The following is a 71,805-nucleotide window of genomic DNA, read 5'->3' as shown; positions in this document are numbered from 1 at the left end:
ACCCCTGTGATTATTTGCATGCAAATTTATATTGTATCAGTCATTTACATTATAGCAATCAAAATGATATGGTCAGGATTAAGCAAAAGGTCAAAAGTCAGCTTTTCTGCCTGAAAGTAACGTGCCACTGAAAAATATTTGAGCAACTGTAAACTGAGCTCAAGTAGAACAACTGATAGATATCACACATCCTTTCCTCAGATATCGGACATGAAGCTTTCAAAACTGCAATGAAGTTGTTACACACTGCCTTCCTGTGGCTCCTGAAAATATTTTCGCTACACGTTTCACCATAAAAATTCATCACTGCAGAGTAGTTGCTCCTGTGATCCATTTACAAACTAATCCTCTCCCTCATGGCAACTTAACAGCCCTATTCCACTAAATTCTTTACATTCTAAATCTTTAGGTAACTCTAAAGCCTGGTCCTGCTCATAGTACAGTCCACGATAAAAAGTATGTTAATTTTGATAGCACAGGGTCAGATCCTTAGACAAGGCATTTTATTAGCTTTTTTTTTTTTAGAACTGGTAATGAATGCAGGAAATAAGTGTATTTACTTGACCTCCTCTGTCAATATACGTTTATTGTCTTTCCTTTGTTCCTTTCTGTTAGCAACCTATAATTTTTTAGCATTTGGTTGCCTTTTTTACCCTCCCATCCTGTTTCTGAATTGCTATTTAATTCTCCCATGTAAGGTCAAGTTCTCTTCTTTTTTTCACTTCATTAAGAAAATTTGTGGTATTAGAGGGTGCTGGCTCTTTTCAACCTGTATTTCCACTCTGCAGTGTCTTAGTTTTACGTTGCATGAACAAACTCAGAGTTATTCACAAATAAAAGCAAGAAAAGATCTATCTCTGCTTGATTTTCCCTCGGAGACAAGAAAAGCCACTGAGTAAGTAAATTGCATTCACTGGGAACCAAAGTACATTTTCTGAGTTAGTAGCAGTTCTCAGGGAATTAAATTGCTCAGGTTTCACAAGCCAGTGGGCACAGGGTAAACTTAGCAGTAACAATTAGAGAAGGAAAAAATCTTTCTCCCTCAAGGAAAGAAAGATAGTTGGAGAAAAATAATACAAAGCATTTGTTCAGTGGAAGAGTTCTATCTAGGAAAAGAAATGCTAAAGAGAATAACAAATATCAGTGGCTGACAAACTACTGGCTTCAACTGACCACAAAAAAAAAAAAAAAAAAAAAAAAAAAAAAAAAGTAGATTTTATGTAGTGGTAAGACATCATGAAGCAACATCCCTGCATTTGCTATATTGCACACTGATCTGAGCAGGTCACAATAAGTTAAACATTATAGGCAGTTTAGGGAAAAAGAACATGCACAGGAATTTAAGAGACCACTATATACATATACATTTAAAAAAAGATAAAAAATACTGTGTACACAATGATTCCCGGTTAAAGAGGACAAAATCGTAGGCAATAATTAAAATTGCTGTGGATTCAAGAAAAGGGAGGTTTTATTTTTTGTGATGTCAAAGGTTATAAATAAAAGCAATGGATTAAACCTAGGAAAGGAGGAAACTGGTGAATATTACAGTAAAGTGAAAATTGTAAGATTATTTTGTTCTATGGGAAGTATTTGAGAAGAATACGTGAGGTAGGGGATATGCATACATTTTTAAAGAACAGACCAAGTGATTTATTAAACTTTATCTCATTTGGAAGATTCTGACAGCTATATTCAGAAACTGAAATGACATTAACCTCAATATCATTGATAATTTCAATAAAAGAATGTAATCTGGCACCTTGTTCCTGTATAAGAAAAATATAAAACATTTTATTTAATATGAAAATGACCATTTCCTGAATTATTTTGGATGAAAACTAAAAGAACTGAAGCATTTTAAGCCATCACAACTCATTCTGCAACTTATTCTAGTCTCTGCAGTGCGATGCAGAGACATTCACTTGCAACCGTAGCACTTGTATCTGCAAAAAGGTGCCAGGTTGTTTCATACCATCCATCTGAATTCTCCATTTGCAGAACTGATGGTGAGAATGATGCTCATCGTCAAACACAGGTCCGTGTGCTGGGCCAGAGTTAATTACACAGGGTTTAGGCTGGCTCAGACCTTCTTAGGATCCAGCACGTGACAATGCCCGCTAAATTGGGAAATGAATGAGGAACACTACCCTACTCATGCATGATGTAACCATTAACTCAAGGGCAGTCACAGAGGATGCTATTCCGGAGGTAAAATCAGTAGAGCATAGACACTATTTGCTAAGTACCAGCTGTTAATCCAGGGTAGTAAGTTAATTTTTAAAGGAAGAATTTGCCGTAAGAGCGTTGTGCATGCTTCCACAGCTCCCAGATGGATTGCCCCTTGCTGGGATACGGTATCCAGTCTGGGAGCAAATGTGAGGATAGTGCAAACAATTTTTCTTTCTGAGCTTGTCTGTTGTCATTACCTATTTTGTTACATTTTATGACTCCTGCTTCCAGATGGCAATTTATGGCTTAGCTGAATTTAAAAAAAATAAATTAAAAAAAGAGGGGTATGTGTGTGGAATATTTCTCCCTATTTAGCAGATACATTCTTTCATTGTGGTATACAATGTGTATCAGAGCAAATGTATATTGGCGTTTCAAGCACTGCTGGAAAGGCAGGGGCAGTACACTAGGGTGGGTTTTCCCAGGCATACCTTTACCTATGGTGGTGCAGGCGAGAGACTGAAGACGTACCAGCTCTTTCCTCCCCCCTCCTGCTTTTTGACGGGCTGATACAACAGGCGTTTGCTCACATGTCATGTGGAAGGGCAGCCGTCCCATGCAGAACAGGACAGTACCTGTTATTGGGTTTCTATGGGGCAGTTTCTTTGCTTTGGTTTGCTTTAGCATCTGTTTTTGAAAGTAAAGAGGGCGGTTCCTTCGCTTTCATAGTATTTTAGGCCAATCTTTGAGCAACTGATCTGTAACACAGACTAATTTTGAGCCATTTGTTTAGTTCATTTTATGGGGAGATGAACGAGTGCTTGGTAATGGCAGTCATGACGCACTCGGGATCTGTTAGCATTCCTGGTTTTCTAAAGCTAGATTTTTAGCCCCACTGCTGTAACTCATAAAGCAAAACGGTTTGAAAGTGTGTGTGCTTCTAAGTATGAACTCCTTAAGCTACTGGCGTCGGCATTCATTTTCTTTGAGTCACTATTATTGAATCTGCCCCAGAATCTGCTCAGACCCTATTCATGGCCATGCTGATATCCTTTATTTGTTCTTTATAAAAATAACCTGCCCACTGTATTACTGCAGCAATTTGATAATAATTGTTTACATAGTGGGCATCTTTAGGGCTAACTTGGTACAGGCAATGCTTTGATTAAACCATTTAATGCTGCATGCTCTTTGGAAAAGTTACCAATATTCATGTTTTCATTTTACTTCTTGTCTTTTTTTTTTTCCCCCTTTTAAGTAGGCAATTATTAGAATTTATCTTTATATTTTTTTATTGAAAATTAAGCTAGAATCAAGTATTCAGTTATGCAGTATCTTGGAGAAAATGCAGATCAGCCTCCAAACCAGACAGCTGCTGTCCCCGTGGGTCCCTAGCACACCTTCAGACTGTGCACTGACTGTCAAATTGAGTAATTTTGTATGATGATATTCACATTGTCCTTTATCACATCCTGAGTAGTGTAATATAGTGCAGAAAACACTTCCATCTCCTAGGGAGAGAAATTACTTTTCATTTTCTGTGTGAATAAGTGACTGTTTAGGTTTTGAATCATCTACATACCTTACCTTTCATACGCTAATTAGAGGCCTGCTCTTGTTAGGTACCATCTGCAGGGAATGAAGAGAGACAGGCCTTCTGCAGGGTAATTCCTCCCCCCTCCCCCAACTATTCAGGATCTAAGATGAACCTGAGCGGTTCCTGCAGAGCCAGTCTATGACAACTGCATTCCTACAGCAGGCACCTCGGCTACATGCCTGAAGTTGCCTGGGTAAACTGCACTGTGACGTTCAGTTCTTGGTACTTTAACCATTTACGTGTTAGGTCTGTGGACCCAGCGATGTGCCTATGATTTACTCAGTCATTAGAGGTAGAAGGTAGCTCCTGGCAAAGATAAATCTTCTAGACAGGTGTTACACATAGATAGGATGAGTCATGCTCTAGGGGTTTCTGTCTCTTTCTGTCTATGATAAAAATATATACTATATAATATAGTATATCTAGTAATATAATAGAATAACTACCTTGGAACAGGGACTTAACTTTTTAAATGGTGGAGAGAAATCCTACCTTAAGTAATAAAGGAAAGTATCAATTTGGCAGCTTTAGAGTCACCTTCCAGCTTATCCAGTAGGATAAAAGAGGCAGCAGGATGCAAACTTCCCCGTAACATTCTGTGAGTACATTCAAGGTTATTAGGCTCTGATTTGCCTGAAGAGTGGGAAAATAGCTGTGTCTTCATTGCCATTAGCTCAATTACTTTCGGCTGCGCTGCAAATTTAATGACTGTGAGCTTAACAGTCACTACACCAATTTTATGTCATGCAGCAGGTAGTTAAGATACTAACTGGACAGACTAGAACTGAACTTTCAACTTTGTTGTGGTGCCATGATAGAGGAAAAAAACCAGATTTAACTGTAGATACTTTGAATCCATTAAGAGAAGGGATGGAGAAAGGACCTGTATTGTTTAAGTATGGGATAAAGACTATAGGTTTCAGGAAGATTTTAATTTTCTGAAGTACTGGTCATCTATTTTTGATAACAATGCCTGCAATGAATTTTTAGTGGCTTTTTATATCTTATGCTTATACAGTTTTAAATCCTTTAAAACTCTTAATAATTCTGTAATCATATTGCATGCAAGAGCTAACTGGCTGCTACACTGAAAAATTCCTCGCAAGGCTACACAGAACAGCCTTGGACAAGTTGCTTAGTATTGTGCAGTCTTGATGAGTTTTGCAGTGCAGAAGCAAGAGCAAGTGAGGGTTTAAAGTTTAACTCATTCTACTGTTACTGGTGGCAGCATGCAGAAATTCAGTTTCGTTTTGCTCAAGGAGGAAATAAATGAGACTAAAACTGATGTTTTCATCTGGGCAATTGAGTAAACAGTCATTAATTCTGGGTGGTGCAATGTCTAAACACCTATCTTGAGATTGGCTAAGGCAGTGTAAGGAGTTTTTATTGCTTCTGGAGACAAATAAGTGGCGCCAGAAATTGGAAGGAGTTTTCAAAATGACTTGGTTCTCATACTTCTACACTGGTTTGCAATGAACACGTGAGCAGCCTTTAAGGGCTTTATCTAGAAAATAATCCTGCAATGTGGCTCATCTCTTGAATCATATTGTCTGAAGTATCTGCTGCCAAAAAGTATTATGTATTAACCAAACTAAAGAACAGAATTCTAAGTCAGAAAGGTGTTTGAATACTGCAGAATTCAAAGAATACAATCCTTAAGGGGTCCACTGGAGATCATCTGATTATCCCTTGCTTTCCAAAGTTAGGATTAATTACACCTACAACTTCCTTGAAAGATTTCTCAAACTTCTAGACAAAGTATTTTGCTGTTTGTCTGCTCTTTCTGTTACGAAGTTTTCTAATATTCAATTTAAGTCTTTGTTAATGTGATTGAGATTCATTAGTCCTTGTGTAACCCCTAGGGGATATGGAAAACACAAGCGTTCCTTCACTCCTTTTAATCCTTTTCCCATTTCATGCCTATAAAAACTATTATCATGTTTTCCTAATAATCTCCTTTAAATAAATGTCCTTCATTCCTACCATGCTGTACTTCCTAGGCTTCAATTGATTTAATTGTTCTACTGCATCTTTGGTATTCTACTTGGCTAATTTCCTCTACCTCAGTATAAATTTTGCATCTGTCTCTACTGAGTTGAATCCAGCTTTTTCCTGGTCACTCCTTCCATGTGAGAATTTTTATTTTTTGTTTGGTTGGTTTTTTTACATCCTAGGCCAGACCTCTGGCAGACCTGTAGGCCACCTGTATTGTAGGCCATGCTAAGCAAAAATAACACACTTGGCTGAAGATACAGGTAAGTCTTTAGTAGGATTTTGAAGAGGCTGTGCATGATAAGCTGGCACATAATTTTAGCGCACATCAACACACACACACGTATGAATATATACACCTTCCTGTAATTTTACCTGCAATGGATATGTATATGTGTCACACTAACAAAGAGTTCTGTTGCTACATGCCCCTAGCAAACAAGAGCTGCCATCTGGGCATTCCCATGTGGGGGCTTTTTTACATCTTTTTTATACCACTGTATTTTCCTGATATTTTTTCTGTACTTTCTTGACAAGAAATTACTTCAGCATAATCTTTCTGCTCACAACTAACCAGTACGGAAATATTTACAAGCAACAAGAAGATGTTTTGTGCCAAAGGAAAGCTATAAATTAATTATCTCATAATTCAAATGAGTGTCATGTTTTGGATTCATGGCAAATACTCTTGCCCAAAGAATGCAATGCAGACTGAGTCTACAAAAAGTAAATCAGTAGCTCTGGACAAGTTCACGTAAAATGGCCACGAGGCAAGACTCAGCTTTCTCCCTCTGCTATGGAGAGGTGCCGCATGCTTTAGCATTACTCATATAAACACTTCCTCCTGTGTGAAGCTGCAGCAGATATTTAGGGCAGGATCAGAGCAAGATGAATATTAATTGGCTCTACACCTATCCCTGAGAAACCCAGCAGTGGTTTATAGAAAATTTAGTGTTATAAAACTGCTTGAATAGTAGTACTAGTTGTAGTAACAATAGTAAAACTGTAGCAAATAAAAGGTGATCTACTTAATATGGTTGCAAAATGGTTCTGTATCCTGTGCTAATTGGAAGTGATTGACTTCTTTAAAAACTGAATTATTACTTCCCTAAGCTTTCCTTAAAAAATTATGATAAAAATCTTACTTTAAGAAATAGGAGACTCTAACTATTGTCTAAGTCATTATTAAGTTCTTATCCAGGAGCACGTGAATTCAGAAGTGACGTAACAGGAGAGAAAGCAATGCTTCTTAACTTGTTTTTTCATTGCTGATATAACATACAGAGTGGAAGTCCTATATTTGTAGGATTTCCCTAGCTTGCAATATTTTTCCGCTTTTTCAGTAAACTGATCATTTCCTTTATGTTCAGAGAAACGTGTCCTAGATTATTTACTCTAAGCTTACTCAACATAGAAGCAAGAAAATAGCAAAAAAACACACCAAACAATCCTACATAAAGCTTTTGAACTTTGAAATCTCTATCTTGTTCTCACATTTGTTTCATAATAATCTGATTACAGGTGGCTTTGTAAGCAAGTTCAAACACATGTAGTTGGGGTCTGAAAGATGGAATTGGAAATAAATAATTCACTCTGTTTTATACAGGCACTCCAGAAGTTCATATATCATCTTTATATAGACAGTTTCCAAGCAGAGTCAAGCACAGAAGAAACTGTAATGGTTCTCAAATGACTACTTGAAGAGTATAAAAAAATACCCTCCAGAAATTCCGTTTCTATATTGCAAAGAATTAAACTATTGAAAATCAAATGTAGTCTAGATATGAAATTGTCATGGAAATTACCATTTCCCAAAGCTATTCCTTTAGGGCCTAAAAATATTGAGTAGTGCCATGTTGAAGTATAATGTAATTTTTATAATATACAACAACATTTTAAGACTATGTAAGAGAAATAAGCCATGAACAACGCTGACAGTGCTGCCCAGAATCACCATTTCACTTGCCCTGGGTCTTTCTGAATTTATTTTGGCACTGGTCTTTATGACTCCAAGTAGTTCTTTTTATGTCTTTAGTATGTAGATTACTAGCCTGGGAAGACACTTACCTTTCCTGTACTGCTTTGCAATCCAAATGAACTGCTACCTCTGCAGCTTTCAGAAGTCATTTAAATTCGTTTCACAAGCAGGTGAAGCAGTTCAGAGGCAGCCTATAATGCAGATTTTCTTTAAGGCCACATTCTAGCTGTGTTAGGTGTGGAGCCTTGTTAGTATGGGAGCTAGCTGGTAAGCACTCTCCTACCCTAGTCCCTGTGAAGGGCCTTGACTTTTTGGTTTTAATTCAAATTCACGTAGTCATCTTCACACAGAATGCTTATAACCTACTTTAATTAGTACTTTTCTCAGCAGGCTTAGAAAGATTAGACTCTTTATTTTTTGAAGGTGGCAGACAGTGGGATCTATTTCTTCAAGCATTCTAATAAACTGAGAGTTTTATTTACTTAGTCTATTTTTTCAAAGTCATCTTAAAAGTGCATAAAGGCTTTGTTAGGCTGGATTTACAATTACTTGTACAATTATTGTATTATTGTTCTTAACATGGAAATCACAAGCAAAATTCCCTGGGTCTGAGTTCTCTACCACTCTGGCAGAAACAAGTAAGGAATACCCTCTGGTAGCCTGCACAAAATGGCCCAACTATTTCTAGATCTAGTTAGAAATCGGTACTAAACTATTTCTGTAGAAGAGATAGGCAAGCCAGCAACAGGTAAGGGGAGGGGGGAAAAAAAAAAAAAAAAAAAAAAAGGCCTCTGGAGCCTTTGAACATTTTGTAAAACAGGGTAAAAATTGGTCATAACCTTTTAGTACCTACATTTCAGAACTTTCTTCCAGTTCTTGAATAGTTATAGCAAAACTGTAATGAGCTTTTACTTGCCTTGACTTCGCAAGCAGGGTGGGGGGAAAAATAAAGCATGCTCAGCAGGGAAGTTTTGAACGCTCAGGAGAAGAGAGCTAATTTAACTGCAAGATGGTCTTAGAAGAGGCTGTCCTTGAGATCAAAGTCCACATCAAGTTCAATACTAGCAAAGGTGACGAAAATTAAAACCTGTCAATCAGACACACTGTAAAGTACTGCTGGATGGGAACTGTTTGGTAAAACTATTTTTTGACAGAAAATGCCAATCTGTTTAAAGAAAAGGGGGGAGGGGAGGGAAGCAGAGGACCAAAGAGAAACTAGTAGGAAATACAGGCTTCTCAAAGAATTTCAGGGAAGTCCACGTTGACTAGTCAGGTACTGTTTCTCATAGTTGGAATCGTGCAGTTGCAGCAGAAGAGGCAACTGCCCCTGGCTGTGGCAGTCCAGGGACGATACAGCTGAGGGTGATTTTGGCTGAGGAATGCTGCCCACATCTGCATTACCTGTCACCCCTGAGCATATGGAGAGCTTCCAACCGAGAGGGGGGAGGGCAGGAAGAGACTGCAACACCTTCAGTCATCCCAGCCAGAGCTGAGAGCTTATTTCCAGGCACTCTTCTTCCTCCTCTCCCGCTCTGTCTGCCTCCTTTTATGCACGTACACAACCTGTTGCAACCCAAAAGCCAGGAAACAAAGCCTCCTCCCTCATGAGCCTTGTGTCTATCTTTGCGTGGGGCAGCGATACGTCCCTGTGTTTTGGGATGAAGGTCAAGATTATTTACTAAAGATAGTTTATTCCTGGTCAGTACCATACGTTGTATTTTCTACCTTGTATTATTCTCAGTGACTCTTATTAGTGAAAACATTACTATTTTAGAAAAATGTGGGTAGAGAACATTAACATGGTTTTTGCATGTCTACCACATGAATGTTGTCCAGGTGGATTATATTTTCATAACAGAAAAGAAATGTTCTGGCCCACAAGACACATTCTGGCACAAAAAAGTAGTCTGGTAGCTGAGAATAAAAAGCAGGATTTGCTGGGATCCAGTGGTCCTAGCATCCTAAGAACTCAGGAGAACAGGGAAGACTGGTGAGTGCTTCTTGTACTCTCCAGTATTTACAGTGGCAAGGATACAGGGTGGTTTAGTTCCTTTTCTGTGCTGTTGTGAAGATGTGTGCATCTCTCTCTTCCCCCCACATGTGCTTTCAACCTGTCCATGTGGAAAGGATCCTCTTCTAGACATCCACATCAGTGCACGTGAGTAGGCCAGTGGGCTTACTCATGCTAAATGCATGATCCCAAATGCCCACTGTATTAATGAATGTGGTCTTATAGGCATAAAATGGCATAGGTGCACCAGAGCTACCTGCACTGTGTGGATTTTCATCGGTGGGATCGTGGGGCTGCATAAGCTTCAGAAGCATCCTGTGCTATTGCTGTTGGTGCAAGTTGGAATTTAGTTTCCCAAACCTTTTTGCAGTTGGGCTATGTGGGGGAAGGGTGTCTCCTTCCTAACTCCTTTATTAAAGCTGCTGCTTTCAATATGTACACATGACACACAGGAATATATCTTTCTTGACAAAAACCCATTTCACTCAGATTGCCTTTTAGCTTTCACATTTGAAGATATAACTTGAAAGTGCCTTGGCATAGATTGACATAAAAGACAATGAGACATGAAAAGCAATCAGGTAAATAAGAAAATTCTTATTTACTAATTTTTACAGTGCCTATTGTCATGGCAGCTTAGCAAGGGATTAGAAAGATTTAAATGTAAATTAGATCTGTCATTCTCAAAACTAAAATGAGTTAGTTATTCAGAACTGGGGGAAGGGGGGCGGGGAAGGAAAAGAAAAGGCAAAAGAGCCTTCTATGTTACCTTTAAAAGCTTGAGATATGAGTCCTGGAAGGCACTGAGTGCAAGCCACGGTGTAGGAGGCCTCCGGGGAAACAGCTGTGCTGCCCATCGCAGGATTTCTTTAGCCTGCACAGAGGAGCACAAGTCAGAGACAGCATTGCATATGCAAATGTGCCAGAACAGGAAAAATCACAACTGCAGGAGTGGGGTGCCGTGTCCAAACCAAAAGCTCTGCAGAGACAGCAACAGCACAGCTGCTCTGCAGAACCCAGCGTGCGACTGAGACCTGCCAGGTCGATCCATGTGGGCTCTTAGGCTTAGGAGGTGCAGTGCAGAACTACCCCACGCAGGCACCAGCTCAGGCCCTACAAGTAATCCAGACAAATGAAAAATGTTCTGTGTCTAATAAATACGCTGCAGTTTCCCATCCTTTACCACTTTCAAGATTCAGGCTGGTGTCTCTACATTTCATTGTACTGTACAGGTAAACTGCTTTATTTGGAGGTAAGAGGAAACTCTTCTTCGGGCTCCATTACGTGATACAGACATACCCACAGAGCAGCCAGGTGTCACAGTGGGCAGTGGGAGGTTTCAGGGTGACTTGAACTGCTGTGGTACAACAGAGGGCTCTGGTGCACGAAGGAGATACTTCCACCTGGAAGGTTTATGCACACATAGCAAGGAGAATACTCTCTCAGGTTAAACAACAGTACGTGCCCAAGCACCCTGGTTCTGTTATATGTTTAATCTACATCCTGGGGCAAGACATGGGGGTGCACAGATTTCCATGTCTCTTCCCCAGTGCCCTGGTTTCTACAGTAGGGAAACCTGCTGACAAAGGCCAGAATAAGATCATGTGAATTCAGGTCAGATCTGTGACACGGATGCTCAGAGAGTAAGATTTGAGGTTGTCCATAGCACATGCTTGTTGATCAGATCTCATGCAGACCTCAGTCGTAGGAAAAGTAAGGTTTACAGCTTCACTAGCACCTAAAGTGCCTCCTTCCAGCAAAAGCGAACACAGCTGATGGTTGTGTAGATGGCCCACCTCTCTGGGTAGCTGAACCTTGTACCAGTTGCGGGGTCTGGAATTAAGCCATAGTTCTCCAAAGAGCAGTTTGAATTCTCTAGGCTGGAGCTGACAAAATACTGTGGAAAATATCTAGAAAATCTTGACTAAAGAGAAAGAAGTGGTAAATTGTGACAAATGCACATGAGAAAGTCATGTCTAAATAGGGAAAGCAAATCCCAGGTGCTCACAGGGCATGCCAAACACACACGGTGCTAACCATAACTGCCCGTGCACCCTGAGCTCCTGTAGCTCACCTGCAAGGGATACAGCCCTGCTTGTGTCTGGCTGCAGGTGAGGGCAATGTACACAAACGTCAAGAATCCTGGGAGTGAGTTAGGGGAATCAGCACCATATCGTGAAGGGTTAAAGGAAACGAGTGTCCTTGGGGATGTAAATTGGAGGACAGGCTCTGTCCCATGGATGTGGTGGGCGAGCATACTATATAGAGTAGGTCCTTCTGCTTAGGGGACCTGGAGGTTAAGATGGGCACTTTGGAGATACAAAGGTTAGAGGTGGGGGTGTCCCGAGCTGTGCTGGAATAGAGAAAGGGATAAAGGGCTTAGGAGAACAGGCTATAGTGTGTGCAGGGTGGGATCTGACATGAGTGACGGGCTCAGAGGACAGCTGCTGAGGAACAGGTTACAGGTGCCTTAATGCCTTGCTCTGCTGAGGTGAAGCGTCAGGGAAGCAGGATTCATCTCAGTGGAATCAGACTGGCAGGAAAGCAGGGGATGTGTGGAGAGAAGGGAAGGGGGATAACACATCCTCAGCTCAGCCCCCTGCATCCCTTCACTCCACTGGGTGCCCTTAGCCTTGCAACCCCTTCTGCCAAAATCAGTGTTGAGTTCTGTCACTGATTAACAATGGGATCAACCTCTCCATGCTTCATTCTTGGGGCAGCAGAGTTCAGGTTTTGCCTACACTGCTTAGAAGCTTTAGGTCACCTCTGCCTTTGCACATTACACACCTTTTTTTTTTTTTTTTTTTTTTTTATTGGTAGCATTCAATGATATAAACTGGGTGGTATTAGCATATCTTTACCAGGTTCTCTTCCCATCTTGGAAGACCTCCTGTCTTGTTAGCTGCCAGCTGTGGCTTTTCTGGTTTTTTCACCCTCTCCTGCTGCCCCACAGCCAGCAGAAACACCTTCCAATTTGTGTTATATCAAAGTGAAATCAGGAGCCACACAACAGCCATACTCTTATGATTTGGAGAAGCATAGAAACATTTAGCACCAGCTTATTGGGTTGAATCTAGCCCCTTCAGTAGCAACTGGGAATTGTGTCTGCTGATGGGCTGGCAGCTGTGGGGTGTGACACTGGTGGCTCTCCAGTTGCTAATGGACAGATGTCCACATCATAAAAACACAAACAAAATTAATGCTTGTGCTGGCAGCCTCAGCAGGGGACACATTCAGTGGGCAGTGAAGCTGTTTTAATGCTGAGCACTGCCCACAGAGAAGTCTGAGAGTACTGGAGTGAATAATTTGCAGACCACCCCCCTGTTGGGCTTGTTCTGGGTATGGGAACCTTCTGTACCATTGACTGCAAGTCTTGTTTTGAAAGAAGTAGTTCCATGATAGAAGCCAGAGGGGATACTGCTGGACATCTGAGACAAACTAGTAGGTTAATGAGGTGTGAAGGACAGTTTGGTCATAGATCTCTGCACCTCTTCTTTTTTTCCTCTGTTTTCCCATACCTCTGCAGACCCAATTTACGTATCTCCTCAGGCTCCTTAACTTCATTCTATCCCACACCATCACTTCCACCAAGCATAGTAATGCTTCTTTCAAATGCTGAGAATTACTTCACTTATTTAATACTGCAGCCAGCAAAAGCTGGCTTACTCTGGAAGGAAATTCCTGTTTGACTAGGGAAGTTAATGCTAGCCTACAAAATGAGTGATGAAGACATCGTCGGATGGGATTCTGGCTGTAAGAGTCCTGTGGAGTAGAACCTGTACCATAAAGATGCAATGTAACAGGAGAGAAAACCACTGCTACAGGTGAAGTAGAAAAGCCTTGTAACCTGTAGCTTGGGCTGAAACAGCAATGGCTTTTGCTGCCACAAGTCTCTCAACAGTAATTTGACCTGTATAGTCTAATTACTGTTCATCTTGTTTTCCTTGTTCTGACACATAAAGCTGGCTCCATATTTTCCATGAAGAAGGATAGTATTCTCTTTTACAAAAATAGCAGGTGGAAAAATTCAACCTAGATAAACCCAAATTTTTCCATTAACATTTAAAATTCCAAAGCTTTATTTTAGTTTTTTTTTTAAAGACTTTTGCCAATCAACATTGTTTGAAAATTCTTACATAAGAGTAACATACACTAGCCTATTACTGAGGAATGATAGTGTGAGAATAAGTATTTTGAAAAATTCTATTCCATCTTCTTTCTTTGTCATAGCAATCTGCTTTATTTTTCCTCAGAATTTTAGAATAGTTTTATAAACTATTATTTTTAAAGATTTTTTCTAAATTCTTATTCAAAATAAGTGTTTACAATCATTGTTATACAGCTGACTTTAAAAGATAACTGAATATTTTTATTATCTTGTCATTTTCGTGATTTATCATTACACACATTTAAGAAAGATATGCTACAGAATACTAAAAACTTAGTAAAAACATTACACAAAGAAAACATGATGCATGACATTTAAAATGACAAAAATGTTTCAATATTGAAATGAAAGTCTTGAGACTAAAATCAATTCCAAAGACAAAATTGTTTTTATGCTGAGGGAGAAAAGAAACAGTTTTTAAATTGCTGTATTGCAAGTATAACAGAGAGTCCACAGCTCAAAACGGCTCTAACCTGTGGCACCACCTGCCATCCCATAGCTGTGGGAAGCCCCCAACCCAGAGCGCTGTTGAGCATAATCAGAGCTAGGAGTTTAATGACAGCAGAGGGTTGTTTAATTATCTTTATGTGGGTGTTAACATACCCTACACCAGCATCTGCTAAGGATGCTCCAGTGGTCCTGCTCGAATGTCTGCCAGAGCAGTAAGAGGGCCAAACGTGGTGCTCAGTTCAGTGATCTCCAAGCGTAGCAAGCTCGCCAGTGGAGGATCTCCTCCTGTGACCTTTTTTCCTGCCCGGTGTGGGTGCACCGCCTGGGGGTACTCTACGCTCTCACAACACTGAATGCAGTTTTGCTCCCCTCTACACTGTTTCCGCATAGCCATGAAAAAAAACTTTCACCTTCATTGGTCAAACAACCGCTGCATTCAAAGCAGAGTTAAGTCCAACTATAAAACGCTTACTTTAGGAAAAAAGAACTCTTTCCAAGCATTTGTTCAGTAGACTATAAAACATGGTGTAACACCTCTGACAGGTAATGTGTTGTTGTACTGCTTACTGCAATCAGCTGTGACAGGAGACACCTTTAATCAACTACCCCATAATTATGCTAAGGTTTTCACCAGATGACAAATCCCAATTGGCTGGGCCAGAGCCCTGCCTTTCCAGACAAGGCTAATTATTTTGTCCATTCACCTGTTCATTCACTCTAGCAAGCCCTGACCTGTGGAATCATGTAGGTGAGTATTTACTGCTCATTTTTAACGTTGCTTGAACTTTGGCTATTTTGAAATTTAAATCTCAGGGAGGGAAGGTAAATTTTGGTAGGACTTTCCTGACAGATACTCAGGAATCAGGAGGTGTAACAATCACTATGATGAGCTGTGTGATACTATCACCTGTTTCTCTCTCAGTGTGTTTTAACTTTTTTTTTTCCTCAATGCGATTCATTGAACGATTACACACACAAAAGATTACTTATAAATGCCAAGTATATAGCTGCCATTGTATTGAGTAAAATCTATGTCTCCATACCAAAAAACCTGCTAAAACAAATCTTAGTTTAAATAACCTAAAAAGTTGGAAACAAGTGTTGTTTGTCTAGGCAATTTTTCTTGGGGGGTGGGAGTACGTTTTGTTTACAAGTAAGAGTAGGCTAATACAGATACTTTTTTTTTAGATTTAGGAGTCTACTGGAATGAATTCATGCTTGGGGAAGTTTAATAAGAAGTTACTTGTCCCTAGTGAATGCTTCTAGTCAGAGGTGAGGGGAAAGACACCTGAATGTTTTCAGCCTTTCAACTCGGGTAAATGACATGTTGCAGTGTAATAGTTATTGTTTTATATGGAGCCACAGATTGGCAAGGCAATTCACAAAACATGCCGGGCAGGAGGTCCGAGTCAGAGGTGCCGAAGGACAGCCAAGCACGTGCTGGGCAGCGTGGGCACAGGTGCGGGCTGGCGCAGGCCTCCACCGAAGCCGCCAGGGAGGGTGCGGAGGCGGTGGGCGGTGGGCAGCGGGAGCCAGGCCCAAACGCCACTGCTGTCCCAGCCCCAGCTCTCGTGGCAAGCGGTCCCAACTCGCTCCCTCGACGCACCAGTGTTAAAGGTCTCTTCTCCTTAAAACCAGTAGACCTCGTTGTGTCTCTCAACTTCACTGTTCGGTCAAAGTTTGTGGGGGTTATTTCGGTTGGAAGAAGACAGCAAGTGAGGAGGTCGGGTACCGCACCAGCTTTGCCCCCCTTGCAGTGGCAGGTCCAAACGAACAGAAATCGCTCCTTGCTGGGAGCTTGCAAGCCTCTGCTTTCACCTCCCTCCCTGTAAATCCTTTTCCTTAGGCTTTCTCCAAGGGTTATGCTAATGTGCTTGCTCAGGCAGGTCCAACTGCGCTCCTTTTCTTCTTTTCAGTTGAAACTGTTAATTCTCTGCATAACCGTTTCCCCAAACGGTACTCGATAATGCAAATGCCTCCCTTATAAATCACCAGTGTTCTGCATAGCTTTGTACTCACCTTTGTTTGGAGACTTTGGCATCTGCTTACCCATCTCTCTCGCTTATCTCAAGGGATGGGTGGCAATTACGCTGGCTCCTCAGTATTAGTAGGCTTATCAGAATAACAAAAGACTATGAGGATTGTGAAGAAACAGCAGGTGAAAAGGGACACAGCAGGAAAGAGAAATTATTCTTGAGAGAAGGTTCATTTCTTTATTGCAGTTTCGTATTTTCCTCAGATTCTATTTATTTATATACAATCATGTGGGAGAAAGGAATATGGAATGAATCACAGTCCCATGAGAGGAAGTTTAAAAACAGAGAGCATTCAGGTATAGCACAAGAGAACTTCAAACTGCATACTGTGAAGACGGATGTTAATATAGAAACTGGCAGTGAGGTTAATAATACATATTTATTTCCAAGGATAATTCCCTCTGGGGAACCCCCGCCACCACCACCACCTCTGCGTACTGTTGCTCCAGCTATGAAGTGTTCTACAGAAAACCCAAGAACAATTTCATCCACGCAGGCTGGGTTTACTCCAGGGGTGTATCTGCTCTCCTACTTTTAAAAGGGAACACCACTATTATCTTTCTTGAAAGATCCCATTTTTTTTAAAAAAAAAAAAAAAGAGGACGTAATTTTGTGACTGAAACAGTTTCACAGTTTCACATTTAGAACTGGCTGCTGTGTCAATTTTAATACGCCATTACTTCCAAGGATTAAGCAGAAGCCTGTTCTGTCTCTTCCACAGACATTGTCCGGAGCAGTCTCTCCTCTTCCAAAGGCACAGCTACTTTTGTACAGTGTAGATAATTTTTTCATATTAATCCCTAGACTAGAGTAATGATTTACTGGGGGGAAAAATATATTTTTAACACGGATGTGAAATGCCATCTGCTTTGTCCAAAAATGTATTGCAGTTATTTCTGTGCTGCATGAAGACTTAGGAGGAAAGAATATTGCATATTTTCACGTTCAGTTCAGACTTCTGGTTTTCAAAATAATATTCCTATGGCAGACTATAATTCAGCATGTTTATTACTAGTGTAGCATAATCCTCCATGTTATGGGCTCCCTTTGATACTGTCTATACACCTGTAGGTATAACCTGTCCTGTTTGGAAGAGCTCACTGAGAAGATCTAGTAAACTGCTTAAGGAAGCCTGCTCTTGTACTGCAACACCAAGTGCACAGTGATCTGCACTACAGCTCTTCGTAAAAATTTCTGTCCAAAAAAGTTTTAAAAGATACTGTAATACAAGATACTGCTGCAAAAACCAGGACACTGGGTGTCTTACGTGCAATTTCAAAGCATTATCTTAATTAAACTATTCAAAGATTATTTAATTTACTCAGTTGATGTCCCCCGCAGGGGTTGAACCAGATGACCTTTAAAGGTCCCTCCCAACCCAAACCATTCTATTATTCTATGAAAATTTCACCTACAACTTTGTCAAGTAGTCAGAAGGAAGAACAGGTTGAATATACAAGGTTAGGTTATTTGGGTGGGTGGGTTTTTTTTGAAGGCTTCCAATTAGAATTATGCAAGACAGTTCAGTGTAATACAGTGAAAAATATTTGACTAAAAACAAACGAAAGAAAACCACTAGTTGTTTTTAAAATGTGGGCTGTGATTTGCCCTATATTCTGCATTATGTTAGTAGTAGTGTAGTATAGAAATGTGATCCAAATATATCTCAGGTTGATCTGTGCTTTAATTAGCTGTATACTAATCGATAGTAGTGTTAGATATATGATTATATTTTTTTAATATTATATCGACTAGCAATGCATATTTCTTGCTATAGAGGATGTGTTTGGACTTGTTTTGCCATAAAACATTACAGATTCAGCAGACAGTGAACATTTTGCAGAGTAACCATAGTGAGATGGAATACTCTGCAAAGTGACACATGATGGACTTTTTATCTTGTCCCTGATTCCTCTGCAATGGGCTTGTTACAGAATCTGAGTTCTGCCAAGCCCAATTATATAGTAAAGGACATTTTCCAAATAATCTTGGAAATGTGTTGAGACAGTTTATTTGGCTAACCTGATACAAACAAGATAGAATATCAATAAACAGGCTGTCAGGATATTATTTTTTTTAATAAAATTGTGAATTTGAACATGCAAAAGAAAGAAAAAAGAATTAAGAGGATAGTTTTTCCTAACAGTTGAAATTAGTCATGGAACACTGAAGTAATAATTGTAAGACTATAAAAAAAAAATTGGGATGTATTAGTAAAAACATATAGCGGACTCACTTTTAAATAATTAAACAGTAGTTTGACTAAATCTTTTGTATGCATATTTTTAAGGGGGGCTGTCCACAACCTGGATTCTTAGCTGTTGACTTTTACATCACTGGTGTGTTCTCGTTTCTTCCACAGGCAACAGTCAGGAATGCCAGCACAGAAAGTTGTTTGGAGGTTTTCTCAGCTTCAGGTCCTCATGCACTCATTGCCCTGTACTCGGAAACAGAACTCAAGAATGGGAGTAAGCAATGATGAAAGAGATAGTTTGGCAGTTCTTGATAAGGACGTGCACAGCACTGGGGTGTAGTTTGACAGGCATTTCTTAAATCAGACGCGCTCGCTAAACTAGCCAGTTTTGCTGGTTCGTATACTTAGTCATAAAAAAGCCCTTCCTTTCTTTTCTTTTGGCTGAGGTATTTTTTAACCTGAACAATTAATTATGCGGCTTCATAAACAGTTGCCCTAGCCCAACTGAGAGATTATACTGAAGTGAGGGTGGAGTTTTAGAAACCACTGCCAAAATAAGCGCTTACCAAATTCTGACTTTACAGACAAGTGCAGCTTAATGCATTCATAACAACGAGACTACATCCTACTATGCAAAGACTTTCCTTCACACTCTAATGTTTGATCAGGTTAAACTTGTCATCAGCTGTGCAGCATAGATGGTTCACACTTCCAGAGGTGGACCTTCTTTCTCAGGCGATTCCTATTCCTCACAAGCATTAATGTTATTGTCACAACACCCACGTGTTTGGGTTGAATATCATTGCCTTCTCTTTTAGAAATGCCAAAATGACCCAAGTGGGGAATTCATTATACCTACAAGTTTATTCTTCCTTTTCTTCTATGGCTGTTTCATGACTCTGACACCTGTTCGTAATGAGCAAATAATCTCTAGCCCAGGACAAGCACCTCTAAAAAGAACAAAAGAGTTTAAATCCTCTCTAAGTTCAAGTTCCAGCAGCAATACTGTTCCCTTCATCCAGAATAAGGACCCCTCCAGAACAGAACAGAACAGAATGGGGCCATCTCCTCACAACAGCACCACCCGGGGCACACAAGGACAGGGAAGGAGGGATGTCAGACATTAAATATTTTTCCGCTGATCCATGAAAAATACAGCTCTTTGCTAGCAGTGCAGGCTTTTTTGATCTTATTCAGAGAAACTAAGTCTATGGACTCCATCAATATCACTGGTACCTTTGTGGTTTTTTTTTTTTTTTTTAAAAAGCTTTGGATTCTGTGTCAGGTTCCAAGCTTAAGTATGTTAACACTTAATTAAATATGTCCGTAGTCTGTTCCTCTGTTCCTTAGGAGCCTATTCTATTTCTCCTGAGGACTTAATCAGGAGAAATCTCTTCAGAGATTTCAGAGATAATCTCTTCAGAGAAGCTGAAGTTGAGTCTTTAGACGTCTTTCACAACTTTATATTTTCATAACCCTTAGATAAAGGAAGAGAAAAAGCAATTTATCCCAATAACTTATAAAGTTACACTGCCTAGTACCATATTTTCTCTGTAACGCTGGAGTTATTTTTATACTAAGACAGCTAGCTTTTATATGAAAATGAAAGAACAGGGACTCAATCCTCAATATTCCAGTTACATCTGCATATTTGACCCCATATCTTATAACACAGCATTACAGGGATTTAAAGACTTAAATGTAAATATTTAAAGAGCTGGATTCTTCTGCCCCATCAAAAAAAGCAGTTCCACATGCAAACTGCTGTATCCATGTTTTCCTCAGCAGAGGGAAAAGACCAACCAATTCTCACATTGGTATTTTCTGTTATTATTTTATGTCATTAATTAATAGGCAGTAACCCACGCACTGTTTGCAGTGCAAGAAACAGTTAATAAACACTTGAAAACTTTCATCTATAATTAAAAATGATAACTATATCAGTGATCTCAGGCTTAGAAGTATTCTTACATGCTGTGTTCAACCAGATAGCACAGCTCAGTAACACTCATCTTCTCCCTTAGAAGTCATGAAGAGCACTCCTGCTTTCTCAGTGTTCAAACTAAAACAGGGAAAGTGTGAGGATTTTATGGACTGCTGCTTGAAATTTGAGAAGTGTGGTTAAGACTATTAACAGAAGAATGTCAGATATTAATTGTGCTTATTGGCTTAAGTTTATTTTTAATGTTAGCAGACCTGACTTGACTAAGCAATGTCTAATTATTTCAAGGCTTAACGTGGACTCTCATGTATAATTTTCATTAAAACCCCAAAGCTGCATTCTTCTAACATTTAGTGGCATTTCTTGAATATAAGCCAAACAGCATAATCAGTTATTTTTTATGGGATACATCATCCAGTTGTGGTGCATAACATTTGTGTGAAGTCCAAGGGTATGTATAGTACTCCTCTCACTTTTATTTTCTGTCTTTGGCCAAGTGGGGCATTTTTTTTTTTCAGGGTCACATGACGTGGCCCAGATCTACGACTGTAGCTACCAAAATACAGGAGCATGCTTGTGTTTTCAATTGTATGTTTCTCCAGTCCAGTTTATGCTGTGAAAAATGATGAAATAATTAAACCAAGAAAATTCATATGATTTCCTCTAATACTTGTGTCAAATTTGGGAAATGCAAATGCCAAATTTGGGAATATCTAAAGCAGAAGCTATTTCCCTAGACTAAGGATGTTTAGATCCATCAGCATGTACTTCTAGTCAGGCAGCCCCAGAGCAATTAGTGTTAATATATTGTAAAGATATTGACTTTTTGACAAAGACAAGGGCAGCTTTATGACTCAGCTCACTTAGACCGATATTCAAGGAGACTGGAAAGAGTAACATTTATCACAGCTGTCATCGTTAGGCTGGGTCAAAGGCAATCCTTTTCACTGGAAGCTATCACATAAAATAATCTATTAACCTATACTCGGCAGAGTACATTACAGCAAGATTTGGAGGAGAACTATTTCTCAACAAGTTAAATCAAACTTTGCAAGATTAGCCAACAGTAAATGAGTTCTAGCTAAACCAGTAAATACATTATTTGAAACAAAGCTTTCCTCTCTTCCTCTACATCAAATCAGCCTATTACTGAAATCCAATTATAAGAAAAGCTTTGAGGAACAAAGTATAAAATTTATGTCCTGTAGTTTTCTGACTTCAACGGGGGCAAGAAACCTTTCATAACCAGAACCAGAGGCATGGTAAAAGCTGAGCTACTCCTACCACTCCTTTCTCAGGTGCTGTTACTTTGTTATGACAATCCAATCACATAAAGGATCACTGTCCTGGCAAATGCTGGTATACCTCAGTTTTTTATGTGTGATAATTTTATTTCATTTTAACAAGCTGGCTGTGCATAAGCAGAAAATATGTCCCCCCAGCATCTCTGTATGGAATTCTTTTTCGTTTGTTCTGGAAGTCTCATTCTGTACTATCTCAGGAAATGTCACTTTCGATAACATAGGAGCCAGCAAGGGGTGGTGCTCTGTTTGACTTTGTAGTTACAAACAGGAGGTGAAGGCTGGGGGCAGTCTTGGCTGCAGTGACTATGAGGTGATGGAGTTCAGAATCCTGAAAAGAGAGAACAAGGCAAATGGCAAGATCACAACCACTGACTTCAGGAGAGAACACTTTGATGTCTTCAGGCACCACCTTGGAAGAATCCCATGGGAGAGAGCCCTGGAGAGAAGAAGGGTCCAAGAGCCGGTTGATTTTCAAGAATCACCTTTTCCAAGCTTGAAAACAGTCCATCTCCACATGCAGGAAATCAAGCAAAGGCAAGAGGAGCTCCTGACAAAACTCAGACATGAAAAGGAAGCACATATGAGGTGGAAGCAGGGACAAGTGAACCATGAGGAATACAGAGACACTGTCTGAGGTGTAAGGATGGTGTTAAGAAACCCAAAGCCCACTTGGAGCTGAATCTGGCAAAAGATGTGAAAGGCAAGATGAAGGGCTTCTACAGGTCTGTCAGCAGCAGCAGATGAGGGAAAATGGGGGCCCAGTGCTGAATAAGACAGGCAGAAGATTCAGTCGTAAAGGACAAGGAAGAGGCAGAGGTACTCAATGGCTTTTCCACCTCTGTCTTTACTGGAAAGACTGGCCTTTTGTGATCCCAGGCCCCCGTGGGAAAGACTGGAGGAAGGCAGGCTTACCTTCAGTGGAGGAGGGTGGCTTTTTCCTCCTGTCACCTCTGGGCATCTCAGTTGGGGGAAGTGTATGAAGCCCTGTTTTCCACAGGTATCATCCAACAGATGCCATGCAAATGAGGTATTGCTCTTGGAGCAATTTAAATGAACAGAGCCATACTGTCTTTCCTGGTGACTGGATCTATGATCTAAGTCTTCTTGGCAGAGTTTCTTTAGTTACCAGCAGCTGTGGAATGAGGAAATATCTGTATGGATGTTTAAACTTCAGTCCATCCGCTGCTTTTGTACCAAGAACTTATTTGCCTCCTGTGATTGATAAGGTTTTCATAAGATAAAGTGAAACAGACTGTTGAAGACTAGGTGAGGCAATCCAAAACCGAATTGTGAGAACTCCTGCTTATTAATCATCCCATGAGACCAAAAGAGCTTGATCATGAAAGAGGATCAAACTTTTTTTTTTAATTAATATGAAAGCAGTAAGTAGTCATCGTATATACGTCTTGATCCTAGGGTCTTGCCTATCTGTGATTTTGCTTTTCCTTTACAGCTCTTAGGCTTTCTGACTGGTAGTTTAGTCTTCAAACCACTGGTTTCCATTTCTTCCAAAATGTTGATAAAACTTGTCTGCTGAAGAAAGAATGAAAAGCTTTCCTGTAAAGGAGAGAAAAACCCCCAAAACTTAAGCACACAAAGATTGTGCAGAGCTGCATTTGAGCAGAGCTCAGCTATTTGTGAAAAGACACAGAGAACCCTTTGCTGGTACGTGTATAGCACTGTGGACACTCAGTGTGGCACAAAAGCCATTTGTATTATGTTGGGGGAAAGAGGATGGCAGGGCCAAAATCCTAGCTGAACGTTTGTGCTGGTCTGTGGAAGAGGTGTTGATGACATTGTAGTTCCTTTAAGTTCCTTGACATACGGTCAGAAATTGGGTTCTACAGACTTGGGCTCAGCACGACTGATAAGACAGAGGTTCTGTCACGGCTGGCAGGAGGAAGCTGTTGCAGTCCTAGCTCTGCTGTACACTGTACCTCACCACCTATGTTACATTTTACTTCCTTACTTGCCTTTCATATACCTGCAGATGAGTTCTGAAGAGATGTCTGATACTGTACGGGTGTACTTTCTGTTCTTTCTACTTGCACTTCCTATGCCAGGACTATAGCTTCTGTTTTGAAAAAAATAATCCTTCTTTCTCTGCTGCCAAGCCCTCTTCCAAGAACCCTTGCTATTGGTACTTGTTTGCCAGTCTTTCAGCTGTGCATGCCTGTGTCTTTGAATAGCTGGTTTCATTCACATGTGCAACAATTTGATGGATGGAGCTGTTTTGCCATTTTATTGAAACAAATTACAAATATAATCATGCAGCCAGAGGGATGATAAAAAAAACGTACATGGATGATAATTGCAACCTGTTGTCTGTATGCACTGTTGGGGGAAGACAGATCTATGATTCTGTGCCCATACAGCTTATAAATTTTACACTAAGTAGTCACAGAAAAGACAGACAGAGGGAGAGAGAGATAATTCAAGGTGTAAGGACCACAGATCTGCGGTTTCCATTCCTAGCTGAATCCAGCAAATGCAAACCAAAATCCTGTTTGCTTTTTTTTTAATCTGTCCGAAGAGACTTTACAATGCCAGCCACCCTGTGGCCCACTTCATGGTGACTCCTATATTTCCATGCACACTCTTATACTTCTTAGATATTCTACAGCCTTATCATGAGGCCTCTGTGGAATGTGGCAGATCCAGGTTTGAACCATTTCAATATCAGGAGGAAAGTGGATTCAGGTGAGTTACTGCACAGAGGAACGATTTAGCTACTGGGCTACTATGTAAAAGTTGACCGCACCATGACTACCCCCACTACCGTTACGTTCTTGAATAAAAATAGTGAGACTGCTCGCTGTGGGTATATGGACGACTTCAGCTTTCCTAATGAATTACACCCCTGGGCAGACTCGGACTTGGGGTCACTTAGTCTGTTGATGGACTCAAGCAACATGCAGATGGCCACATACCATGATGATACGCAGCTTCTGAGCCTGTTTAAAAGAGCTTTACAATATTTCAGATACCTCACTGAGTTAAATGAGTGCACGTGGATTGCTTTCTTGCATGTGCACAACAATTTAAGTTCCAGTTTTGTGTATTCTTTTATCTTCTTTTAAGTGCTCTGTCAAATTAATGAGTTAACACCTAGAACTTTATTTTGAGATAGGTGAGAAATATTACATATACATGACTGTTGACTAAGAGAAGACATTGTGAGACTGCTCACGTTTACAGATATCAGTCACTGGCACAATCAGGACTACTACTGAGAATACTCATTCTGATCTATGACTCACTGGATACTATTCCACGGTCAGTTTTATATCTATTTTATATATATATATATATATTTATACAATTTTATATATGTAGAGTTTATTTCCTCTGTGATTGCACATTGTACTTTTCCTTCAAAGGGGAATTTTTTCAAAGTTACAATATATTCAAAATCACAAATGGTATTTGTTTCATGGTCAGAAACGAAATTAAATATTTATCATCTTTATCTACATTTGTCTCTTTTTCTGCATTAGGTCTCAGAAGCTGTTGAAAAGTTTCCTGCTGCCTGAACTGACAATAGAGCCTCATATAAAGGACACCCCTGTTTTACACCTACGGAATATTGCTTAATAGGTATTAATCTGAAGAAATATATTGTATTGTAAAGCTTTTGACAGACTACCAACCTTCTGAACACCCAGAGAGCATTTCATTTTTGCCTGATCAGAAGCACCTGATGTTACTGCATACACTGCAATGGAAACTCTAAGACAAATACAAAGTTTTGGTATCTGTGTTACTTGTACATATCCTATAGCATCCGGTATGGTGTTTGCCACTTTTCTAGTTTCTTGCTGCTCATCTCTGAACATAAGAGCTCGCCCACTTCTTTCTAATTCACCTTTCCTTTCTATCTGGAATGCTCCTACAGAACTTTGTACTGAAAAGACTGGAGTGCAGCTGGACATGAAATTTTTTTCTCTTATTGGAAGCACACTGAAGACATCCATTGGGCAAAACATCACTCTTTTCTATCCAGACAGGCTTGGCTACTATCCTTACAAAAATGAAGTCACAGGAGAGGCATTCAATGGAGGACTCCCTCAACTCTCACTGCTGGAGAATCATTTAAAAAAAGCCAAAGAGGACATCCAGTTCTATATTCCTTCAGATGAACAGTTTGGATTGGCTGTCATTGACTGGGAAAACTGGAGACCTGTATGGATAAGGAACTGGGGATCAAAGGACATTTATAGACAGGAATCCATTGAACTGGTTCAGCAGAGAGACCTCAGTCTATCAGAAGCTGAAGCCAGGACTATAGCTAAAATGGAATTTGAAGCTGCAGCAAAATCAATTATGTTGGAATCTTTAAAGCTGGGCATAGAAATGAAGCCAAATCGTCTGTGGGGATATTACCTTTATCCAGACTGTTATAATTATGATTACAAACAAAATCCACATAATTATACAGGAACCTGTTTAGATATTGAAATAGAAAGAAATAATGAGCTTAATTGGTTATGGGAGAAAAGCACAGCACTTTATCCATCTGTCTATCTGGAGACAGCCTTAAGATCTTCCAGAAATGCCCAGCTCTTTGTTCGCAACAGAGTTCAAGAAGCCATTAGAATTTCGTATGTCTCTAATTCTACTCATCCCCTTCCAGTTTTTGTATATACACGTCCAGTATTCACGGATGTCTGTGAGGAATATCTCTCCCAGGTGAGTGGAGCTAAACCTTAAATATTTAAAACTTAAGTGGAAAGAAATTACCAGGTGACGGTTGTTTATCAGATATGCTAACCTCTATTAAAAAAAAATAAAAGTGTGTAGATTTTATATAAAAAATTAAATTAATCCATCAAAGAAATGTGATCAAATGGAACACTAAGAAGTCTACTTTCAAACCTTCCTCATGATACTTATCAAATAATGTTTTTAGCAGTCCTCACATGTAGCAGATATTACAAAGCTAGGACACATTGACTACATTGTCAGAGGAAAGAAATATGAGTAACCTCTTCAAAAGAGAGTCAGTAAAACTGGGCTGGCCTAATGTTTGCTTTTTAGGTTATCAGAAACCTTTTTTTAGGTTGTAAGAAAAAAACCCCCAATAATAAAGGACTCTTTCTTTTCATTAAAAAAAGGGTTTAAAAGCTAGTGAGAATATTCTGTCCTTAGTCGTACTCAAGTAGCTTTCTAAATGGTATTTCAGCATCTCATGGGTTAGTCAAGGTTAGGATCCGATTAAGGTCTAATCATCATCTTGCAGTTCTGGCTGCACTATTCCCTTCACATTTTTATATACACCCATGCTATCAGAGATACCACCAATCTGGGGAATCTCTTCCTGATCACCCAGATCATGGGGAAGTTAGAGGTTGTGATCCTTGTGACTGCATTGCATCTGCTGTCCTCTCACAGTCTGGACAGAGCATCACCAAGCATTGCCCTCAGATCCATGGATACCTTCAGGGAGCAAGGGGTGCTGCCAGGGTCCCTGCTGGCTTCCTAGTTAATAATTTAAATCTTGTAATCCTTACGTTCTTCCTTTTCATGTGTTGTGCCCCAGAGTAAGTTGTTTTTTCCTTGTTCTTCTACCCATAGTCCTCTCACATCCCAGATGGGCTTTAAGATTTTATTAGGGCTGGGCTAATAGCTGACGCTAAAAGGAGAACTGAACAGAAACAAATTTCCCAAACCAATCTCTGTAAAAGGCCAGAGCCATTCTCTGGAGAAAATAAGATTCCTGTTGGTTAAAGCTCTTTCTCTTGCTACTTTTCTGTTTTAGCACTTTCTGGTAACTGAAATGAAGTTGTTTTTTTTTAAAAAAAAGCTGGCTTCCCAGCCTCTGCTTCAGCATTACTGAAACCAGTTACTACCAACTCTGAGCAGCCAGAAGGCAATGCAGCAAAATATAACTTAAAATGGTTGGAGGAGTGTATGTCATATGCCTAATCACTGGCTCAGCTTTACAGCCTTGTTTTTCTAACCAGATGATATATATAAATTGGATATAGTTGGCAACATTTTCTGGCATAACCTGCGCAACCCAGTCCCAGAATAAAATAGTGTAATTGAGAGCGCTGTGTTTGCATCATGTGTAATTGCTTGCTGCCTTCAAAGTAGTTACTTTGGATACGTAATGTACTATATGCATTATAATTTTTGCCCTTATGTTATAGCTTACTTACCTTAGTATGATTCTTTGCACATTTCCCCTCAGGATGACTTAGTAAATACCATCGGAGAATCTGCTGCACTGGGTGCTTCTGGAATTGTGATCTGGGGTGATATGAATTTAACACAGAATAAGGTATGCCAGATTAATTATTACATGATGTTTTTAAAGAGCAAGAAAATGTAAAGGATATAAAGCATTATGATTACTTACATCAAATCTTCTAACTTAAAAATGATGATTCCATATTGCCAGCAGTCTTCTCTAGTCAAAAAACATGCACATTTGAGGCTTATGAAGACTTTAATTGATTACACAGAATTAGAGTTCAATCTTTCAAAGTATTGTTGTTGGCTCTGAGTAACTGGACAAGCTACCATGACTACTGCAGGCAAGTTAGCACTTGTTAATTCAAGGAAAGAATTCCTGTATCTTCATTACATTCCAGTCATGAGGTACAGAAAAAAATTACTTGTGCTTGCCCAGAACAATTTTTAAAAGACCCTTCTGCTTTTTAAAGTGGTGCACTTAGCAGTAATATTTAAAGCACTTGGAGGAGTCAATCTGTGAAATTTCAGCTCCAGCCTGTTCTGTGTGTGGTACTTAGACCTTTCTTACAAAGAAATTAATCAGAGGAGGAAAAAAAAATCCATTTTGTTTTAGGAAGCTCACATACATAGTTTGAGAAACACTGTTACAATGACGTTCAAATAAATCTTTCAAACTAGCTCATTCATACCCAGGCAAGCTAGATATAATAAACTACGATGGGAAGACTCTTCTGAAGTCTTCTAAGAGCAAAGAACTGAAAGTCCTCTGCACTTCTGGGCCTCCTGTCACAGAAAGCATAGCCAAATAAACCTCCACAGCTGTAAGGGTCAAATTTCCCAAAGGATCCTACTTCGGCTGTTTTGTATGTGCCTGCCTTTGAGAAAGGGTATCAGTTGCACCTGAAGCTTTTTTGCCCATTACGCCAAACACCAGAACATAGATGAGCAACAACTTTCATTGCTTGAATTTTGAGATTCATGAGAGCAAACGGAACTTTCCACAGCCCGATCAGACTATATATTTGTGTACTGCTTGCACCTTTTTTTTTAATTTATTTTTTACATCTATCACAGTCAGTAGCTTTTCAGCAATGAAATATTACTGTGAGCCTCACTTCTGCAAGAGCTACACCAAGCAAAATTTCTAGGCAGGTTTTTAATATATACCTAAGAGAAAAACAGAAGAGATACATAGACCTCAGATTCACGGAAATTATCTCCATAGGTGTAAATATTTCTGTATGTGGTATTAGGCAAATGCCCTAAGGAGACACAGCACAAGAAACAAAGAAAGAGTTCCCAAAGCCTTTGGTTATTAAACTGTGCCAAGCTAACACAGAATATATGCCAACTTCATCATCAATTAGAACGACTAGTCCTCTTAGCACACTTTAAATTTGCCCATCATTCCAAAATGCTTTCCATTTAAAAATGCCATGAAAGCTCCCTGCTCTTGCAGCCTAGCTATTCAGATCAGGGGAAAACTGAAGAGTTACAGAGACGATTGGATAGAAAAATTATTTGTTCAGACTGAAGAAGTGAGAGTTTTTTTCCAAGATCCCTTCAATCCGATCAAGACATAAAAAAGAACTTTGACCTTTCACGTAACTTCTTTAAATGCATCTGATTCAAAATGCTGCATGAAATATACAGATAAAATGAAAGCTTAAAGTTGTCTGCTTTCTGATATAAGTCCTTTCTGTAGCATCTCCAGCAACTACCCAATAAACATTTGCTTTGAACTATATAGCAACTTCTCAAATAAACTTGCTTCCAACAACCAGTTATAACTATTATAAAAACCTCAGGAGAAACATTAATGGATATCCACTACGGTACTGGTGTTAGAGTGACAGCATTTTAATGGTTTCAATGCTAAAATGTGCAGATATGATGTTCTTTTCACAGAACACCTGTAGAACTCTGGATAACTACCTTAGGAGGACTTTGACCCCGTACCTCATCAATGTCACGATGGCGGCCAGAATCTGTAGCCAAGTGTTATGCCAAGACTCTGGTGCTTGTGCACGGAAAAAATGGAATTCCAATGACTATCTTCACTTGAACCCTGACAATGTTGTCATTCAAATGATGAAGGATGGAAAATACACTCTAGAAGGGCAACCGTCATTTCAGGATCTGCAAACATTCATTGAAAAATTTGATTGCCACTGTTACGCAGGGCACAGTTGTGAACCTAGAGCTGATATAAATGACATCCATTACCTCCATGCTTGCATTTCGGAAGATATTTGCATTCAGATATCCTTAAATTCATTTTCTAATATAGAAATCTCTGAAGAAAAGATCCTGTCTAACAGAACTGCATTTTCATTTACCTCTCAGAGTAAGGTGACATTATCTACGCATCCTGAAATAGAAGAATTCCGATCTACCTTTGGAAATAATATACTCAATATAACAACTGCAGAATATGACACTGTCACAGCTGCCACTAGATATGATTTAGAAGGAAATGATACTCGTACTTTCAGTAGTTCTTCATCCTATAAGATAAGGATGTTTAGTCAGGTTTTTTTAATTCCAATTTTGATAACCGTAATATAAATTACCCACAACAGTGAGAATAATCTTTTTCCTGGCTGTATTTGAAATTCTAAAGGTTTTATTTACAAAGAAAAATCATTCCTCAAAGGCATATGGTCTTATCTGTATCAGGTAACCTTTTCTATTCCATAGGTGACACTTCAGCATGAATGTATCTCTTCAGTTTAGTTTTACAAACTACTATTTGTGACAAAGATATACAAGTCTGTATATAGTGATTATACCATATGAAAGGATAATCCAGAATAAGGAACATTTTTTTTACGGTTTACATTTTTAAAAGTTATATTTGAAAAAAAATAAAATATTGATAATGCCATTTTGTATACTTCAAGTTAAGCCAGTTAAATACAACTCAACCTGGACTTCACTGAGTCTCAGCAGTCAACAGGTTTGGTGGTCTATTCAGGAATTAATTTAATTTCGTATGAAAATTAGCTCTTAAAAATATTTGGCTTAACTTTAGATCTGTGGGACTTTGAAGCATAGAATTTATCTAAGCAATGTACTGTTTCTCCACTTTTCACAGTATCTGCAGGGACACTGTGGTTTTTCTTTTCATTAAATATATTCACAACTCTGCAAAAGGTTCTAACTTTAATTTAAATCTTGACTTCAAATATTACAACTTCATTATTTAAAACTTGAGCTGTAGTGGTTTATGCTTCTTTTTTTTTCTTCACTACTTCTCCCAAGCCTTCCCCCTTACTTCACACATCCCCTCCCTGGCCTTCACTTGTTTTGTCTGGCCAATACTCACAACTCATCTGATCTGCCTTTGCTCTACTGGCACTGGCCACCAGTTCTAGTGTCTCTGTCCAGCGAGCCATAGCAGCTGGATAAAGCTGGCCATGCCATTTGAACAAAAGCCTGTGAATGTGGGACTTTCTCTATTCCTGACTATTTCCTGAGCAGTCTTTTTGGTGGACACCAGTTTGTTCCTTAGCAAAATCCAGCAGTGGAGGCTGTAGGATGATTGGCACTGGGGACTTGGGACTCCCTTTCTTCACTTCCAGTGCCTATGATCCCCAGTCTCAGGACCACCTGGTTGATCCAGTCTGTTGACAGAACTAAGACTATCTGCTTAATGTTATTCCATTGCCAAAAGCAGTGTGAAAGTAGCAGATACCTCAGAAGAAAACTACTCCCAGTATCATATCGTGAGTCTAGTTACAATTTACGTGTAGTCAGTTTAAGCATTTAGAAGCACTTAACTGCAGCAATAACCTTTTCAAATTATAATATCAGATGCTTAATAGACAGCTGGACTTCTGATGGGTGAAGAGTGGCTGCTGGCATGGATACATTAGAAAGTCTCCCTAGAGCTAGGCATGAGCTGCATAAACACATCACCACCTCCCACAGACACAACCTGCCTCACTAATAGAAATACCTGGGATTTCAATAGTTATCCCTTTATTTGTGAAAAGTTCATACCTTAATCTAGCAGAAAACACATATCCATTGCCTTTGAGTTTTCAGGTTGTCAGTATAACAGACATGCAGAAAAATAGATGAAGCCTTTAGACTTGGAGAAATATTTTTTTATTTATTGGAGAAAAGTCTTATGGCTTTTGGGCAGCAAGTTATGAAGAGGAAAGGACAATTTTCTCATTACAGTTATGGTGTTGAGTCCACAAGTCAAAGCTATTTCTGCCATTAATGTTCCAAGTAGAATCATGAATAAAAAAATATAGATGTAGCAGACTACCTGGCACAAAAGAAGCTAGCTGGTTTAGACCACCTCTGCAAAACCACATTTTTTTCACTGCAGCTTTGATATTGGTTATTTGATCTTGGGTAATCATAATTCCTGTACTTGCAGTCCCTCCCTTTCACACTCCAGTCATAATAACTACCAAACTGGAAATATCACTGCTAATGCCTTAGCATATGTTGTATGACTTATATGAAAATCTATTTTTTCCGCAGAATGCTTTAACACGGCTAAAATTTTGCATTGGCACACAGAGTTCTAGTTCAAAGGCCGCACTGCTTTGTTAAGTGGCGAAGTTTCCTGCGGTTAGGCTTTTTTGTATCTGATCTGTAGCACTTTGTGATAAAAGAGCCTGCAGGTTCACAAAATCTGCAAGTCTTGCTTCAAATATTTTTGATTGTCAGCCAAGTAATAGCAAGCAGACCACTTGTGATGGGGCAAGTGTCAAATCACCAGAAAAGGTGGAGTGAGAAGTTAAAATCACAGAAGAGTTAAGACAGAGCATCCAGGACCTCCCAGTGGATGCAGAGGAAGCGAACTGCAGAAGTGAGAGTGAAGCAGTGAGGAATGTGGTCAGACCAGTCTCTTCCCATTCAGTTTTTATCTACCCAGCATTTGACTGGAACAACCTTTCCCGGAGGTCCACTGTAAAGATAAAGGAACACTGTAACTGCTGTTACATTAGCTCTATTCATCTGATCCCATCTCTTTTTTCTTGCGAGCTGCCAGAAAAGTAAAAGGAAGGTGAGAGCAAAGCAGACTATTACAATAAACTGTCCGCTGAAACGGGTCTTCCTAAGCTGCACGCACAAATACCTATTTTGTGCTCTTACGCACAATGCTTTACCAAGCACCTTTTGAATGTTCATTCGGGATATTGATGTTGCCTACATGTATCTGCAATTCATGCTTTAAATCCTACAAACTTCTTGCCATAGTGAGATTCAGGCCAGCTCCATACTGTGTAAAATTACAGTATTTTCCAAATACATTATTTTGCTCTGTATTATATATTTCTTGCCAATATTCTATGCTAAAGAGCCACCATGGAGTCAGCAAGTCTCCATGGAGTAAGGAAGGGGAAAAGAAGGAAAAGGGGTGCTATGCCTTGCATCGCTGCTTACTATTTTACGTTCAAAGCCAAACTTGTATTCTCTTGAAGCAGCCCCACCCTCAAAAAAATATTTCACCTTCCATTTGCTGTATTTACTGTAATCATTAGTTGTCTCTGTAGCCTTATAGTTTCAATTTCTAATGTTCTTTTGTTTTCCAAAAGATTAAATACTAGAGGAACGTTCATTTCCCTTTGATTGCCATTCATTATTTTGTATTTCTCCCTTCCAGACAGAATTCAGGCTGGCCATACTTAAGGGGCTGGCAAATGCTAAAATGGGTTTGATAAAATGGTCTAAATGAAAGCTGTTTAACTACCTCGAGTGACAAAATTTTAGTTGAAATTCTGCTTCTCTACCTGAAGAATCTGGATCTGGTATATTGCGTTGATTATTCTGGGATACCCAACGATATTTGCACTTACAGAATCTGACCAGAAATTAAATCATAGTCTAGTCCCTGCCTTACAGTTTCCTGCTCCTCTGTATTAAACATAACATGGGGATAGATTTTGAGAGACAAGCCAATAAGACCACTTTGTAGACAGCCTAGGATGTGACTAGCATCCCAAGGAGTCCAGCAAAATTTGCTTTAATCCCTGTATCACATTGGGACACCCTGCTGTATATATATCAGCAAGGAATTGTGGAAGATTTCAGACCTGTGCAATATGCACTAGACAACTCCCAGGCACAGATTAGACTTGTACATGTACCTATCCATCACTTTTCAATACAAACACGATGATAGCAAAGACAGTGACATAATTTTAAAACATATTTTATTACGGAGCATTGGTGACCTTTTTAAGAAGACAACTACATTCCATCCTCCAAGCATACACACTTAAAACTGACTTGAAAGGTTTTGCACAGTGTGCTTGTGCAAGCCTCTTTGCACTGGCAGATACCCATTCTGCCAAAGCAAAACAGCCTGCAAAATCAGAGTCAGAGATTTCAAGACAGAGCCATGAGTTTCATTCCAAAGAATAACATCAATATAAAATAATGTTTACTGCATGGCTTTGAAAAAAAATAATTACTGCCTTATTAAACAACTTCAACTGTCTAAAGATGCTTTTTGTTTTTCTTGGCAGTTTTTTTCCAATCTTACTGAAAATCATTACATAGGTGGCTGGAAACAGATTCAAAAAGCTTATCAGCCTAACTTTATCCCTTAACGCTTCTAGATGTTTCCCGATGTGTGGATATCACAGACCTTTCTGTCTGTTTTTCTGGAAAGACTCTACTGAAATTTAATCCAGCGTCATGGTATTTTCTTTATGATAACAGTCCTGTAAACATGCAGTATTCAAGATCAGTCCTAAGTTTCTGTGTATACCAGTCAAGGATCAGGGTCTTTAGAGAACAGTTCTTCCATGTAGGTGTTCTGAACCTTTTGCAGCTACTTTTCCCTGTCAGTAGTACTCAGAACTGCAAAATCTTCCCGCATTTGTTGTCCCCTTGTTGCATATAAGAAAGTAAAGGGCAAGGAGGTAAAGGGCACCTACCAATATTAGGATTCTTAAATAACTTTGGATTTCATTATGTTCACTAATGTGTTACCATCATCATGGTATATTGGTTATAGTTCTCCTTGGCCAGTAGTAATTAGATGCCATTTTTCAGTGTATGCTTGTATAACCCTTAGTTTGCAACTGATAAGGTATTTATTGATTAGTAATCAGATACAAGCAGTATGAAAATTAATGTGAATCACTACTTCGTATATTCAGCCAATGTTTTGTCTCTGTGCACACAATTCCAGAGCGCTCTGTTCAGCAACTTATATATGTGAACACCAGACAATACGCGGTCACCCTTCTCTGCCTGTTTTCATCTCAGAAAATGTATTTATTCAACAGAACTTCAAGATCCTGCAGAAGAAATATACCGTATGTTGGCAGTCTCCTTCTGCAGCACACTGCTCCCTCAGGTTACTAGCAGGCTGAGACAAGCCGATAGCTTGCCAGTGTCAAGTGATAATTTCCCGAGGCAGGGACCTAACAACCACCCATTTAGAGGGAGGCTAAGGACACCATGCAGTCCCATAACAATAACAAAGCAAAAAGTACCTTACTGCTGGGACAGCTAGTAATCAGGAGCACTGGATTAACAGATTTAGGCTGTAAATCCTACGCATTGTTTCAGTATGTGCTGCATATACCAAATTTAAGTTTCTGAAACGCAGAGTTCTTGAGTTAAAAACCATAATATGCCCTGCTCTGTCAGTGTAACAATCCTTACAGAAATCCTTTTTCACCTCTTCTTCCCTCACTGGAGCATGACAAAAAATTTAAGACCTCCTGGAGTCTCTGGCGCTCCAGCCAGCAGAGGGCACAGACGATGCACACAGACACTGGTGGGTACAATGCAATGCTGCCACTGAAAAGTTCAATACAGTTCTATTCTCTTTAGCCAAGCTGCTGCTTGACTCTGACCTACAAACAGGAAAAAATAAGTCTCTCACTAACGCAGTGCCTCATTAGCAGAAAACATGTGCAGCTTATTCTACAGGGTTGGGTTTTTTTTCCCCAAACATCTGGTATGCGAGGACAAACCTGAAAATACTGGAGTGAGACATCACCTCTTCTCATGCTCTCCTCTCTGAAGATTTCATTCAGCTGAAGGCTTCTTCCCATTAAGATCTTCCGCTGACACTAAAATCCATGCTTAAACTACAGATATTGTGATCTGGTCTCTTTGGTAGTACTCCGAACTAGAGATGTGGGTCCCAAACATCTTGTTTCTCCCCAAATGTGGAAATACCCAGATAGGCCATGTTGGTTCAGGTCAAGTGTTGCCGATCATGTGTTTATAGCATCAGCACCAGCATCATCAGAAACGTAAGATCCATTTTTATAGCACAAATCAGTCTCTGCAATGGAGTAAGCTGCTTTACTATCACTTCAGTGACAGAGCACTAGAAAGACTCAATATGCTAGGTGCTGCATGGCCCCATAACACTGCTAAACTGGTCCTGAAGTGTGTAAATCACAATAGACAAGACAGAAAAGTGAAATACCTTATCAGTGGTTAAATGTTTCCCAGAAAGATTAAGTGGCTTGTCTACAGTCATACGGGATAATGAATTGTGGCCTTCTGTGCCCAAGCTCAGGCTTTTAGCTACAGGAACAAATGTCCTCTGAGCTGCTAATTGTAATAAGGTAGGAATACTTTTACATGCAATGTTCTATTACCAAACTGTCTGCAAAATAAAGAATTGCCTTTCATAATCATATAGTTTCACAAAAGATATAACAGATCTTTGAACTCGGACAAATTCTCCAAGATTTTTTGATATATTACATCTTGATTCTCCAGACACTGTAAAAGACTTCAGTCAGTGTACAGCCAATTATTGTTTTAGAAATTACCTGCCCACCCTTTGTTGACCTTTTATGAGGATCTGACTGAAATTAATTTTTTCAGAATGTTACTGTATCTGCAAATATTGTTTCTATAAGCTTCCATCACTATGAGCCTTAAGCACTATTGCAGAATTTAAAAATTCTTGCAAAAATAGACTGCTGAATTTTATGTGAGTTTTCCCCCATGCAGTAATCAGAACCACTTCGTTCCCAGAAACCACTCTCACAAATGGACTGTCTTTAATTCCACACATTGCCAGCTGTGTGATATGTGGAGATGGGAGAAATTCTTACATTTTTCAGTTTTAAGGCAGCCAGAAACATTTCACTTATTCACACAAAATTTGATAACTGCCTTGGCTGAAACAAATTTCTAAAAATAATGAGATACATAGCAGAAAAATAAAAGAATAGTGGTTTTGCATGTGAATTATTCCCTGGTCCTTTTACCCATCCAACCAGAATAAGCCATTTCCTCACCATCAGGTTTTCTACCCATGTCTCCAGTGATCCTCCCTGTTATGTGTATTGTAAATGGTAACTGGCTGGTAAATTTGTGACAGCTGGCTGAGGTGAGGATGTACATATGTATCGAATGGCCACCCAGCCGCTACCGAGAGGCAAGTAAAACAGCAAAGTTCTGCTACACTCCCTCAATGCAGGATACGTACAATCAGGTTCCTCTTTTTCACCGTGTCACCAATTTGCAAGAAACTTCGAGAGCTGTCCCATGCCCTGAAACTGCTGAAGACACCATCACTCCTCATACATTTCGACTATAACCCAAAACACTTATGCTAGGGAATAGTGTCAGGACCAAGGGATTACCTGTATCAAAGGCAGCACCTTATGCTACTGGGGGGGGTGCAGGGAAAGGCCTCTGTTTGTTTGTTTGTGACTCACCACTTAAATCTGTCTGCTTTTCTCCAGATTTTACACTAAGAGAAGCAATGAAAAATAATTCCCCAACATTACCAGTGGGTAGCAGGGCCAGCTCCAGTGTCCAACCTCCTTCTGGAAATGTTCAATTAAATCTACAAGAGTGAATAAATATCTGTAATAAAATCTTAGAATTATACTATGAGTCATTTTGACCATATCTACAACCAGGGCATGAAAAAGCATAAAGTTTTTCACCTTTACACCTAGCCAAGAACCAAACGCTCTTGACAGCAATGTCACAAGAGCTTCCAGTTTTTGTGGTCTGACTGATGTAACCAGTGAGGTTTGCCACAAATGGCAATCTCTAAAATGCTGAAATACTTCTCTTAAAGAGAACATGGAAAACAAAATTTCAAGATATTTTAATGATTTTCCTATATTTCAATAGCAGAAGTATCCATACTAAATTTTGAAGTGCCTTGTTTATAATGGTATGGAAGTCCTTCACCAGCCAATACCACCAGCACTGTAACCTTCTAGAGCATCAGTGACAAACTTCAGAGACTGGCAGATGGATCCAGGTTAAGTGCTAGCTCTGTGTTTATGGGGAAAACAAGCATTTCTCTAACGCTGTATGGCAAGACTGTACACTAAATGTCACTTATCCAGTGCAGGCAGAAGATTCCTGGTGAAGTGGCAGGTCTTGTCACTGCCTAATATATAAAACCACCATCACAAGCATCTCTTCCGGAGGCAAGGAAGCATGCTAAGGGACACTCTCCCAAAAACTGCCAGAGGACCCAAATAAAACCACGGTAAGCCCTGGATCCAAAAGCCTGCCCCTACACAATGAACAACTGAAGAGTTTCACAAGAAGAGCAGAGGTCCTGGTATGAAAAATTCAGAGACAAAACTCTCTAATAGCTGGTTTAGAGTTTTAGAAAGCAGGCATTCTTTATTCTCAGCGCCAGATGCATGGGGGTAAGTTCTGCCCAACATGCATACCGACTTTGTTCACGGTTTACCTTTTTACATGGCCGATCCATACATATTAATGGCACTTTTGAGGAACTGTTAGCATAATCATTAGAGTTCCCATGAACTACTTATCGTACCTACATTCCTACTATGCATATGTGGCCCAGTGGGTCGGGGGGGTCCTCTGGTGGTCGTTTGGGACATCTTTAGCCCTCCTTTATCCTCTTCATCATCTTCCTCTTTTACTTCTCATCTTTTTCACGACCTTTTCTTCTGGCCCTGGTCCAGCACTCTTGGCTCATGTCTTTTTTTTTTGGACCGGTTTTGGACTGGTTCTTACCTAGTCAGTAGCTAAACTACACAATGCAGCTATCTACCAGTAGCTAAACTACAGAATACAGCTTTGTGCAGCTCGGCAATGTCATGGATACATACTTGCTGCATTTACAGCTAAGCACGCTGGTAAAATTCCTCCAGTATCAGTGCTAGGGGCGCGCGAACCACCATCACTAGAGGTGAAGGACCCACAAAATCGCTCCTGCCAAGGAGACTGAAGTCCACCAAGTCTTCAAGCCAGCGCGGCAAAACGGGCCCTCCGGGCCCTGCTGGGCGCTGGCAGCCGGCCCACGGCGGCAAGAACAAGGCTGGGCCGCCCCGTCCTGCCGCGCTCCCGGCGGGCACCAGCTCTTCACCACGCGCGGCCCGGGGCGCCCCACCTGGCCGCCGCGGCGCCCGGACCCGCCGGATCGCTCCTCCCGGCGCCCGCCTCTCCCCTCAGTGCTCGCGGGACGCCCCCCGGCCGCCGCCGCCGCCGCCCCGGGCCCGGCCCCGCCCGCCATTTCGTGCGGGAGCCGCCCCGCCCGTCCCCCGCTGCAGACGCGGCTCCGTCACCTCACCCGACGGACGCCTCCCCGCCCGCCCCGGCCAGCGCCCGGCCCTCGCTCCCGCCCGCCCGGCCCCCCCACGGGGCGCCCCGCCGCTCCCCCGCCCGCGGCCGGGCCAAGCCGACCCAAACCCCTCCCCTGTCTGCAGCAAGTGGCCGCCGGAGAAGGGCGGTGGCGGCGGCGGCGGCGCCATCACGTGAGGGCCCTGCCTGGCGCTCGGCTCCCCTCGCCGCCGCCGACCCCCGGCCCCGTCCCGCGCCCCGCCGCCGCCTCGCCTCGCCTCGCCCCGCGCTCCCATGCCCAGCAGCGTGGCGGTGCCGCTGGGGCTGGGCGCCTGCCGCAGGTCGGGGGCGCTGGCCGGGATGCTGGCGCTGGTGGCGCGGCTGCTGGACTGGCTGCGCTCGCTGTTCTGGAAGGAGGAGATGGAGCTCACCCTGGTGGGGCTGCAGTACTCGGGCAAGACCACGCTGCTCACCGTGCTGGCGGTACGCAGCCGCGGCCCGGCCGCCCGCCGGCCAGGCGCAGGGGCAGGGCGGTGGAGGGGCGGGGGGCGCTCGGGGCGGCGGCCCGCCGGAGGGGGCCGGCGGCCGGCGGTGAGGCGGGGGCGGCGGCCCGGCGGCCTGGCGTGGCGGGACGGGGCCGCGGCCCCCAGCCGGGCGCTGCGCCTCGCTTCCCCCGGCAACAGGTGCGGGCTCTGCGCCCGCGGCCCAGCCGCCGCCTGGCGTGGGGTCCCGGCGGGGCGCTGCGGAGGGAGGGTGGGAGGGAGGGAGGGAGGGAGGGGGCGGCGGGCGTGAGGCAGGGCTTGCACCTTTTGCAACCTCGAGAATTTCACAGCAGGGCCAGACGGGTGTGAGATGGTTCTGAGAGGGAGGAAGGTGATGTCCTCTGGGTCCGACTGCAAAGCATACCCACCTGAAAGCAGGTTCCCGGGCACGGACGCTGGCCCGTGGTTCAGAGTTGGCGTTTCACGGCCAGCATATCCCAGGATAACTCAAAATATATTGTGCGTCCTGCAAAGCCCCGAGTCCCCTGCCACTGAATTCTCCCCTCCCATCAGTTGCATCAGTATTAATGGCCTCCCATGATGCCTTGATAGCTCTCAGCGTTCAAGTCTGACGTTGAGTTGATGTTCCCTTCGTGCTGTGGTGATGGCCTTGCAGCCTCATACCTCTCAGACACGGACACTGACACCTACCGTGACGTTTTCCATTTTGTCGCCATGCTGAAATACGTTCCTCATCGTTGCGGTAGTCTCTGGCCATATGCATTTGGGTCCGTCCTGAAGATTCACTTTCCATTGGAAGATGGAAACAAATACGTATCTTAAATACGGTTACCACTAATCATGAAGCTTAGTGCATACCCTTTTCTGCAAGGTGATCTCTGTTGTGAGATGTATTGCAGCCTCACCTGCCACACGATAAAGGTTTCCAGGTGGTCTTTGGTCCTTATCCTGAAAAGTTACTCGATCATGAATCATAACCAGACTGGGAGGTGTATGGCCTAAAGTCAAAGAGGTTGAGGCAATGATGGTGTGAGTATATGGTATTTCTTACTTGCTTTCATATACAATTATGGATTAAGGGAGAAAAATAGGAGGTTGTGAATTAGTGAGTGAAGAAGTGGGGAGAGAGCAGGAGAAAAAGGACGGGGTAGGGGAAGTACACAATGAAAGTACGTTTTGGGGGACATCAGCGATCAATAAACATATATAAAATATCTGGAAGTGGTGTTTTACTTCATTAGGCACTTGGACGGTATTGGTAACAAGGGCCTCAGCACTCCTCATGCCCGTTGGAACTGTTAATTTCCCAAGGGCAGGCATTGCTGAGGAAGGGGGTAAAGGCATGATGAATTATATTGCTTCTTGCATTTATTTCATAAATGGAGCAAAGAACACCACAGCAATTCAGAGACCTCAGTAACAATAGTGTGAGGTGTTAGATTTTGTACATGTAACTGTCCACTCACTAATACTATGCCACCAGTGGAATGGCATCATATGTACTTGTGTCTCTCATGCTAATATCTTGAATACCAGAGCACTGCTGTCTCCGCAGGTCTGATTTTGCCAGCGCATGTATTGCTTGAAAATATGCTACAAGGCATCCATGTTTTCTGACTTGTCACAAATAGCTGGTTTTATAGCTTTTGGATCTCGTAGCCTGGAGATGATACACCATGGTAATCACCAAAGAGGAGTGGTTGGAGAATTTAGAAGTAAACAGTTCAGGAAAAGACAGTGGATAATAGCTTACTCTTGAATACAGGTGATAGGAGGATGGCAAATAGATTGGCAACTCTGTGTCCATTTGTATGTGTGTGGCTTGGGTGTGAAATAGTCTCTACTTAAAATGCAAACTGCAATGGATCATAAAAACAAGCACTAGTAAATCACTGGTTTTTCTACTTTGCAGTAGTATTTAGAGATTCTGTCATGCTGACACTGAATAAACACACTTTGAGGCAGTGTCTTCCCTGAAGAGTTTGAGCCGTATTTAGTCCTCTGTTACCAGTGGAAATCTTGAATAGCTTCACTGCCTTTTACTATAGACGTGCACAGATGTAACGGAGTAGAATCTGGCCCATGGTTGTTAATACAGTAGGGGGTAATGACAGTATTTATTGTCAGTTCAATATTCAGCAACACTTAAAGAAGGCATTACCAACTTCCTAGCATCAGTTATTTTCATCTGTGTCAGGATGTAATCTTTTTTACCGACATATGACAATGCACTAGTTTGTGTGTCTTGAATATTCACAAAAGTAGGCAATTTGTCATGTAAAACTTCCTTAGCAAGCAAAATGGAACAGATTTTTTACTGTATGGTGCTTACAGCGCTTGAAACAAAACAGAGTAATCAGAGCGCTTTTGGACTAATGTGAGCACAAGATTCAACATACTACTTTCTTTTCTTTATTGTGTGGGAAAGCGAGGAACTGTAAACATAATACTTCCTTTGTAGCTGGTTCCATTCAACCAGAATGGAAATTTTTAGAGGAAAAGTCTAAAGCCCAGTAAAGGGGGCACTAATTCTTTGCATTCTGTCCTTAATACAAGAGCAGTTATGATGTTTTTTTTATTTATTTTTGTTTTCCAGTTTATCATGTTACATATGGTGTATAATTTGCTGACAAAAGTGGAATCCTGACTTTCTATGAATTTGTTTAGTCTTTTGGGTCGGCTGGCTGGTTTTCCAGGCCTTCCTGTGCTTGAATAATGATGCTACATTCTCAGGGTTTATGTGTTCATATGTCTGTCCTCCTCAAATAAATGCACTATATATTTTAACAAATTAGACTAGTACCCACTACAGGCAATGGTTACTGATTGTCTTTGTCTTACTGCATCCAATTAACAACTTCTGTCACTGCAGGGTACATGTATCTGTATGAGATTGCAGGTACATTTGTCTTCACTGTTTTTTCCTGCTGCTGTTGACAAGTCACAGAAGCAAGGAAAAAGGAGGGGGAAAAAAAAAAGAAAAAAAGAGACTTTCAGAAACAAAAGATGGGGAAAATGTATAGCAGAGAATTTAACAAGAAGGTTCCCATAGGTAAGTTTGAACAAGTAATTGATGGGAAGTTTTTTCTTGCCTGAAGGATCTAATTCCAAACTCCAAAATCTTGTGAGAGGATCAAGTAACTGTCAAAGGTTATACAAAGGCTTTTAAAGTCCCAAGTTAAAAACAATTTATCTTAGTTTGTGAACACAAACTACAGGCACAGTGTATTCTTACTCTGCCATAAACAGCAAAGAAGAAAGCTGCAGAAAGCGTACAGAGACCAGCAATAGCACTGGAGATAGCTGGTGGCAGTGTGTGCACTGTGAAGGCTCCAGTGCACCCTGAAGCTCTCATCATCCACTTCTCAGGTGAGAGGGACCTGTGGAAGCATGTCTGCTTCCCTCCTTGTCCACATGCCCATATTTTCTTCCAGCAAAACCCCATGGCATATGGGATGGTGAGGTGGATAAAGGGAATATAGTTAGATATATATGGAAGGTTAATGGCAAGCCCAGAGGTCCTGCTCTCCTTTCTGGATGACTGGAAAACCAGGACTACTGTGCATGTTGTAGTGAGTGCTTGGGCCTCCATTGTAGACCTAACTGTTAAGTAACCATCTGCATATATTAATGCACCATGCCTAGGAGACACAATACCTTATTAATAATACATTTTGAAAAGAAAGAATGAATAAAGCGTTGTCTGCTTAGGTCTGAGTTTCACCTTTCTCCTCAAAAGCTTTCTTGTGTAGTGGGTAGGTGTGTGTAAGGTTCCCATTGGCACAATAACAAGCATCTATCTTCTAAAAATATTTATCTGAACTGCGGGAGGAGGCAGCACTTTGGTTTTGTGTTTATGGAGCGCTGAGTTAGTACCTTGTATTTTTCTGCCTTAATGCCGTTCTTTTAGCTTTCACAGTAGGACTCCTCTGCTGTCACCTGCTTGCAAGGAAAGGGTCTGCACGTAGTACTCTCTACATGTGTACTTCACTGTTTATTAGGAGTTAAACCATCAGTAATGGTAGTGAGACACTGCAGCGGAAAATCCTGGTGCAGTCCGTTTCATCATATTTTATCATATGATATATCATATGATATGATTTATCATATGACCCTTAAAGGTCCCTTCCAACCCAAACCATTGTATGATCTGTATTTTGACTGTGCTTCTTTCTGGTTTACTGAAGGATCAATGAAGAATTATCTGAAGTCTCATGGTTTCTAGGGTGATCTTTGTCGCTGAGGAGAATAAAAGATCATTTAAAGGGTCTGAAATGAACAGCCTTCCTTGGTGTGACAATGCATTAATTGAAGTATTGGCTAGTGCTCTTGCGGAACATTAATGTGATATTTTATAGTGTTGTAAAATAAAAATTTTAGACTGCAAACTAGAAACTTACCTGCTGTGTATCAAGTATTTTATAATAAATATATTTTTTTCTTGTATTCTAGTCAGGGCAGTTCACTGAAGATATGATTCCTACAGTAGGCTTCAATATGAGAAAAATAACAAAAGGAAACGTTACCATAAAGGTAGGTGTGCATGTTTGTGTTAATACAGAGTGAATAATCAATAGATAAAGTGATTTCAGATTGGAATGTGAAAGCATAGGAAATCTCTTTCAAGATGATAGGATCATTTATCTGTTTTAAATAGCATATAGTCATATATTTCTCTTGTTACATTAATCTGTTTGATTTAATTATATCCATGCCAGGCAGAAGCTTTGTTGCACTCTTTTGGGTTAGAAAGGTCATAAAAATCTGAGATACTAAGGGAGCTGAGCTGACTCCTGGGGGTCTCTCCTCTCTCTCTCTCTCTTTCTCCTTCTCACAACTCTAAGTGAATCTGAAGCAACTTCACTCCTAACTTGGGTATCTCATTGGAGAGTGTGGTGAGTGCAGTTTAGCTCGCATATTGTTAGCTATATGAAAATAGAACATCTAATATTAAAGTCAGTTGTCAGTAGAAAAACATAGATGATGCCAGTTTGGTTGTGATTTATGCCACAGGCATCAAAATAGAGATAAATCACTTCAGTAGCATTAAGGTGCTCTTTGTTGTTTGTTTATGAAGGGACCCTGGTTGATTAGTCTAGATTGAATTCATAACTTCTATCTAAAATTGGGTAAAGGGAATACAGATTTTTACCTTCGACTTTTCCCTCTTTTGCTTCATTTTCTCTCCTTTCTCCTTCAGTTCTAAAGATACTCTTTTTTCCTCTGGTTTGGTGCGACTCCTAAACCTAGGGAGGATTTTCTGAAATTACCTGTAATGTGAATATAAGCAGTTGTTAATTGTCTACCCATTCTCTCTAAACAGTGAGCAGGTAAAGGATGGTAAAAGGGATAATTGACTTCTGTTGGCTGGGAGATGCTACAGCTGAACTAAAAACCCCTAAACCTGAAATGACCATAGTGGTATAAATACTGTGACTGCCTGTCTGTTTCTGGTCTTAGTATCTTGCTATACTTCTTTAAAATGTCAAGTGGCTGTAGAGCCTTTAGCTGTACATTTCACTTCTGTGTCTACTTCTGTGTTATAAGCCTGCAGAGTTATCAATAGATTCCTCTACAACTGCTTGTACGTTACAGTACCTAATAAGCCAGTCTTTTGAAATCTATTGAAATGGACAGTCTAATGTCACCCAACTATTTCCTTTCCTCACCCCAACCCTCCTTCCCACATACCTCTTTGAAATTCATGTTGGGTCTGGCTAAAATAAAAATTCTTAACATTACCCATGATTTGGTCTGATTTTAATTTCCCAGGAAATTTTGGCAGATTGCTAAAAATAAATGATGGTGAATTACCTTAAAACTAGGTTCACAGTAAAAACTAAAAGGATTGACAAGAAAATGAAGTAAAATGTCAAATGGAGTAAAAGTGGAGGGGAATCATTACTGACTTGGTAACCTCAACTCTGTGACTTTGTGCATGATTGTTATGATAAGTACATGATTGGAGTCTACTTTGGGAGAGAATTTGACCTCACTCATCACGGAGCAGGTGAGCAAGAAAAAAAAAGTAGCATCATATAAACATTTTTAATTCATGCCTTTCCTGAAAGGTAAATGATTGATAGAAGCCTAAACTTTTTTTTTTTTTTTCAGTGTAGATGGTGTGTGTGTTTGTGAGTTAAAAAACCCCCAACTGTCACACGATGAGCACTGCAATTTTGAAGTAAAAACTCAGGACTGGTATTACTTTACACAGCTCTCTGGAAATACAAAGGAGTTTATATGGCAATATGAATAAGCCTGCATCATCTGGGGATGACTGGGATTATCTGGGGAAAATGTAGGTGACAAGAATCAAAAATCTGTCAGCACTAATTCTTGCAGCCAACCCTGTATGCTCAGTTTATTTTGGAGGTCCAGGAATCAAAAGGATTAAAAGGTAACTGACCTGGTCTTTCAGGAGACAGAGGTAGTGCACAAGGTGCACATCCTGCTGTGTGACAGTTCTACAGCTTCTTCTTGTCAATGGAGGCTGTTATTTCATGATGCTTTCTGTTAGTTCTTATGGATGCTATGTTTGAAACTGGTGAAAAACCCCAGAATTTCATCAATGTTGAGGTTTCACTTCTAGTCTCAGCCCTTGTTCACCTCTATTCTCAGTATATATGAGGTCATTCAAGCTCTTCCTTCTCTCTGCTGTTTCATCTCTGCGTGGCCAGCTTTGCTTGTGGTAGTACATGACTCCATGTCATGTAAGGCTGGTCAAGGGAAATTTCAATTTATGGGAACAACCACTTTAATTGCAGTAGGGCAGTATTCATGCTGCATAACAAGAAGGCATACTGATTCACAGAGAACTGCTTACTCTTTTCCCTTGCTGTGGAGTTTCCCTGTGACTCTCCTCATGCCAGTTAGCCTCTCCTTATCAAACATGTTCCCCTCTTCTACTGCTTGGTTTCTTTGTGTCTTACCTGTTTGCATACACAAAGGCCAAACCCTGAACGCCTCATTCCTGAAAATAACTTCTTCTGTCCCTTAAAGAGGGAGCAATAAATGTCCTCCCTTAGTCCAGGAGTGAGTTTGTCAACAAGTGAGAAAAAACCCCAACCCTCTGTTGAATGTGCCTCAACAGCCATCTGTTTGTTGCTGAGCAAAGACCTTAGGTCCATTATAGAAAGAACGTCAGCCTAAACAGGAACGTGCCAACTTACTGTTATCTTCTTCCCAAAGAGTCCCTTTTTAATCAGAATCAGAACTTCTGAACGTTATTTCATTGGGGTTGAAATTCTGCTTTCCAAACAGAATCTTTCTTGTAAAGGTAAAAAAAACCCTACCCCTCTTAAAAAAAAAAAAAAAGTCACAAAATAACCTTTTAATACACCTACCTTTCTGCCCGTAGTAGCACTTATAAACCGCAGTATGATGTTCCTCTTGCTAGGGGCAAACTAGACTTAACTTCTGGGAAACCAAAGAGGGAATCAGGCCACCCTAGTGAGTGTGGCAGAGATGAAAGGTCAGCTTTTACAATTAGCTTAAGTAAGTGATGGTGTGATGTAGAAGAATGAAGCTGGGTTAATTATCATTGATCATATACAGCTGTGGGTTGGCCGATGTAGATAAGGTGCAGCTGTGGCTGGTTCTGTTAAGTGGTTGCGAGTCAATGAAGGGAGAGCAGCTGAGGAAGAAGCGGAGAGAAGAGTGAGCGTGCCCAGAATAAGGAGAGACTAGGAGAAGGCAGCAGAGGGGCGGGTATGAAGAGTATGTTGATATGTGATGGTAAAAGACCTTGTTGTAGCTGGCTGGTTTATGGAATGCTGTGACAGTGTGGGATTTTTACATTCTACTTTAAGCTTGGCTCTGCAACCTCACACCCATTTTCTGTCAGCACCAGTGCGCACCAGAGCACAATGCACATGGTAGTCAGATCAGGCCACTGATCTAGATGGAAGCAACCTCTAAAAAAAAACCAACAGCCAACCAAACCAAACCCCTGTACTTTTTCTCCCCAGTCAAATGACCTAAGAAGTGTTCTTCCCCAAACAGCTATGTGATTGCTGGTGCCCCCACAGTGTGGGAAAGCATGGTACCGACAGGGGTAAAATGCTGCGTTTTGGGGACAGCCCAGATAGATTGACTTAGCTGCAAACCACCATATTTGGGGTGCAGAATTTGGACAGGAAGAAAGCAGTATCTCCATTTGGTGAGAAAAACAGAAGTTTTCCTTCATCCTTCCACTCTGGTAGCTGCAAGCTTTTAAGCACAACTAACACTGCCTGTTGCTAGAGGGCTGCCAGAGTATGTCCCAGTACGCACACATAGACTGCATGTGGATTCAGAGGGATCAGTGATGATATTTAAAAAAAGTAATCAATGTTTAGTGCTATATTGTTAGGATTTATGAACTTTGGATGGTGTTAAGTTTTACAGTCCTTATGATTAATTCATGATTCATATTGGTTATGAAGGAGAATTTATGGAGAAGTCAATGGAAATTTATATGAGAACAGTCTGATTGATGTGCTAATTGTATAGATTTTTCTCCCCCAAGATTCTGTTCATTATGCACAAATTAACATGTACATGAGCTATGACAGCAAATCAAACTAATGTGTTTACAACAAGAATATCAGATACTGCCCTACAAGTGCAAATATATCCTAAGGCCATCTAATGCTTTCTTGACCTCTTACACATCAATGGCAGGTGTGTAGGAGAGCCAGACCAGTGACAGAATTGTGATCAGCATTGTGATAGGAAGCAGCAAATGCAGACTCGGAAGCAAAAGCTGTTTATTTCAGTTTAAGTAGTCAAACTGTCTTTTAAGTTTTATTCAAAGAAGTATTTTTTCTTATTGTTCTTTCAGGCACGCAGACGTTCTTTGTTCTCCTGCCTGAGCCTTCCCTTCTCTTCCCTTCTCAGAAGAGTACATTTGTACTGAAGCAGTACCTTCCACTTGAGCTTTAGCAATGTTTCCTAATTCATCCAGGAGATGATTCTATTTTAAATATTCCTAAAATCAGTTTCATACACTTTTCATCACAACTGCCTTGGTTTACCACTGATCAAGGAAGTGCATAAATGCCACAGTCAATAAAAAGTTACCGCATTCAACCGTAGTTCATAAATAATCCACAGGAATAGGAGTTTCTCTTAAGTTCCCTTGTTTTCATTCTTTTGCATAGAAACAATAAGACCATGATTTAGAGTTTATGTAGAGAAAACATAAGGATAGTTGGAGTGCTGTAGTGATGCTGCTACTGAATTGTCAGACTTTTTTTTGTGGAAGAAAATGAGAAAGCTGCTGATGGCTCATAAATAAATGACAAATAAAGGTCATGTACTAAGTAGACAGTCTTCAAAATAAAGTATTTTTGAGCCAGGATAGTTCAAGTATGTGAAAGAAGTGACTAGTGAGTTTGTACTGCAGTTGTGTGCACCAATGATACTCCAAGCTCAAGTTCATGTAGGGAGGAGGTGCATGGGTTTCTGTAGAACTGTGCCTTGTTTTACACTTCGATCTCAAAAGTTGTGTTAAATATAGTTGTTTATAATAGAGTTGTTAAGAATAAGGGTATCCTTTAACCATTAACAATACTAACATTATTATGTTTATTAGTTTCAAAAATGATACTTGGTTTGGAAGCCTGTCTGCACAGGAAAATAATTTAGCTTAACTAGTTCTTATGGTCTTGCCGCTACAACAGCATACAGGGAAAGCAGGAGGTGTAGGGGAATGTGGCTCTTGTGCGTCAATGCTTATTTCCTTAAAAGCCTGTCAATACTTTTAGGTCTTGTAAACACAAAGTACTTGTATGCTGCTATTCCTATATCTAGGTAAGCTGTTAAAATCTTACAGCCTAATTGCTAGATAAAGTTTCCAAAATTATTTTACCGTTAGAAGAATGACATCATTTGTTGATAAGTTGATGACTGAAGAAGGGGCAGGGGGATGCCTTTTGTTAGAATACTTTGAGTTATTTGCAGCCCAGTCAACTAGGATTCAGAGTGAAATTTTCTTTAACCTTCTTATCCCAACAAAGCAGGTTAGCTTTCTCATAGAAATACTATGATATCCAACTGTCAGTTATTATTAAAATTCCTGGATAAAGTGTTACTTTACAAAACCTCTGAAGTCCTTCAAACATAGCAGGAATGATCTTCATGGTAAGCAGATAGGTCTTGCGTCTGACCTTTTCAAAGGTCTCGGGGGACACTGCAAAACGGAATCAATTAAATTTACTGTGCGAGTGAGGTTGAGAAACCACCTGGATCAAAAAGTCATCAAGTGACAAAATGGCATTCCAGAAGTGTAAGACTGATCACCTTAGGCAAAGTAAGTTGCAACACCAACAAGTAGATGATACTAATCTTTATCTAGTTTTTGCCGTGTTTTGGGGTGGGCCACTAAGAAGGAAGTACTATGCTAGTGCAGTATCACTGCTGGGTTTTTTGCTACCAGTTCCGGAAGGCAACAAGAGCTAAGGAGCCCGCGGACTGCTTTATTTTCCTCCAGCTTTGGCAGTCATTTCCAGAAGCCAGTAGAGTTATTCTCATGTTTACTTTCTAATCCTAGTGTGTAAAATTATGGTCGCTGGCGTGCTTGTGTGTATGAGTATTTATCCAAACCGCACTGAAAGAAAAATACTGACTTATGCAAGCCAAAACATTTTGTAGGAAGATGCCATTTTCATGAGCTCTTTAATTGAAGTTGAGCATGATTTCGGCTTTAACTATGAATTGTCAAATTTTGGCTTCTCAGTCTATTTATTTTTTATTATTTTAATTTATTTATATAAATTATATATTTTATATATTATATAATTAATATATATTAAATAATAAATATTAATTTATTTCCCCCAAAAAAGAGGAGGCAAGAGAAGATTTTAACACACAGTATTTGAAATTTAAGCAGAAAGCTTCATGGATTTTGAGGTTGTGGTTGAGGTATTAAATTACAATATGATTTTCAGCATCAAAATGCCTAATGTACTAAGGGATCTGTTGAAACTATTTTGATGAAGTTCATAACAAAACTGATGGCTGTCACTTTTTTCTGACAAAAAAAATCTATGGCTGAAGAATTAATTTGGGGTTTTACTTACAAGCAAGTTTTGTTGTTTGCTGAGTAATTTGATTTTGATGGGGTTTTTGTGTTTGGATCAGTGCAGCATTAGTAGCCTTTTGCTTTAGCGAGACTTACTGTTCAATAGGGTAGACCGTAGCTAAAAAAATTTTTTTGACAAACCAGATTTTGAAAGCCTCAGAAGACACGCGTTGTGAACTGTTATTTTAAGTGATTGAAGTTAAGAAACTCCAGCTACTCAACCTTTGATTCTTGCAGTGATGGTCTTAGAATAGTCTCAGGTATGAAAAAGAAATAGAGCAACACAGGACCTGCATATGCACAGGCAATGCAGCAGGTTCGTTTTCCTTGCCCTTGCAATTTGTTTCCTTAAAGTAGGACCGGCAGCCAGTGTGTGCCCGCCCTGGGTTTTGCAGCCGGGAGGGAGCGCCCTGGGTTTTGCAGCCGGGAGGGAGCGGTGAGCTGCTAGCTGCTCGGGGACTGGAGCTGCGGGGGTCGCGCTGCGGCCACCCCAGCTGTCACCGCTAGATGCCAGCGTCCTTCCACGGAAGCTGCAGCCCGGGCCAGCACGGGCCAGTATGCTGGAGGGGGAAGCCAAGCTTCTTTGCTGTTTGTTCTGATGTGGCAGAGAGGGAGGAGGAGGATCCCAGCTCTGTGCGTTCTTTTTCTAGCTTCCTTGGTTGCAGCGCGCCTCCCTTCTCCGGATAGTAGAGTTTCCAAGTCTCCAAACATTCTTGTAGAAACAGAATCCTCCTGCTTTGTAATGCTTCATCCTCCTGTTCACCTGCATGTAAAAACCACCGTATCTATCACGTCATCATGTCACGTGTCGTGCAGTAATACAAGCCTTCCTGTGTACTGCCTGTATAGCTCCAGCAGTGTTTCAGCAAAAAATTCAGCAAAAAAAAAAAAAAAAAATACTGGCTATTCCATATAGCTGAAAAGACCGTGTTGTATCTGGGCTGATTTCAAGTCAAGTGTTTATTCCTATAAAGAGTTTTTGTAGGATACCCTAGTTATTTATGATAGTTGTGTGTAAGGAAAATCTGTACTGCTGGATTCAAAAGGGCTGTGGCCCACAGCAGGAAGTCCAGTTACTAGTGATACACCCCAGGGATTGTTTAGTGTCCTCATTAGTGACCTGGATGATGGGACAGGATACACCCTTAGTAAGTTCGCTGACAATACAAAACTTGGAGGAGTGGCGGATAGAGAAGAGGGTTGTGCTGCCATCCTCAAGTGGTCTCAAGTTACACCAGGGGAGGTTTAGATTGGATATTAGAAAAATTTCTTCACCAAGGGGGTGGTCAAGCATTGAAAGAGGCTGCCCAGGGAGGTGGTGGAATCACCATCCCTGGAGGTGTCTAAAAGGCACGTAGATGTGGTGTTCAGGTTTAGTAATGGACCTGGCAGCTCTGCGTTAATGGTTAGACTTGATGGTCTCAAAGGTCTTTTCCAACCTAAAGGATTTATTATTCTGTTATCCAGAGGGACCTCAACAAGCTGGAGAAATGGGCTGACAGGACCCTTATGAAGTTAAGGAAAGGAAGGTAGAAAGTCTTGCACCTGGGAGGGATCAACCCCAGGTACCACTGCAGGCTGACTGGCTGGAAAGCAGCTTTGCAGAAAGGGACCTGGGGGTCCTGGTGGACACCAAGTTCACCATTGGTGAGCAGTGTACCTTTGCAGCCAAGAGACCAACAGCATCCTGGACTGCATTTGGAAGAGCTTTGACAGTAGGTCAAGTGAAGTGACCTCTCCCTTTTACTCAGCACTGGTAGGGCCATACATGGAGTACTGTGTCCAGTTCTGGGCTCCCCAGTACAAGAGGAGTGTGGAGCTACTGGGGAGTCCAGTGAAGGGCCATGAAGATGATTAAGGGACTGGAGCATCTCTCATATGAGGAGATGCTGAGATACTTGAGATACTGTTCAGCCTAGAGAAGAGAAAACTCTGGGAGATGTCATCAATACAGCCTGAAGATGTAGCCAGATTTTTCTTAGTGGTGCCCAGTGACAGGACAAGGGGCAAGGCACATAGTGTGATCGAACATTTGAACAGGTTGACCAGGCAGGTTCTGGAGTCTTTATCCTTGGAGCAGTCTGCTCTATGTGACTCTGCTTTGACCAGGGTGAGCTGGACTACAATCTCCAAAGGCCCCTCGTAGCCTCAGTGGTTCTGTGATTCTGTGAAAAGGGCTTAAATGAGGGGTAGAGAATGTCTCAGAGAAGTATGGAGCATACTCAGAACTACTCAGTGATCAAGTAAGAAGGGAAAGTATGAAAGCACTCTCCTGTCTGATAGTTTGGGAAGAGAAGCACATGCACATGCATCTGTGCTGGGAGATGCATGCTGCAGTGTGAGACAGGACCATACATTAGGTAGGAACGTCTACAGTGGTTGGGACAAACACATGGGGCCAGAAGCCAGTGTCCTGAGTCAGAACAGGCAGTGTCGAATGTCTCACCAGGGATTCAGAGTAACTGTTAGGACTCCTAAAAATGAGGGCCAAGAGTTGATCTCAAGGAAATAATCTAAACCAAACTTTTGCTTTGAGGTGAATCAGATATTTACCCACATATCTTAGGTAATGTTTTCTTAAAATTTGTTCTTCAGTGAAGAAGGTTCTACAATATCCCTTGTTTGGTACAATATTCTTTCACTTCAAGTGTTAGAAAGCTTTTTCCTAATACCTGACATGAGTTGCTGTTTTCACTAATTGAGCTGCTTTTTTCTTTTCTGTATCTGGCAGCCATTTCCTGGGAAATGTTATGGTTTTGCTCGCCCCTCCCCTCTTTATAGGTCATATTTTCAAAATCGCTTCTCACCCTTTCTTTTCTCATCTGGATTTTTTCCAGTTTGTCTGTGTCTGTTCTATAGACCGATACTCAAAACCAATATAGGAGCCTCTCTGACACTGAGAACAGGGCACTACGTACTTCCAAAATTGTACGTACGATGCTTCTGCTAGCATATGCTGATTTAAGATGTGCAACACTGTTGAAACATACTTACTTTGTGAACTGCTCAAACTTTTGTCTTGCATCTGTGCCTGATTATTATCCATTTTGTGCTAGTGCATTTGGTTCCCTCTGTCCTGATGTGGCATTCTGAACATTTCAGCTGCCTTATTTCAGACCATCCATCTAGGTGGTCTGGATACTTCAGGATTCTGCTCTTTTTATCCACTCCAGGCTTGAAGTGCAGCTTATCTGCAGCTTATATAAATGTATGTTCTCTTCCAACATCTTGTTGGGACACCTGGGAATCATAAATGCTGCCCCTGTTTAGCTCTGTCCTCAGCAGCTTTGCCTCACTGATAAATGCTGGGAGTCTGTCAGGATTGCTCAGACTTGAGAGGTAGAGGGCAAGGAGGACACACAAGCCAGGGAGCAGCTCTATGGGGTTAAATCTGTCATGGGAGAATGTCCTTCTCTTCGTCTAATCTACCAATATTAGATTACCTTTTCCCAGCATACACACTTGTACATCCTCCTAGCTTTTCTCTGCTATTGAGCAAATACTAATTTTTGCTTTCGTGGTTATATGTTCTTCAAGGACAAGCAGAATTAATAATCACTACAGTAGTTACTGATCAGCTGTTTTGAGCTGTCAGTGTCCTTGCCTCTGGTCTCCTTGTCCTCAGTCTTCCAAATGCAAGTTCTATCTACAGCTATATGCCAGCTTTCACCATAATTTCTTGGATTTTGATGTCTAGAGACTGAAAAGAGAGTACAAAGTATTGCACGTGGTCACGCAGAATCGGGGCTTTCTGCTTCGGGGAGGACACCGTATTGAGGCTAGGATGGATTGACTCCTATTCAGAGGTGTGTTACATCTTGATTGAGAAGATTACAGTCTTTATCTCTAAAGGTGGGTACCCTGGTACTCTACTGCCTTAGAACACAATGTGGATGTAAGCAGCAAGAGCTTCAGAAAAAGGTTTCTGAAACTTTGGTTTTGTGTCCTATTTAAAATCCACCTGTTGATCATTTCAGCATTGTACCTTGTGTCTCTGATAAAATGGCAAATATATCCTGATCATTGAGAAATACCCCTGCCATTAAAATGCCTCAGTACTTCTTTTCAGGAGTTGAAAATACTCGGCCATTTTGTGTTGCAAGCCTAAGTCCATTTCCAGTTCTTCAGTGAAAGTGCTGTGGTGAAATTATAAACTGTGAAGCATGCATATAGCATTTTTTCTGTCTGAGGTGACTAAAATAAAATACATAGTTGCAAAAAAATGTTTAAAAGTTGGACTTCATCACCATTGAGGTGTGAAAACAGGGTTCTTTAAAGACCAAGATTGGTTTCAAAGAACATAGTGTTCTGAGAAGTATTGCCTGCAGAAAATGTAGCCATGTGGCATATTTTTTTTCAGCTTTAAAAGCAACTGTAAAGGCATTTCCTAAGTATACTATAATAGATAGGTAGTAGGTACTCTAAGGTAGTAAGGTATTTCTAACTTCCATAATAGGTTACATGGCTGGTACTACAAGTAAGGCTCTATAGTTTTGTATCCACAGGGCGATTTATTAAAAATGTTAATGTTACTTGATTTAACTCTTTTTATTCTTCCCATTTATTAGCTGAACATTACTGGTTGAAGATTCCAGTCTAGAATAGGGACTATTTAGGATTTGTCTCCCCTGAGCTTCGCCAGGTGAAAAGGAGGAAGCCAGCTTGAGCCAGTTGTCTGAACTTAGTGGAGAGCATTGGCTTTGGAAGAATGGTTCACCTGGCAGGCAAGGTGCGTTAGGCAGATGCAATCATTTCCTGCTGTCGGTGCCCTCTGAGCTGTTCAGTAGCCGCAGAGAAATTTTGATCACTTGGATTAGATGCCTGGGTTTTGGGTGGCTGAAGTTGAGGGAAATTAATCCCCTGCTTTCCAGTCGCTCACTGTCATTGCGTGTTGGGTTGGCTATATGACAGCTTGCTGTGTGTGGATGAGCTCATTGGTCACAGTATATGTGGACTTGTCTGTGTACAACATGGTGTTGGGCGTTGCTGGTGCTACCTTACTCTGCCCAAATGCTCTTCCGTGTTTAGAATTTCCTCACCTGTTTGTTCAGGTTAGATTTATGGCTCATACTTTCTGAATACTTCCAAGCAGAAAGATACATTTCTGTGTTCAAGTATTTATAGTGTTGGATTTATCTTGCAAATTAAGATGTCTGAATGTAAACAGCTATATGTCTGCTCCTTTAATAAGTCAGAGGAGCTCTAGTCAGTACTGTCAAGGCTGAAGCATAATTCTGTCATCCTAAAGAAGACTTTACATCTAGTCCGCAGAATGGCTCTCTAGGCTTCACTGACTGCTGTGAGATCGTAGGTACTGAATCCATGCATTGATGTGAGATTCAGATGTGTCCTTGTGTGCATCTCTGTCCACAACAAATATTCTACCCAGCATGTCTGGAAAAAAGCAATGTAAACTGACATCTAGAAAACACATTTCCTGCAACTGGCTCATTAACCACCAAGCCTTCCCACAATATAAGCTAATTAAAAGAAACACAACTGGAGTATTAACGAGCATTCCTGTAACTGACAGCTTTAGAAAACCTTTGAACCTGTTCCCCAGCTGCATTTTTGCTCAACTGTTATGATACACCTCTGTGCAAAAGAAAAGGATTTGCTCCTTAAACATAGCTGGTAGCTGCAGTCTTGAGGAGGAGTCTTAGATCCGCATGAAGAAATTGAACAAGACATATCTAGAGACATTCCTGTTTTGGAAGAATTTGATCTAACAGGTAAGTATAAGCACTATGATAGATGATGACTCCAAAGTATGGTGATTAATCTAGTTTACAAATTAAAACGTTACATTATTTTTTGAGAGTGTAGACCTGCAAGCACAGTAAGAATTACTTCTTTATAGGAGCAGATAGGAACAAATAAAATGGTGATTTATAAAATGCAGTAGAAATAAGATGTATGCGTTTGAGACTAAACAACAGCTCCTTGAGATTCTAGTCTTCTGTGAGGCAGTGGTGCTGGGTATCAAAGAAACTTTTTCTCTGTTTGTTTGGGTCATTCTGTAGGCATTTTCTGATTCTTAAAATCAGCTGGTCTTCTAGGGATAAAATACTTCTTAAATGTTATGAGAAATTCACTCCTGAGGGACCAATGAAAGCCATGGGAGCACTCTGAAGTTGAGTCTCTTTTTAAAAACACCAAGACAAAATAAACTTCTTTTTACAGCTAGCTATATATTCTGCTGTCAAGGTGTAGTCTTCTGCCTCTCCTAGTTCACACCCAGAGTATACTTTTTACCTGTGTATTAAATAATGGGATACAAAAATAGTTGATGTACAAAACTTGCAAAGCTCATGCAAGGCAACTTCTTTAACACTAAGACCTGTCCCCTTTCCTCCCTGGGTGCCTCTTGTATTCTTACAGATCTGTCTGTTCAGTCATGTACAGTGGAAATGGTTTGGGGCAGAGATTTACGTTCAGAATAAAGTAGTTAACTCTGTCATTGACTGTCAAATATGATAAAGAATAGTAGAAAATTTCATAGGCAAAGAGGTGAGGAATTATAAAAATTTATTTCATGCATTTATTTTCTTCCTTTATTTCAGATGATTATAGCAATATATTGACATCAAAAGGGTTCCCAAGCTCTATTAAAAACACCTAGTCTATCTTGTGTCATCTGTGTTCTACTTTAATGAATACCCGTAAGTCTTATTAGGGAAACTGACTGGAAATGACTTATCTTTCTATTATTTCAAGGTGACTCTTTCTCCTAATGAGAGTAATACTTGTTCTGCAGTGCAATTTCATATAGTATAGATATAGTATATCATCAAACAAGGACAAAACCAGTATTTCTTTATTTTGTATTACTTATTTTGTGATTAGTCCAGGCTACATCATGTAGATTTTTGTGGCTTCCAGGAATAATCTCTGTCAGTCTCCAAAAATCTAATCTTAGTACTGGCCTTCCCTGTCCTCTTTCCCCTTCTTTCTTCTCTGATCTACCAAGAAAATAATTTAGTTTCTTTTTCCAGACACACAGATGTGCACCAGATGGTTACTGATAGTTTCAAGGTCCTGATGGGTTACTGGAATAATTAGTGTTGGTGTGAGATTTGTCATCTAACTATAATACTGAGCTGTGTACTCAAGCTTTTAAAGTAAAAGGTTTATTTTATTAAGAATTTGGAAATAGTGCTTCAAATGTCAGTGCAGATAATAATTGATCTCCAGTTCATGGTCAGAAGTTCACTCAACTCTCTTTCATATGTAAAATTCTTGATCTTATAAAAGGGATCAAAGGCAATCTACATTTAGGCGTGGACTAATTTTATGCCAGAAGAAACAGTAAGATATCAATCAGGGAATGATTTTAATGGTGAATTGGGAAATACTTCTTTATAAAATATGAACATAAGGTGTTGAAAATGGTAGCTAAATTGATACATAAATATGATTTATGCATTGTGGAATTAAGAATATAATCCTTGAAAAACGGCTTATACCAAGCATCTGTTAAGTCTCACTCTTTTGTGCAAGTCTTTGTTGCCACCACAGGTTTGATGTGTTTGGATTTATAAAGTATAAAAATGAAAACAACCCTGAAGAAATTTTTTTTTTCTGTGTATGTTACTTCCAAATTTAATTTGTGCTGTAATGGATATGCCTTCTAGATCTAGTATATGGTACATACTGTTTTGATAGCTAAATCTGATTAAAATAAACTTAGTTCTGTTTGTCCTTGACATAGGAACAAACCCATTCTTTTTATTTTTCAGTGTTCATCACTGTCTTAATAGGAGTGTCACTTGTAATGCAACTGTCTTTGGATGTAGCTGCAACAACTACATCATCAACAGCTCTTGCTTACATTATTTAGATACTTTCTCTAGTATTTTCATCTTGGAAACAGTTTTGAAACAAGTTGGTTGTCATCCACCAAAAATACTGAATTTTTGCAAGCAAAGCAGAATAAATAATTCCTGTGCAGGGAAATAAAATGTGTAAGTCTTTTAACAATACAGAACTGAGTGGGATTGCTGGCTACTAATAGCATGCATAAGTATGTGCAGGATTGGAGCTTTATAAAATCCCGAGCAGAATTTGAGCTTCCTTTCCTTAAGATCTACTGATTAATCACTTCAGGCCTACCCTACACTACTCTTTCCTTTCTGGTTCTGATCAGTTAATCCATGTGTCTTTTAAAGCACATTTGATGAACAAATGGGAGAGCTGTGGAGGTATTGGAGCTCCCTTGAGTATATCATCCTTTACACGGACTCAATCTGCTCTCTGACCAGTTCTTTATTTACTTAATATCTGTCTTTATCCTGCTGAAGGCCTGATGCATTCTTAACTCAGGACTCCCTAACCTCATAAAAAATGCAAATTCATAACTGTTTTCATACAGTGATGCTATTCTTTCTGGGGTTTGGGCCGTGTATTTGCAAGAATTCACTTTGGTATCTGAGTAAGACTTTCGCAGTGAGTGGGAAAGGGTAGTGTTCTCCAAATGGACATTTGGAGCTGTTAATGTCACAGGACTGACATGCCCTGTGAATGTGCCTGTTCTCCTTCAGTGACTGGAAGGGGCTAAGACCAGTCTCTTGAGGAAGGTCATCTAAGAAACTGCCTACGTTTAGGCATTGTCAATACAGCATGCATGCTGCATGTGAGAGGAGTTCTGTTCTGTTCCATTCTGTTAGTACTGTGTAGTTCAAAAATGTTTTGGGTTTGAGGTGTTCTTACCTTTTCCAGGTATGGGACATTGGAGGTCAGCCAAGGTTTCGAAGCATGTGGGAGCGTTACTGCAGAGGAGTCAATGCAGTTGTGTAAGTTTTCTTGTATATGCCCATACAATGTATTTCGAAATATATATTGTCAGTATAGATATGCTTTTCTTTCTGCCCACCTCCATCACATAAGAAGACCCAACACAATAAAAATAGTGTGTTCTACACATTTAGCAACCCAGATATCTAAGTAATTGCATGTTCCGGGTCATTTTTCCCACACAGGCCATATTTAATTCTCTGTCTTCCTGTATTAATAAATGCAAGGCTTACACAACTCAGGACCGTTCTAATGCTGTTGTCAATGCAAAAATATTTATCACATTTCAGATGTTTTAATGCAACTTTCTGCAAGCAATGGACAATACCATAAATAACTTTATTCCCGTTGCAGTTACATGGTGGATGCGGCAGACTTAGAGAAAGTAGAAGCTTCAAAGAATGAGCTACACAGTTTGATAGATAAGCCACAATTGCATGGAATTCCAGTAAGTATTTTGATTATTATTCTTATCTGAATGTAGACAGTGTAGCCTCAATCCTCATGAATTGGTTCCTCCAGACTCTTAAAAATAGTGGCTTAAATATGATGCAGCCTTGATACGTAGAGTACTCTTACAAAAATTATTGTGAAATTATTTCAGGGGACTCAGCATCTTATCAGTACTGCACTGTATGTTTTCTTGTCTAAAGGTCAGCATAGATTTTGAAAAAAATCATTTTCACATGTGTTATTACCAGACAGTAATTACTTCCAGTCTGTCCCCTTGTTGACTGGGTTTGAACCAATGACACAGATAATGTTTCTGGCAGTATCTTAACGCATATGAGCTTTGTCTTTCTGAATGTTGGCAGACATTAACATCAAAGAGTGTCCTCTGCTTCCAGAGATTGTGGAGGAGCTTGACTTCTTAGTTTTTCAAACTAAACTGTGTGGAAAAGATGCAAACATGCGTCCATTCTCCAATGGGATGTGTCAAAGAATAGTATATTTTGCTGAAATTCTAGTGAGGAATTATGGAGGTGGAGACTAATGTTATTTAATTAATGTAATCTGCCAATTTAGACCTAGTAAGGATCCACCAGGTTAGCATTGATCTTTGATGCTGACATCACCAGCTAAGAGTTCATAGCTGTGATCATAATAAAGAAAAGAAAGGTACATACAAATCAGGAAGAGGTTACCCACAACTTGGTATGCTCTTCTTGGCCCCTTTTTTGTAAGCAAATATTTGGACACTTGACCAGTGCAAGGAATCAAAGTGATCTGAGGATGAGTAGACAGCCATCATGAAATCATTGTGAGAATAAAGCTCTCACACATCCATTCTTGAAGGAGAATTTTTCAAGGGACTTTCAATCTTTTTTTATAGTTTGCAATTATTGTGGTGGTTTTATATGTTAAGGACATATTGAACAAATCCTACAGAAATCTATATAGCCATGCTGTTCATGGCGTGTGGCATTGTCTGTCCTTTGTACTGTCTTCACATCCTGTTTTACTTTGCACTTCCTTCCTGAAATGATAGCTCTCATATCTTCAGAAGTATTTAATTAAGTTCCTTTCCTTTTATATGTTCTAATATCACATTCCAATTGTCCAGTTGATCAGCATGGTAGTTTCCAAGGTACAGTAATGTATTTTTTACTTACTTCAATTTCATAGGTAGTAACTAGTATTGAACTTCCTTCAACGTATTGTACTCAGGCTTTGGCATTATAGATTTTAAGGTAGCTTCATTAATCTGAGACTGCAAGTAATGAGTTTTAATGTGTTCCGGATTCGTGGGAAATAATGGGACAGTCTTGAATCAGAATTGTAATACATTTGGTAAACAATAATGCAGTCATAATTAGAAAAACCTTCCATTGCTTTCTTTATCTTAGAATGTGCTCAACGCATTTATCTGGCCTTAATTTATACTGGAAACCTTAAGTATTGCATAGGAACTCTTTTAAGTTCCAGCATGTATTATTCAGTAAATTTTCTGCGTTTCTCAGATTTAATTCCTAATAGCTGCCTTTCTGATTTCTACTGTGGATGCTCAAAGTGGAGCAGGAAGAATCAGTCATTTGGCTGGTGCTTGGGTGATACATGGATTGGATGCGTGGTTATTCAGTATGTCAATGTTAAGAAAAGCAGGGGAGCAAAACTGTAAAGAGTATCCTGTCTGTGTCTTGAGGACCCAGCTGCTACTGCTAGGGCCCTGCTTTTCATTAACATTAGTCTGGTCCTGTGACTTGAATGTCCATTGATGGCTTGAGTGCACCTGGTGTGTGCTCTCCTCCAGGTTTAGGTTCATGCAGTCTGACACCATCCTATAATGCTATCTGGAATGGAGAGATTCACTGCCAGAGGAGACTTCTGATACTGGATCACCCAGAAATACTTGGATCCAGTTTTCAGAGGGTGTGCATCCAACATCCGACCCTGACAACATCCGAGCAGGATTTCCATGATGCTCCCACAGTGATTGGTCATTTTGAGTGTGTCCACTATTGTGTTGTAAATACTTATCTGCAAGATTCAAAATAATGCCCACAAATGGTTAAAGAAAAAAATAAAATTTTATTGCTCCTAGGTATAACTTGAATATGAATTATTTCTTTCAGGTGTTAGTCCTTGGAAACAAAAGAGACCTCCCAGGTGCACTGGATGAAAAGCAGTTAATTGAGAAATTGTAAGTAGCTGTCCTATGCAAAAAAGCTGAGGCAGTGTGTAAGAGGAAATTGTTGGTAGTCTGTGGCAATAACCAGCTATAACAGATTCCATTTTACATTCTCAGACACTCCACTTAGAGCTCTGCTAGCAGTTGGAATACTAATCTAGGCTGATAACACTGCAATAGATTTGAACCTCTCTTGATTATTATTTTGGTTGTATAAAGTTGTTTCAGATAATCCTGTTTTCCCATCACTGAAGATACAACTGCTATAAATAGTAACAAGCTCACTTTCACTTTTCAGAGTACATTGTAGTGGCAGTTAAACGCTTAAATGGTACTAGAACAGAACCATTTCAAACTACTGTCTCTAAATTTAAGTAATTCAGATATTTTTGGCATGTATCCAAAGCATATACTTAGGAATTACTAAAACTAACTTAAATTTGTGCATAGTAAGGGTAATTGTAAAGGAAGTGCATAATTTTGTAAAAATGGCTAGTGTATTTTGCAGGGTAGGATTCTATGTCTCAAGTTGCATCATTTTAATCAATAGGAAGTGAAGTGAAGTTTCGGTATACAAGGATGGTCCAAAGGCTGAGCAACTAAACTGGTACTTGGGAAACACAGAATGGCTGGGGTTGGAAGGGACAGCTGGAGGTCATCTTGTCCACCCACGTGGTCAAGCAGAGCTGCCTAGAGCTGATTGCCCTGGTCTGTGTCCAGATAGCTTTTGAATATCTCCAAGGATGGAGACTTTGCAACCTCTCTGGGCAATCTGTGCTAGTGCTTGGTCACCCTCAGAGGTAAAATTTTTTTCTTTATGTTCAGAGGGGGCCTCCTGTTTTTCAGTTTATGCTTATTGCCTCTTGTCCTGTCACTGAGCTCCATCTTCTTTACAGCCTCCCTTCAGATACCTGTAGACGTTAATAAGATCCTCCCTGAACCTTTTCTTCTCTAAGCTAAACAGTCCCAAGCTCTCTCAGTCTTTCCTAACATGTGAGATGCTCCAGTCCCTCAGTGATTTTAGTGGCCTTTCACTAGGCTCTGTCCAGCAGCTTCACATCCTTCTTGTACTGGGAAGCCCAGAACTGAACGTAGCACTCCAGGTATGGCCTTAGCAGTGCTGAGCAGAGAGGAAGGATCACCTCCCTCAGCTGCCTGGCAACACTCCTCCTAAATCAGCCTGGGACACCATTAACCTTTTTTGCCACGTTGCTAGATGTTCCACTTGGTGTCCACCAGGACCCCCAGGTCCTTTTCTGCAAAGCTGCTTTCCCAGACAGTCAGCCCCTGGCACGTACTGGTGCCTGGGGTTGTCCCTCCTCCAGGGCAAAGCTTTGCACTCCCCTCTGTTGAACTGCATAAGGTTCCAGTCAGCCCATTTCTTCAACCTGTGGAGGTCCCTCTGGATGGCAGCATAACTCTGAATTAGCAGCCACTCCTCCCAGTTTTGTGTCATCTGCACGTGTGCTGAGAGTACGCTGCCCTCTCATTCAGATCCTTGATGAAGATGCTCATCAGGGTTGGACCCAGTATTGATCCCTGGGGTACACTGCTAGTTACTGGTCTCCAAATAGCCCTTGTGCCACTGATTGCTACGTTCTGGGCCCACACATTCAATCAATTTTCAGTTCACCTCACTGTCTACTCATCCAGTCCACCACACTTTCTCAGCTTGTCTATGAGGATATGGGAGACAGTGTCAGAAGCCTCACTGAAGTCAAGGTGCACAATATTCGCTGCTGTCTTCTCACCTGCCAAACTGTAGATTTCATTGTAGAAGGTTATCAAGTTGGTCAAGTGTGATTTTCCCTCTGTGAATCCATGTTGAGTACTCTTAAGTCACCTTCTTGTCCGTCATGTGCCTGGAAATGGTTTCCAAGATTAGTTGCTCCATCACCTTCCCAGGGATCAAGGTGAGGCTGATTGTCATGTAGTTTCCTGGGTCTTCTTTCCTGCTCTTTCTGAAGAGTGACATTTTCTTTCCTACACTCCTCAGGCACCTCTCCCAGTCACCAAGATCATTCAAGGTTATCGAGAGTGGCCTCACAATGACGTCAGCCAGCTCCCTCATCACTCGTAGGTGCATCCCATCAGGGCCTGTGGACTTCTCTATGTCCAGGTTGCTTATGTATTGTCTGATCTCTTCCATCAAGGGTACAGTTTTCTTGCTCTGGACTTTCCCCCGGGTCTCTGGTGCCTGGGATTTCTGAAGGCCAATCTTGCTGGCAAAGGCAGCGTGCAGTACTTCTGCCTTTTCCATGTCCTGTGTAACCAGGTCCGCTGTCTCATTGAGCAATGGGCCCACTTTTTCTCTTGTCTTCCATTTGTCACTTACGTACTTGTGGAAGCCCTTGTTGCCTTTGTCATCCCTCGTGAGATCCAGTTTCAGTTGGGCTCTGCATGCTTGGGGGCAGTGTTTCTGTATTCCTCCCAAGGTTCCTGTCCCTGCTTCCATCTTCTGTATGCTTCGGTTTTGTAATAGGGTTTTGCCGGCAGCTCACTGTTCATCCAGTTATGCCTCTTGGCTTTTTTTCTAGTCTTGTTAGTATAGGCTGCCTTTGAGCTTGGAGATGATCCTTGAATATTAATCAGCTTTCTTGGGCCCTTCTTCACTACAGGGACTTATCCCATGGGACTCCCAATCAGATTCCTGAAAAGGCCGAGTCTGCTCTCCTGAAGTCCAGGGAGGTGACTATTTAGTTCTCTTCTTTATTAGAGACTCTTTCCTTCTTGGTGCCTCTGCTCCCCATCTGCTTCAGGAACATAATCTGTTTCCTGCATGTCTGTGTCACTTGTGTGAAAATAAATAAATGAAAAAATAACAAAGCGCTCAGAAACTCTGAGGGGGATAGGGAAATTCCCAGAAAGAAACAGAAGTTAATTAAGAATCAGTTTCTTTCCTAAATGCAGAGTCATGGTTTCAGTAGGAATCAGATCTGATTAATCTAAGTATGATATAAACATCCTGAAGATAAATGGTGCGATCATTTGAGTACTGTTATTTGATTATAAGAGTTATTGGAGATAAAACCTCTGAATTCTAAGTGAAAAGATTAAAAGGTGAATGCTAAGACGTGGTAGTGTTACTTGGTTGCCTCAACAAAATGTTTCTTTCAGTTCATGGATTTATGTGTTTTTATTATTCACCATTACACTGACTTAATGAGAAATTTGATTTTTTGTGAAATGACTTATAGTTTAAGAAATCTGGGCTTTTTTGTCAGCAGTAGCATATTTTTAAAAATGTAATAGCTGAGGGTAGAATTGAACCCACTGAGTAAAAAGCAGAAAACATGTAATTTAATGGAAATTTCTGTTGTCAGCTTTTGCGGAGTTGTAACACTACTTATTTTATTGTTTCTGTTTCTGTAGAAACCTTTCAGCTATTCAAGACAGAGAAATCTGTTGCTATTCTATTTCCTGTAAAGAGAAGGATAACATTGGTAAGCTGCTTCTTCTTACAGCATCATCAGTGTATACTTTGTACTTTGGATCAGATCTTACAAAAACGTTAATGAGTTTCTAACATCTAATTCCAATATGTAACTGGAAATCTCAATTTACTTTAAAAGATTTTGTTGCAAATATTGCATGCAATTATGTTTGTTTTAGAATAGAATTATATATATTTTAAAAGTCACTTGTAGAATTGCTTTGTTTCATGACAAGTTAAGAAGTTAATTTCACAGGGGCCTTGGAAAAGCATATTTAAACCCCAAAGTAATTGAATTCTTCACAAAAACTGTGTTACATTTTTGAAAATAGTAACTGGGTATGAAGGCTTTCCAATTACTAGGTGATACTTAAAAAAAATTTTGGTAAGTGTTTTGTTCTGTACATGCTTTTACTTTGTAATCAGGCCTTACATGCATGTGGCTGTATGGCTGTGTTCCTCAAATTGAGGGACTAGTGCTTTTGTCCTACTGGAGATGGAGAGAGTGTATCCTGAAGTCAGTGAGGACCTGTAAAAGCCCCATAAGGTGTCTTCCAGCTGCCTTTGCTTTTTGCCCTTTCCTTTCTCTCCTTTCTTCTCCCTTTCTTCTGCTTTCCTGTCTCTGTCATGTTCTTCCGTTTCCTTCCCTGCGCAGGGTGGGAGAAAGGGGTTGAAGCACAGGCTGAGCCAGCAGCAGCAGCAGCCTGGGGGCATGCTGCCTCTGTGCCATGCTTCTTCCCTGCACACTGCTAAGCGGTGCTGGGCGGGAGGGATACAGCCTGGGTACATAGTTAAAGCTGCTTTTGAGGAAGCCAGAGTGGTTAGAAAAGCTGGGCAGCTCTGTAGGGCTCAGCTGAAGGAGAGATGGTAGGGGTGGGAATGGGAGGAGAGCCACTTTCTCTCAGCAGCAGGGGAAATTTCCATCCTAGGCAGAGAGGACCAGGTAGGGAGGTGGTGAGGAGACTGCGCTGTCTTTGGACGGGCTTTGGAGAGCTGGGGGAGATTTCGGCTGTGTGCAGGGACGCATTAGGCAGTGAGGACTTCTCTTGGAAATGGTGTACGTGATTTGGGTGCGCTGGTGTGAAGGAGACCAGACCCAGGTTTGCTGCAGCTTGGGGTGCAGCAATTATCTCTGAGTGAAGGAGACAGAATGTGTTGTTAGACTGCGGAAGATTGACTTTGGGATATAAGAACTGAGGAAGACAACACGGTCAGGATTATCTGTATAGGTGAAGGGCAGTGAAGGTATTTGAGGTCTTAGAAATTTAGTGCTTGACCCTCATCAAATTGCAAGGCTGCAGTGGAGGGTCTCAGAAGTGTTAGTTGTGACTAGAAACTGGTAAAATCAGCTTAATTTCTGAAAGGATCCTGGAGACAATAGGCTTTGGTCCTGGTTCATTTATGTAGATGGTCTAGAGGAGAAAAGCATGCACAAAAAGCATTCTGAAATTTGCAAATGAAAAACAGTAAGAATGATCACTAATGCTGACCCGTGTAGATCACTTCCTTGTAGAAGTCCTGGGAGAAGTGATGAAAAAAAGACTCAAATCCTAACTAAGAATCATTCACATGTCTTCCAGTGTAACATTGTGCCTAGGAAGGCTAACCTGGTTCCTGAATATTTGCACAAAGGTATAACAAATGGGAGCAGGCTGCATATATCACATGTGTTTGGAACTGTATGGGCATTACTGGAGGACTGTGTGCCATATTTTGAGGAAGACCTTGAGAAACTCAAAAGAGGTTGGACAAGAACCCAGAGGGATCAAAGGACTGGAAAATACAATTTATAATGAAAAGCTATAATGAAAATATATTTAGCTTATTAAAGTGATGAAACTACTAGGCTGTTAAGGAGAAAACTGGGAGCTGTCTTCTTCCTCTGCATTTTTGATTGATGTCAGTGCAGTTGAATGAGATTATAGTCGTTTTTCAGCGCAAACTGCAGCCTAGCTAACTGGTCTCATCAGGAGGTGTAGGTCTAAGGCTGCCAGTTTCTCTGTCCTGAGAGCCTGTGGAAGATCAGTATATAGATACTAGCTTCGTTTTAGATGCCGTGGGATGCTTTTGTCTTGCGGTCTCAGTGCCTAAGCTGGCCTGCCAGGATATTCATGGAGTGCTATCTTGAACTTAGGACAGATACAGCAACAAATTTAAATTTGTTGCTGCCCCCTGACATCCTTGCTACCTCCGTGACAGATGTTACTGCCTTGAGGCAAAAACATCTAATCCACTCATGAATCAGTTTGTGAACTGCTGCAGTTTTCAACCCAATGCATTAGATTGTATCAGGAGGGATAGCAATTTCAGCTATCAAATTTTAGTGCAGTCTTGCATGTCTTTCAGAGACCTTGGGCTCCTGCAACCTACCTAAATGGCTTCTTAATGCTTTGTCAGATGTTTGTCCTTCTCTTTCCTTCTGGTTCTGTATTTCTGCCTTTGTTCTCACACCACATTTCATTCTAGTCTGGATTTTACAGTTGATTTTATGGTCATCTTAAATCTTTGTTTTTCCAACAGTTTTTCATCAGTGGCCTAGAGAACTTGATGTCAGTCATCATATATCAAGAATAGAAAATGCACATAATTTAAAAACAAACAAAACCCAACCAAACAAAAAAACCCTATCTGGAATTTTAAGTACTGAATTTTTAATTTGGTGTAAATGAGAGCCTGTGGGTTCTGTTTGTTTTTTTTTAATTTGTATTAACCTGCTCTAGTTCTGTTGCCCTTTTACACTCTGCTGACAGGCTGTTGAGTTTTTCATTTTGTTTTATCTGTCTTGGCAGACATAACATTACAATGGCTTATTCAGCACTCCAAATCAAGACACTGTTGAAGAAAACTTTTGCTGAAGATAACTCTTTCCCAATCACTTTGATTCCTATCAGCTACACACAATTGAAAAGATAAAGAATGCAACTGTGTACTACCAGGACTCACTTTGGTCATATTTGTTAACAGAAGTAAAACTGAGTTATAGCTTGTCTCTCTATTTTGGTTCTTTTTTAAAAAACTCCAGGTATTTGTCGGCCTAGGTGAAATTCCTGAACGCCTTAATACAAGACTGAAAGAAATGAATACATTTTTGGGCTGAAATGTTTGAGTTCATGCATGTGAATTGTCAAATACTTAGTAATTTTTTTCTAATTTGAAACATAATAAACTGCACAGTGGAAACAGATATGACTGGGGTTTTTTTAATGTATCATATAATTATTCATACAGAATGTTTTCGCTGCAAATGCCTGTAGTTAAATAACGATCGTCAATTAAAGCCATAATCAAAAGCATATGGATATAATGCAGTTAATCAGAACACTTTCAGATACTTCGATAGGCGAGAAGTTATTTCCAGAGTCGTGTATCTGTAGTTATCTAGTTTTTCTGGTCACTAATATGAATGATTCATATGAATATTCTTTGGGAACTGAAACATAAAACAAACTCTAGACAATCCTGCCCTTCTTTGTTGGGAGAATTAAGCCTGGAATCGCAGTGGACTTTTTTCTGTCTTAAACAGAGAACGAAATACAGAGAGAGAGCAGATGAGATCATGTGCATCTTTCCCAGCATTATTATCCCCCAAAATGAATGGATTTGCTAAGCAATTTTATTGTAAATGAGATCATTTTCACAGTGCTTCTGGACTACTGTTTCCATTCCTGAACCCTGTAGAATTTTCAAGTATACAGCCTAATAGAGCTATAGGATTAGTTCTTTTGAAACAGGAACAATTCACTTTAAATTTTGATGCTTTGCTAACGTCTTACAGATTCCGAGTGATTCGTTTAGAAACACTCTGATGGGAATTCTTCTGTGAGTTTGGAAATTCTATTCAATGTGGAAAGTTCATGTCAAGAAATAGTAGATAGACTCAAAAGTTATACAAGATAGGTGCTTAGTGGCCAAATGTTTCAAGGGCACTTGCAGAAGGAAGAGGGAGAAGTTCTGGGATGCTGGTCTAAAGATGAGGTAAATAACTCAATTGCTATAGTATTGTAAAAGGTTATAAGTCGTTTATGTAGTTCTTGCACTTAGTAAGTACATGTCTATAAAAACAGTGGCATGCTTTGTCATGTCTGTTTGAGGATGCTTTTAGGCTAGCGGCTCTGATAAACTGCCTAAAACATATACTGCACAGACTTGATCAAATCTTTCTCGAGTGTCACAGGAATGCTACTATGAGCACGAGAGCCGGGTTACAGCACTTGGTCGTAAATGTTGCAGGGGCTCATTTTTCTATGGTTGCATGAAAATAATTTGACTATGTGTCAATATGTGGCTGAGTGGTCACTAAATAAGTAAATACTGGATGTTCCTGAAATCGGATGTTGGAAATGACCTTCCGAAATCTGACATGTAATCCGTCTAGTGACATTTTGTATGGTGAAAAAACAGCATTGGATGGCTAAGGTGATGGAATTTTGAACGCTGTTGGTGCTGATGGACTTTTGCAGTAGTAGAGCTGTCGCAGAATGCACGGGAATCGCAGTCATTACGCATACCGTACAAAAGAAGAGCCACTTCTGTACCAGTGGACTCAATATACTTTCTGTAGTTGTGCTTTTTGACTGTAGTGCCTCATCCTTCCAACTTACTAGTATGACGTGCAAGATCACGCTTCTGTCGTAGGAGCTCCATATCAGATCTTACTGCATCACTCTTTAGTCTGGACCGCTCTTGCCCCTTTGCTGCAGGTGGTTTGTGGGAGTGGAGGCAACCTCTTTGCAGGTTGATTGAAACCAGCCAGTTTTCCAAGAATGCACTGGTGAGAAAAACTGTCCTTCCCTTGCTGTGCTTAGTGGGAGGTGACCAAAGAAGATAACTTCCTATATGTGGTATACACGTCACCAAGTACCGGTGCAAGCTAAAGGCAACCTGTGGAGGGAGGAGGTTCCGTTCCAGGTTGTCTGAATGCATCTCTGTGAATAAGAGATGAGAATGAGCAATTTTCTTATTAGAATTATCCTATTATACAGCATAGGCTGATTTTTTCCCCTCATTTTTCCTACAGTGTGACCTTGTATCTGAACCTAAGGCAAATCAGCACAGGCGGTGGCCTCACTTTTCCCGTTTGCAACAACCTGTCTGTTTCAACGACTTGCCTTCAAGTAATTTTTCAAAACGGGCTTAGCTGGAGATGAGTGTTTACTGTCACACTTAATAACTTTGTGGGAAAAATGAATTGCAGCTGACTGACAACTCTTGACGTCCTGTTTCTGAGACTGTATATGGCCATGAAGTGTTACAGAGATCTAGACCGCTGGAGACCGTATTGCAGCAAAGTTGTACGGAGGGGTCACAAACTTTCTCTGCAAAGGAGCCTCTGCAGGGAGTGTTCCCTTGCTCAGACAGCAATATATGATGCAGTGCCGTGCGTGGATCCACATTAGCTGTGTTTCAGAAAAAGGGAGGGCACGGAAATACATGAAGTGACCACAGTGTGATGGCTTTCCACTTCTCAGCACTCCAGAGAAGCTGACTGCAAGACAGGGCAGCAGAGGCTGCCGTTGGGCTCTGGCTTTGCTTGGGAGGCGGTAAGGGCCATGCTGGGCTGGGAGGTCCTGATCCCTGGGTGTGCATGACAGCGGTAGTCTGGCCTACGTGCACAGCATCCTCCAGGCTATGGAAAAGTGTTGGAGGCTGTGGACAGTCGAGGAACTGGGACTAACCTTCGGTTTAGGCACAGCCAGTAACCCCAGACCCCACAACATCAAGAACCCTGAAATAGCAGAAGTACAACAGCGATAGTTATATTTCCCTTTACTTTTTTCCTTCTGCAAGTGTAGGAACAGCTTAACTGTCACCCAGGGCTATGCA

The 71,805-nt window shown here is 40.7% G+C and overlaps 2 protein-coding genes and 1 long non-coding RNA gene across 4 annotated transcripts; 2 read left to right on the top strand and 1 right to left on the bottom strand.

Moving 5' to 3' along the window:
* Positions 1-23,289: 23,289 nt before the first annotated feature.
* LOC119148963 lies at positions 23,290-44,505 on the bottom strand. Its single transcript, XR_005104546.1, has 4 exons — positions 40,467-44,505; positions 37,786-37,844; positions 28,006-28,096; positions 23,290-23,401 (listed from the first exon to the last, which is right to left on the bottom strand). It is a non-coding gene; the product is annotated as an uncharacterized LOC119148963 (long non-coding RNA).
* SPAM1 (sperm adhesion molecule 1) lies at positions 23,398-30,874 on the top strand. The gene is made up of 3 exons (XM_037389762.1): positions 23,398-26,533; positions 28,038-28,127; positions 29,951-30,874. The coding sequence occupies exons 1-3, from the start codon at positions 25,565-25,567 to the stop codon at positions 30,608-30,610; spliced, it is 1,719 nt and encodes a 572-aa protein (XP_037245659.1). The 5' UTR covers positions 23,398-25,564; the 3' UTR covers positions 30,611-30,874.
* On the top strand, positions 39,585-69,166 carry LOC119148962 (ADP-ribosylation factor-like protein 8B). 2 transcript variants are annotated; one of them, XM_037389763.1, is made up of 7 exons: positions 39,591-40,039; positions 44,512-44,592; positions 59,846-59,919; positions 60,275-60,368; positions 62,494-62,561; positions 65,922-65,992; positions 68,772-69,166. In XM_037389763.1, exons 1-7 carry the CDS (start codon positions 39,851-39,853, stop codon positions 68,819-68,821), a joined length of 627 nt encoding a protein of 208 aa, XP_037245660.1. In that variant the 5' UTR covers positions 39,591-39,850; the 3' UTR covers positions 68,822-69,166. The 2 variants fall into 2 exon arrangements, with proteins under 2 accessions (XP_037245661.1, XP_037245660.1); XM_037389764.1 differs by lacking the exon at positions 65,922-65,992 and having other exon boundaries at positions 39,585-40,039.
* Positions 69,167-71,805: the final 2,639 nt, after the last annotated feature.

The sequence above is a fragment of the Falco rusticolus genome, chromosome 5, assembly GCF_015220075.1.
Source record: "Falco rusticolus isolate bFalRus1 chromosome 5, bFalRus1.pri, whole genome shotgun sequence".
In the NCBI taxonomy this organism is placed as follows: domain Eukaryota; kingdom Metazoa; phylum Chordata; class Aves; order Falconiformes; family Falconidae; genus Falco; species Falco rusticolus.
This window is presented reverse-complemented; position numbering and strand designations above follow the sequence as displayed.

Excerpts from the sequence above, each read along its gene's own strand:
- SPAM1 (XM_037389762.1), top strand. The coding sequence starts at position 25,565 with ATGGAAACTCTAAGACAAATACAAAGTTTTGGTATCTGTGTTACTTGT. Across the intron at positions 26,534-28,037 it reads GTGAGGAATATCTCTCCCAG|GATGACTTAGTAAATACCAT; the intron begins GTGAGTGGAGCT and ends ATTTCCCCTCAG. Across the intron at positions 28,128-29,950 it reads TGAATTTAACACAGAATAAG|AACACCTGTAGAACTCTGGA; the intron begins GTATGCCAGATT and ends TTCTTTTCACAG.
- LOC119148962 (XM_037389764.1), top strand. The coding sequence starts at position 39,851 with ATGCCCAGCAGCGTGGCGGTGCCGCTGGGGCTGGGCGCCTGCCGCAGG. Across the intron at positions 44,593-59,845 it reads AAGGAAACGTTACCATAAAG|GTATGGGACATTGGAGGTCA; the intron begins GTAGGTGTGCAT and ends TACCTTTTCCAG. Across the intron at positions 59,920-60,274 it reads AGAGGAGTCAATGCAGTTGT|TTACATGGTGGATGCGGCAG; the intron begins GTAAGTTTTCTT and ends TTCCCGTTGCAG.